The sequence below is a fragment of the Leiobunum rupestre genome, chromosome 11 (assembly GCF_980474605.1).
Source record: "Leiobunum rupestre chromosome 11, qqLeiRupe1.1.hap1, whole genome shotgun sequence".
Taxonomy (NCBI): domain Eukaryota; kingdom Metazoa; phylum Arthropoda; class Arachnida; order Opiliones; family Sclerosomatidae; genus Leiobunum; species Leiobunum rupestre.
Window position 1 is genome coordinate 1,531,003 of NC_143394.1, and position 60,948 is coordinate 1,591,950.

The following is a 60,948-nucleotide window of genomic DNA, read 5'->3' on the forward strand; positions in this document are numbered from 1 at the left end:
TTTTCTCTCGTAGGCGGGGCCAAAGCCGTCAGAGTGATCTTACCATACGCGATACGGCAGGATAATTACAAGTAGAGGTATGGATTCCTGTCACATCTCATTGAGTGGCTCGTTCTACTTAACATGTATCACCAATCATGCCGTCATTGAATAGAAGCGTGCTAGTGATATATAGCGGTATCTTCATTATTAGGTTTAAGTCAGAAACATTTGCATTTTTATAAACTTGACCTTCTGCGCCATAGTTTGGGGATCAACGCAAAATATACACTATTGTTTACGTTGGACCAAATCTATATAGCTCAATTCTTAAAGAAACAGAAGTCAGACAACTATTTTAAAAACCTTTTCTATAGAATATTGCCAACCAATATTATTTACCTCTGTTTCAGTATTTTCGTTTATAAAAGTTCGAACAATATAAAAAGGATATGGTTATCTCATTTAAATATTTTTTTCATTTGATAGGATGTTTTAAAAATGTTATCATAAGAGAGAATTTTTGACGGTTTCTATAAAAGTGGATGGAATGAATCAACCTAAAAACATTTCGACGTATTTTATCTTGGTTTTAGCTGAAGTTTATAATAAAACCTCCAAATTTTCCGTCCGCCAAAAGCTGCTGCGAGAGCCCCGTCACGCGACGTCGTAGCGCCATCTAGTACAAGAAATCCTGAGAAATAAAAATCGAGAACGTGTCTCAAATGGGAGATTTTGGGGACTTTTATTCCTTCTTTTAGTTTTTAGAGGAAAAAAACTTCGACGGTTGTTGGCTTTTCTTACGGCCAAAATCCTCCCTTTTCGTGTAGCGCTGAAAAAACATTGATGGAAAAACTTTCGTCCAGAGATATCTTCCCCGTCATGCTTCGTCGCGGCCTCTGCTGCACCGCGTACTGAGAGAAAAACGGTCCAATGTATCCGAGGGATTTTTTTGGATTGCAGTAGAACTGAAGAAGGAAAAGGGTTTTTAAAAAACATTGTTAGTTTAACTGATTTTTGATTCCGAAGAAAAGAGGGAAAATCCTTCAAAGTTTGGAAAAGGTATTAGATTTCTTCGCCTTCGAAACGATGCAAATAGATATATATCCATCCTCTTTTGTTGCTTCGAGCGCTTCCGCTTGTTGATTGTTTTATTTCAACTCCCTCCTAAGGGGGCATGCATACACGATTTTTCTTACCTTAAAGGATCTTTTTAATTCTTTTGTATTTTCCGAGCTGTCTTAAGGAATGTGCCTTACTTGTAGGAGCGTTACAGTATTTGTACTTAAATACTGTGTTTTCAGTTCAGCCGCATACACGACGACCAAATGTATATGCAAAATAATAATGAAGAAGAGGTGAAAAGCTAGTTAAGGATCATATAACAGTTCTGCAACATTAAATATCCTAACTATACAACTAAAAGTCTTTAGTGGGTTCCTGGGTGATATGAGACCCTGGGTAGGGCATTTGTGCCTCTTATGCCCGTGGCTTAGCAAGGAAGGTCAAGTTTCCGTAAAGACTCAATCGAGGAAAATTCGTTTTTCTCATTCTGCGTCGGGGTGTATAGAACTATCAACTATCGCTGGGATATATACGCTTGCAGTAGTATTTTCTACTATGCTCTAGACTGTCTATAGTTCCTTTAAGACGGTTCTGATTAAATTATGCAAAATAGGCGGTTGAGTTTGTTGCGCAAACAAAACAGATAGCTAAGAAAACCAATTAATTTTTTTATAATAACTGCCTCTCAATTAGATACAGCAAAAATTACGAAAACCACTGTTGATTTCGTTCCATATCAAACGCGAGTAATTTTTATTAACAATTTAATCGAAAAACGAAACTTGATTTATTTTATTTATTAGTATTTTATTATATGATGATTATATCCTCTTTCAAATGAAGTAACCATGAATTTATCCCGATAATGTTTGTTGTGTGAATCACGCATCTGTGCCGGCTCTCGGTGATATTTAAAATACGTTTGGAAGAAAAAATAGTGCAGCGCTAAATACATCGAATACTTTATAAAAACATCCTGAAAATATGTTTTGTTTGTTGAATAGAAATAACCAAACATTGAAAAGTGCCTCGGACTCGAAAATACATTTTCCAATTAATGGCTTCGATGGATACTTCAATCAACTCGTCTATTTATTTATATTTCGAATTACAACGTATTTCTGAATTCGGTCTTTACCGCTTTTCGATTTTTCAAAATTCGTCTCCATAACGGAGTAATTTCCCCCTTTTAAATTCTTCTCCATAACGGTGTATTTCCCATTTTCAAATTCTTCTGCATAACGGTGTATTTTCCCCTTTTCAAATTCTTCTCCATAACGGTGTATTTCCCATTTTCAAATTCTTCTGCATAACGGTGTATTTTCCCCTTTTCAAATTCTTCTCCATAACGGTGTATTTTCCCCTTTTCAAATTATTCTGCATAACGGTTTATTTTCCTCTTTTCAATTTCTTCTCCATAACGGTGTATTTCCCATTTTCAAATTCTTCTGCATAACGGTGTATTTTCCCCTTTTCAAATTCTTCTCCATAACGGTGTATTTTCCCCTTTTCAAATTATTCTGCATAACGGTTTATTTTCCTCTTTTCAATTTCTTCTCCATAACGGTGTATTTCCCATTTTCAAATTCTTCTGCATAACGGTGTATTTTCCCCTTTTCAAATTCTTCTCCATAACGGTGTATTTTCCCCTTTTCAAATTATTCTGCATAACGGTTTATTTTCCTCTTTTCAATTTCTTCTCCATAACGGTGTATTTCCCATTTTCAAATTCTTCTCCATAACGGTGTATTTCCCATTTTCAAATTCTTCTCCATAACGGTGTATTTCCCATTTTCAAATTCTTCTCCATAACGGTGTATTTCCCATTTTCAAATTCTTCTCCATAACGGTGTATTTTCCCCTTTTCAAATTATTCTGCATAACGGTTTATTTTCCTCTTTTCAATTTCTTCTCCATAACGGTGTATTTCCCATTTTCAAATTCTTCTCCATAACGGTGTATTTCCCATTTTCAAATTCTTCTCCATAACGGTGTATTTCCCATTTTCAAATTCTTCTGCATAACGGTGTATTTTCCCCTTTTCAAATTCTTCTCCATAACGGTGTATTTTCCCCTTTTCAAATTATTCTGCATAACGGTTTATTTTCCTCTTTTCAATTTCTTCTCCATAACGGTGTATTTCCCATTTTCAAATTCTTCTCCATAACGGTGTATTTCCCATTTTTAAATTCTTCTCCATAACGGTGTATTTGCCATTTTCAAATTCTTCTGCATAACGGTGTATTTTCCCCTTTTCAAATTCTTCTCCATAACGGTGTATTTCCCCTTTTTAAATTCTTCTCCATAACGGTGTATTTCCCCTTTTTAAATTCTTCTCCATAACGGTGTATTTCCCCTTTTTAAATTCTTCTCCATAACGGTGTATTTCCCCCTTTTAAATTCTTCTCCATAACGGTGTATTTCCCCTTTTTAAATTCTTCTCCATAACGGTGTATTTCCCCTTTTTAAATTCTTCTCAATAACGGTGTATTTTCATATTCTGCTCGAAAATGAAATATGCTTTATTACTCTACAGAGTAGCGTTTTTCTCTTTTTCAAATTATCCTTCTTATCGGAGGGGCTTCCCTGATTTGAAATTCTACTCTATAGAGCGCTATTTTCGCCGTTTCAAATTCTTATCTGTAGCGATGTGTTTCCTCCATTTTTAATTTCCATCCGTAACGGAATGTGTTTTCCCTGTTGATTTACTTCTCAGTGGAGCCTTTCCCCTTTTTGAAATACTTTGATTAATATTATTATTATTTCCCAGTTTAACCGGCGCAGAAAATTAATCGTAACTTTAAAAAAGATTTAATCTAATACAATATCCGTGTGAGATGTTAATTATAATTTACTATTTAAATTTGACGGTAGCCCTCGATCATAAGACGGTGAACGTGTTGAATTCGAGAGTCTAGTTCTTGAATAGTGACACCAATGCCCAGTTGCAAATATACGGAAGATATTAAAGGGGCTGGAAAGTGGGGTTTTGAAAAACGTCATCCGTGACGTCATTAACGAAATTTGGCGCGTAGAACTACTTTTTCCGAGGGGTAATACAGTCTCGGATAATCTGTACACCGAGTTCGTGCATTTAGCACTGTTAAAGGTACATATTTTCAAGAGTTCGCGAGTTTCATTTAGCACTGTCAAAGGTACGGCAGTGTACACCAAGTTCGCAGAGTGTCTTACCCCTTGACTTTTTCTCAAGTTCGCGAAGACGTAAACAGGCACCGCTTTCTTGGGATTTTTACCTCTCCGAGGGGACTTTGTACCCTAGGAGGGGTTATACAACCACCGTGTCTGTCTGTCTGTCTGTCTGTCAGGCCTGCGAACGCGTTCGCATTTTCGGGGCAAAGGGTAATCACTGCGTACCCAGTTTCTTAGAATCAGAGAAAAGGTTTTTCCAAAAGCGCCCTCTTATTGTCATTGGGTGTAGTATAATTTTTTAATCGGCCGGGATTCGAACCCGAGCCCTCTTGCACAATAGGTGAGCGTTCTACCGCAGAACCCCGGATACAGTTACGCTTCACTGAAAATTAAAAACTCTTCCGAGGAGAGGTATGTTTTGGCTTGCCAACTTGTTGTATGACGGATTCCAGCTTGGTCTTGGTTAGTGTTAGCTGAGCTCGTAGGGAGATTTAAAATTTCATTAATCTTTATTGAGATTAGTTAAGTGAACAACAAATGTTTAACGAAAAATGCATTTGAGCGATAAGGTCTTTTGGAAGTAGTGTGTTCGTAATTTTTTTAATTATTATTTGCGAGTTTCATCGAATTTTGTAAAAAATCGCCGGATTAATCGAAGCCAATTTCTTAGTGCCTTGGTTTCACCGGAGCATTTTGATAAACCTTAGTACTCAACCACAGTTCTTTTGCCTTTTCCAGTGGCGTCATCAGGGATTTCATTTGGAGGGAAGGGGGGATGCGGGCCAACTATTTCTAGTAGTAGTAGAACTTAGATAGGATGAAATGCCGAATATATATTTTTCACTTCGGTTTTACAAAACATACTTTAAGGCCGACTACATAAATCTTCGGTTTACTCTGTCTTTCACTGGAAGTAGGCTTACTGCAATACACGTGTGCCATGCAGTCAGCCTACTTTCAGTGAAAGACAGAGTAAACCGAAGATTTATGTAGTCGGCCTTTAAGCAACCTGATTCCCTAAGATAATCAGTGGCGTTTCTAGGTACGCCACTGAAGATGTGCTGCTAGATCGATACGAAAGTATTATCTATACATTCTTTTGCAGTTGGGGGAGCTACGGCATCCGTTTTGGGGAGGGAGGATTTTAAATTTGGAGGGACCATGCCCCCCCCCCCCCCAAAAAGGGTCTGGTGACGCCACTGATTTTCCCACTTATCTAATTCACCAACAAGAGATATTTTCGTATCATCACGTTTCCGTTTTTTATTTGAATTAAACTCGTTCATTATAATTAAATAAATATTAAAATACTAGAACCAAAACCACGTTTACGAAGGCCCGAATATCTTAGTTGGCGTATGAATACCTCTCACTAGTCTCTCTCTCGGGTCACTCCTCATTATTTTCAAAACATCTCCGTCAGAGCCAAATTCCTCAAACGGGGAAAAAAGAAAATAAAGCAGAGTCCGGATTTTTTGGAGATACCACGTCACTAGACGATTTCCAAACCCCACTTTCCAGCACCTTTATGTCGCCGTTCGTAAGCTTTGGCAATCTCAAACAATCGGACCTGATACTTAAACATGTAAGTGGGACGAGTCGCCAAAAGCGACTTCTATCGTACCATTCAGGGCAAATTAGAGCCGCCACTTCCTTTAAAACAGTTTCCATTGAATAAAAAAAACAAAAAACAATATAATAATAATAATACAATATGTTAGATAAATAAATAATATTATGTATATTTTAATATAATGTAATATAATGCAATGTAATGTAATGTAACGTAATAAAAAGTAATGTAACGTAATTTAACGTAATGTATCGTAATTTATCGTAAATTTACTTAATGTAACGTAATATATCGTAACGTAATGTAACGTAATATAATCAGAAGTAAATGAACCGAAGTTATCGAAATAGCGCTCAGAATCGGAGCGCATTTTCCTTATGAAAATGATGACGATTCAAATAAAAGCTAATTTCCATCCCCGTCATTTGACGTAATAAATTGCAGTTGGGAATTGTTGGTATAGCTATTTATATGTATAAAAATGGTTTCATAACAACAAAAACTTTTTTTTCGGCCTAGGAGCGCACAAAATTTCCAATTCGGGGTAAAAATGTAACTTCTTAAGGAAACGCCTCCAATATGGGGAGTATAGCAGTTTGATAACTTTGGTTCATTTACTTCTGATATAATGTAATGTATAATAATCTAAAGCAAAATAATTTAATGTTATCTCGCGTGTAATCTAATGTAACACAATGTAATGGAATATTTTATAATATATAAAATTATATTAACATATAGGAAACGTAGTTTGAAGCGATTTCCGAGTTAAAAATTTCCTTCTTTCAAAATAACCCCTCAAAGGCTGTGTACGGTTGACTCACATGGAATCGATGAGCAAACACAAACTTATACGCAAAATCAATATTAGGCACAGTCTATTACTGCTTTTCTCGTATAAGGGACGCGACGAAAAAATGTAATTTTCAAAGTTTAGAAAGACAAAGTTGGGAAAACTGAATTTTCTGGAGATTTTTTTGTCGAACAGCGACCTCTATTATTTATTTTTTTTATATTTCGCGGCTGAACTTTCTTCATTTTCTTCCATTTTAAAATCGACTATACCCGCTTTTGAATGGATCTCAGAGCATACCTTCGTATATTATAAGAGCGGCATCATCGATTTTTTACTGAGTTTCGTTTCTTCTTCTTTTTTTCATTTCGTCGCGAGCCCGGCTATATCCCCAAAATTCCGGGGTCTTACATATTAATAGGTAACCAGAATTTCACAAACCTAAAATGATTGCTAGACCTCAGGGCATCAAAGGGAATTGCGAGTGAATATATTTCGAGCTTTTTGTGTCCGTGGTTTCTTTTTTTAAACAACAAATAATTTATAGCCGGAGTATATCTGAATTTGGGACAAAGTAAGGAAAATTGCCGTGGGACAGTTATAAAAGATAAAGTTGGCGATTAAAGGCCGCTTCTAATATCTCCGAAATTGGGATGCCAAGATATTTTATTTAAGTTGTTTGCCGCTCTTTATATTTTTCAATTTCTCTGCCCTATGAACAACAAACTCTTTTATTTTATAAATTGTTGCTACATATTATAATGCGAAATTTACATATTTTTAAGATTAAGCAAAACGAAAATTACGAAAAGATAAGGTTTACCGAGATTGCAAAGACAAGTTGGTGATTGCATCATGAACTTGGATGCTTCTCAGACAGATTTAAGAGTTCGGAACTAGAATCGACTAAAGGTTTTTACCATATACCACGCTAACCGTGGGAATGGATGGGGATCAGATTGATTTTTTATTTTAGGTTAGGGAATGGACGGAATAGGTAATTTTGAATTGATTATTTCTCTGGAATGGGCGGGAATGGTAGTAACTATGCTTTAAATCGAGATCTCTGGTCGGAGGCAGGCCCGTAGCATGGATTTTTCAGTTCAGGGGGCCCAGCAAAGGCAGCAAATTCCCTAGGGGCACCCTTAAAAGACATTTTGTTTTGGGCGTTATTCCTATTTCCCTCAAGCGGTAGTTTTCGGAAGCTTTCGTTTGGAACATGGTGAAGCAGACGCTATTTTAACAGGGTTGCCATGTATTTTTCGTTCTAAATTATTTCGTATCGAAAATGTATGACAGCCCCATTGAGTTGGGAATATTAATCTAGAGATCCAATAAAATCTGCTCCCCGCGAAACAAGTTTTTGAAAATTACGAGAAAACGTTATCATATGTCCCATGGCGCCATCCATTATTTTTGAAAAACAAAATCTTTTTGCCGAAAAACGCGTCTTATTTGAACGAACCATAGAGAGATAGACGGCGCCACAGGTAGAATGATAACGTTTTATCGTCATTTGGAAGCAGACGACGGTATTCTTATTTTTAAAAACTTGTTTCGCGAAATACTGAAATCCGACGTTTCGATTGGACCTCTAGATGAATATTCCCAACTCAATGGACAGCCCGGTTTTCCAGCGACTTATTAACAAGGTTGCGATAGATTTTCGGTGTGAAATAACTTTAAATTTAAAACTAAAAATGCAAGGCAACCCTGTTAAAATAGCGTCTGCTTCACAATTATCCACAGTATTTGTACTTGATTACATGCCATATTATTGTTTATGCTACAGCTAAAACTTCTAATGGTGGAAGTCACACTTATATAGTTTGGACAGTTGGACTTAACTAAATATAATTTTTGAAAAGGATATTTTTTATTGATTTTGTTTACTTACTTTGATATTTTTCTAGGGGCGCAATGACATTTTTAAGAGGGCACAAATTATTTTTGAGGGGGCCAGGCCACCTCGCTGGCTAGGGGCCTGGTCAGAGGGCTACCTAAAAGGCTATTTAAATATTGCACATCCGCCATTTCGGGTCTGCTTACAGTTTAAGCAGAGTCTATCTACAAAAGGTCGGAGCCCGTAACAGCATTTGCCCGGCCGAGATAAGTCAGATCACTTCAATCATTATTGTCGTTATTGTAGTCGCGCGCCATCTGCATAACCCTTTCAATTATTTTACTAAATTAAACAAATTCATCGTATCAAAAATTATTAAAAAAACTATTCACCGATTATATATATTAAATAAAAAAGGCTTTTATCAAAGCAGTTGGAAGGTTGATTTAAGGGGTAGTTCGGAACAATGAAGGCACAGATATTGGAAATGATTTAGAATTAAAGAGTTATTTTTTGGAATTATTTTAAAAAGCAAAATATATTTCTAAAATAATTTCCTTCAATTTTTTCTCACCTTTTATATATTTTAAAACCCTTTCCTTAAATTTGAGCATTGAAACTGTAACAGTAAACTGAGAATATTTTCAATTGTAAAGGAGTACGCGTGTTTAGTTCAGAATTATGCATATTCTAATGGAAATATTTAAAATGAATTTTAAAATCGGCCGCCATGGATATAAAATAGGGCTGTGGGATAAAAAATTCGAATGAAAAAGACATACTACCCAGGTTTCTTAAGAAACCTTGATACTACGAGCTGAGTTATGTCGCTTGATAAGGCACCATATTTTTGAAACGCTTATTTCTGCCATTGATTTTCAATGCTATAGACGCAGTGCTTCCATATGCGTTGAATTTTTACTTTTTCCGGAATTTTTCAACCTTTAAAACCGCTAAAAGGGAATAATGCAATTTAAGAGGAAAAACGAGAAAAACGATAGAAATTTAATAAAGGGTCATTATAAAAGTAATGAAAGTCACGATCTAAATATCTAAAGCAACTTTTGAGGATATGTTTATGCAAAATTATTCAAATGTAAGTAATTTTGTAATAAATAAAACCTTAAATTTTGATTAATTTTCAGAATTAATCTGAATATCTATATAAATTAGTATTAAGAGTGAGGGATACAAAATGGAAATTTCTAGGTCAAAAACGCGAAAACGGGATTTTTCATTAAATGAAATTATCGCAAGAGGAAAATTTTATATATCAAATGTGGAAGCCCTGTAGAGACGTCTGCTATGCTGTCGTAACTGGATTCTGTAGTTTGAAACATCTGCAGTTTTGTGTTTCAAACTACTACTCGCAAAATATTATAACCTTAATAAATATACTGTTTTATATGTTAAATTAAAATTTTGTATAAATACATATGAAATTAAACGGTCAAAGGAGTTTGCAACTTTCTATGTAAGCTAATTCTCTTAATGAATTTATAAAACAGACATGTACTAAATTCTATCTATTCAAGTCTGCACTTATTATTTTAAACTTCTGGTTTAAAGTAGAATTATACATCAGTATTTAAATTTGGCATGCATCATGAAAAACTGAAGATCCTCACAAGTCAAGTACCCGCTGGTAGTAAAAAAGAGTGATCTTAGAGTTACATTAAAATGACCACATTTCTTTCTAGAAAGGCCTGATGAAATGTGTGCAGTTAAACTGCAGTAACCTGTTTGAATTGTTAAAGAGACTTTCAAGAAAGACCTAGTCGAATTGAAATAAGTCATTCAGTCGTAACTTTGGGTTCACAATGTACGGCATGTTAACTTTAATAACTTTCTTGATTAAATTGATTGCAAATCTCTTTTATTGATGACTTTTTTACTAGTCTAGTTTCTATAATGAGTTTCAGCAATTTAAATGCTGTGATTTTACACGTAATCCTTTACAATTGAAAATTTTCTCAGTTTTATGGAACAGTTTCAAGGCTCAAATTTAAGGAAAGGGTTTTAAAATATATGAAAGGTGAGAAAAAATTGATGTAAATTATTTTAGAAATATATTTTGCTTTTTAAAATAATTCCAAAAAATAACTCTTTAATTCTAAAACATTTCCAATATCTGTGCCTTCATTGATCCGAAATACCCCTTAAATCAACCTTCCACCTGCTTTGATAAAAGTTTTTTTTATTTAATAGCTGTCCCTTTGCTCTGCCTCACAGGGCATATTTTTCCTAAAATTTATAATTGAAAATAAAAGCCATAAGTTAGAAAATAAATAGGTTTTATTTTTAAATTTTGACAGACATTTTAATATTATTGAATGTAATTTAAAATATTGAATATTATTTTAAATATTTTACTTAACCAATTATCATCATTATTTCAAAATGTTATGTCAAATTGAATTTTAATTTCCCATTAAGACTTAGATAACAAGATAATAGGTGTATAACTGGTTCTAGTAAGCAAGTGAAATATACTAATTTTGGTAAAACTTTCAATCAAAAACAGACCTTTGATAAGATAGTGATTATGGGTAGCATAGCATGATTAGTGAAGAGCTTTTAATCGTTTACTTTTATCTCAATCATGTATCAAGAGTTTTCCAACTCTGCGGAGCTTTCAAATAAAAAACCAACCATGTGTAATTTATATTAAAAAACTAAAAACAAATTCTACGCGCGTAGTGTAAGTAAGCACATTTATCAACCGTACTTGAGTGGTGGGTCTCCAGTCCTGTTCTGGCTGTACTACCTTACAACGGTATGGCTCGTACACTACTGATCCTCAAATAACAATAATTTCAGTCTACTCACTCTTTAAGCTTTTGAATAATTAAGCTAGACGCCTTTACATAGAGGATTAAGTTTGAATGCCCAAAACGTTTATTGTTATGAAAAATTATTCAAATATTTACCATACTTCATTACTGAAATTAAAATTCCCAAAATTATTCACACAATGCTAGATGGATACACCTAAATGAAAATTATATTATTATTTTTTTTAACTCTGTAAAAATTCAGCTGGGTAAAAAAATCTTATGGAAGAGATAAAACAAAATTAACTTTAAACAAAATTTCACTTTTACTACTAAATACGTTATTTTTAACCTAGAATATATGATCGGGTTCTACGGGCTAATTTTCCCTACGAAGCAAAGGCTTAACGGTTAAATGTTAATTACTATTGAACTGCAAGTAAATTAATTACGATAATGATAATTTTTTCTTAAAAAATACTTAATTACGTATAAATAATGAGATTTAAATAAAGTTCCCATAAGAAATGGTTTATTATTTCTTGAGTAAAGTGCGAAAAACAACGTTAACTCGAAGACGGACAAAATTTGATTTTTTCATTTTCCCGGGAAACTGGCTACGAGCTGATCAGTTGGCCTTCCATGTCAAAAATGGTACACTAACTTATTACAGTACGAAGATTCTTATCTACAGTCGACTAACTTTCGGTAAATGACGGGATTCCAATTCGTTTCTCGCTGAAGTTGACAGTAGCAACAAATCCGTATGGCTATCTCTGTACTGTACACCAACGCTGATACATTAATAGTAATTGTAGTACTTCCAGACAACAATTGTTGACAGTAAGAATAATCCGGCCATTCTTAATTTTTATTTTAAGTTATAAATAAACTTCTTTCATTAACTTTATTTCCTTAATATTAGACCTTACCAGGGTGCAGTAGGGGAAAATAGAGAAATTAAAGTAGTCTGGGGATTCGCTGTTTAAATTTGTATCCACAGCGTGACAGCGGGCCAGCAGTGAACGAGTGAGCAAAGGCCAGTAGGAAAACATTTTATTATTTAAAATTAAAAATTAAAAATCTAAACTCATTTAAAATTTAAGTTAATATTTTAGAAAAGTTAATACTGCTTTTTTTAATTTATTTATTTATTTAATAATATTTAAAAAAAAATTAAAAGTTCCTATTTTAAAAATTTTAAAGTTCCTAATTGAATATGTAAATTTTAAAGTTCCTAATTGAATATGTAAATTTTAAATTTTAAAAAGCGTCCTTATGTTTTTAAACATAACATACTCTGCTTACCTTGTTTTTGTTTTTTACGAGCTTCGGTTACTCCCCGAAAGAAGGCGCTGTTGGCCAATAAACATAAAATCCCTCCCGCTCTCTAGACGTGGGGGAGTCTGTCTAATCTCTGCCACGCGTTTGTTTTACGGGTATAGGCTCGCGCTCCGACCTTTTGTAGATAGACTCTGGTTTAAGTATTGTTTTCACTTTACGTAATTCGCGACGTCTAGCGACAACCACAAAACATTTTATAGACAAGAATTCGGTTCGTCTGTGCAAATAGTGAACTCGATATTTCACCAAATAATTTGGTTGAATCGAACAGCCTTAGAAATAAAACAGCCCTTAAGGTAGTATGTGAGGTGATTTTTGAAAAGTGACGTCTGGCGGATCGACTACCTTCACTGTCGATGTTTTTGATGTCACCCATTAGCGAATTGGCTGTAAATTGGAGCAGCAGACGGAAAAGAACAAGAAGCGCCATCTCATTCTCTCGCGGATAAAATGGTCTGAATAGCACTAGCAGCTAGCCTTCGTGTTTTAATAGGTCTTATAAAAGCAAGATTTATACACTTTAAAAACTATTATTATTATTATTTGATCGACGTTGCAATTAACACGTGACATCGTGAAAGCTTAGTGAAATATTATTATCCATTAAAATAAGCGAGTAAACGTGGCAACGATTTCATCTTCTGGGGATTACGTCACCATTGTTTTCTAGTTATATTCTCTATGGCAGTGAAATTAGATTCGGTTTAGAGTACGTTAGTTGGAAAGGGTATTAAACCTCATTGATACTGATTATGAAGCTCACACATACGAGTATACGACGCGATCGAATGGTTAAGGTAGGTTAATACTAATGTCTTCGGTTTAAAATATTGCTTTTGTGGCAAAAGTCTGCTAGAAGCTTTAAATGCCTTTAATTTAAGCAGCCTGGCTATACTGCCAAGGAGGGTGGCGGAAAACCCATCATGTCACCTAGGAGCAACAAACACAATACCCCACACAAGGAGAACGCAACCCGTCAAAAGTCGTGCATTTTCTTGCGTACATTTTTCATTGGTTAAACGCTTTAGCGCCTGCAGCCGGAAGGGGAAAAATCGATAATTGTCTTCCCCCTTTCCGTAAAACGCTCCGCGTTAAGGCTTGTCCAATGAAATTTGTACACAACACTGCGTTAGCGTGTTTAAAGGCTAGCTGCGTTCTCCTTGTGTTTGTTGCTCCTAGATGACACGTAAGCCAACAAGTCTTATGGAAAGGGAACGAGTGGCCAACTATCGGACTTCTCACACATGGTTTCGCAAGCGGTTGTATACCATTGAACCGAATCCCGTTCGACCGAATCCCATTGAACCGAAAAGTATTTTCGTTTATAGCCCAACATGGCGGGATTCAGTTGAATGGGAAATTTAAATCAGGTTCATTTTCACTTCGGGTAGGTTAGTTCAGGTTGGGTTAGGTTAGGTTAGGTTAGTTCAGGTTGGGTTAGGTTGGGTTGGGTTAGGTTAGGTTAGGTTAGGTTGGGTTAGGTTAGATATGGTAGGCAACTATTTCACGTCGGGTCTTATCGAGGTTATTTTCCAAAATAAAACCCGGAAAATATCAAATTTCAAGGGCAAAAGGTCTAAAAATACACGTCGGTACGAAATAATAAATATTTAAGACATAGTTTAGTCCAAATTAGATATACTATCGTCACGTAACCTGCGATATATAAATATGTATCACTAACTTTATATTGAATGAAAACCGCGCAAAACGCGGTTTTCGGTCGATTGGAATTCGGTTGAATGGTACATTCGGACGAATGGGATTTCGGTCCAATGGTCTACAATCTTCGCAAGCTGGTATCGAACCTTGTTCCTCTTGCTTGCGAGGCGAAACGACTTCGCCACCTAAATAAGGTGCCTCCTACGTTTTTTTGTCAATTGAATTTCGGTAAAGATGAGGCTGGGCAGGGGCATAAATTTAAGCGAGCCGTTTATTTCGGTGTTTGACAAGACCATCCGCCAACCCAACCTTATATCAATAACGCAGCCGAAAACAAAATTACTTTCGCTTGATTAGCTCGGCAGCTACGAAATCTAGTGGAATTAATAAAGAGTCTTACAGCTCTACAATAGCTCCCCCTCTCGGCAATTAGTGGAAATCGATAGCAGCCACCGCCAAATCGTCACGCAACGAATCGACTCAGCCTCGATAGAAACTACTGGCGTTTGTAAACATTTCCATAGATTTAGAGATAAGGAAAAAGGGGCTAACCTTAATTACATTTCAGTTAATTGATATCAATATGTGCGACTGGACCCGCGACGAAAGCAAAAATCAGATTGAACTACGCTAATTCGACCTAAAATGGGGGATTTTTATTTCCATCCACAATTAGGCAAATTTACCGGTACTTAATTCGAGGTAGTTAATGTTTTAAAATGATTTCGTTAAAATTTGACTCGAAATATTCTATAATCATAATTAAGACAATCTTATAATTGTATCATAAAAATTTTATTATTAATAATTTATTTTGGAATGATTCCGGGATCATTAAGAAGAGCCGGAAATAACCAAAAAAAAATTAAAGTCAGAAGCGACGCCAATGTGTAGAGAAACCATCTGTATTAAGGTTTCTTCTCTATTTGGAAAGGTTTTTTTATATTTTTATGTGATGTCACATTAAAATAAAATTTCTAACCAAATTATATGATTTAAAAACATTACTATATAAGTTTGATTTTTGTGTGGGATTTTGCGAATTTCAAAATATTTTCCTGTAAATTTATGCAAGATATCAAAACCTTATAGTCCAAAACTTTAAAAACAGTTCTGATAAACTTTCGGATTTAAATAATTTCCTAAGATTTGCAGATTGCGTTCAGAGAGTATATAGAGTACGAGCGATTGACGCGCAGCACCTCTAGGGGCGAGCTCACGCGTAATTTGGTTAAAAGTTTATACCCGCCCCCATTGAAAATAATGTAAAGTTGGCGATAATTAAACGTTAATTAACCTACCAAATGATATAAGAAATAGTCCACTGACAATTTTTCCCGTTAAATGAACTTAAATGTAATATACAATCGTCTTGAAAAATCGTTTATCGCTTTATAACATTCAAAATTAATATTTTTCCCGCGCCATGTAGATAATCGAAAATCTGCTCGTCTAGGTAAGGTTTGCGTTGTCAACCCGCGTATTAGAAAGCAAATGAAATGCAGTGAATCTTTCCCAGTACTAAGCCTCGGTTTAATCTGCCGGGTATTTCAAACGGAAAAACCCAAACGCTCCTTGTAATAAGAAACAAATAATGAAATACGTTCTAGTCCATTTAACGCCAAAAATCGCACGTATTTCGTTATTTGTTTCGTATTACAATTAGCGTTCGTCATCATTTAAAGATAGTACTCGGATTTTTGAGTTTCAAAGAATCAAAATACGCGGTAGTTTAAACTTTAAACCGAGGCTTAAGGCTGGACAAGTGTGAAGAGACTTGGAAATAGTGATATTTTTAACAGGGGTCATACGGGCTCTCGACCCCCCATAACTTTATTTTTATTGAGAGCCACTGGTCCAAGGGGGTTCAGAAGCGGCGTAAAAAAATTAATTTCCAGAAATGTCCATGATATTTGTAATAAATATTTTTTAATTAATTTGGGAGCCATGGTGGCCCGCAACCCCCGTTCGAATGATTTATTTTAAGGGCCACCTGATTTTTTTTAAGAGCCATTGGCCCTAAGACTCCCGCTATTTCCAAGTCTGAGTGTGACCACCTTCAAATTTTCGTCGACTTTAAAGATACATTGTGAACGAACCAATGGATGAAAAGTTGACAACGAAAACTTTACCTAGACGAGCAGATGTTCGATTATCTATTTGACGCGTTAAAAATATTATTTTTGAACGTTATATAGCAATAAAGGATTTTTCAAGACGATTTTATATTACATTTAAGTTCATATAAACGGGGAAAATTGTCAGTGGAATATTTCGTATACCATTTGTTAGGTTAATTAACGTTTAATTATCACCAACTTGACATTAATTTCAAAGGGGGCGGGTAAAAACTTTTAACCAAGTTACGCGTGATCTCACCACGAGAGGCGCTGCGTGTCATTTTAGTTTGAAACCGACAAAGCGTATATAGATTTTATTAAAATTTAATAATTTGTAAAAGCAACAACATTATCCTAAAATTTAAATTAATTTCAAATCTAATCTAATTTAAGAAAAATCAAAATCACAGGCGAGCGTCGTATCTCTAATGCACCTGGCAGAAAATCAATAAAAACTATAATATTCCACTTGATCATGAAACGTCAAGACGTTGGGGGAAAGCCAGAATACCTTGTTAAAAAGCGAGGCGCAAAAACTAAAGCCTCACGAAATAAGGACGGATCACGTGGGAGGGGGACGCTAAGCCTTTTCCGCTTCAATAGAGCAAAGATCGATACCAGCTGATGCTCTTTTTTAGCGCTGCTGGACTCGTGAAGGGATCATTTTCATTGAACCGTGAAAAGAAGTTGGCAGGCACTAAAAGCAAAAGTATAAATCAAATTTCCCCAAAAACTCCCACACATCAAGGCGCTAGGCGGCGCTGCGAAACAATGGAACCTGCTGGTAGCAGAGTTAACTTTAGCCAAAGTACTGGGGGGGAGTGGGGATGATACCATAAATTCTTAATGCCGTTACGCTACTTCTCAATATAAAATGCTTGTCAAATACTCGTATACCAAATATATAACTTTCAGAAGCCGTCGCGCGAGTTAGATAATGGTATCTTTCAAATAAACAATAACTTGGCATGTCGCGTTTATTTGCCATTTCCCAACGTACGAAAAATAAGATGGCTTGGTTGTGATTTGTATTAGAAGCGGTATTTATTTATTATACTCGCTCTCAAAACTCCAATTGATATTTTTTCCTTAATTTTTCGGCTGGACGATTTTCTGCAAATTGAAACGCCGCTGGACCTTTCAAATGGATTTTAAACTTCGTCTAAGTACAGTCATATCGTTTACTCAAATTCCCAGAACAGAAAATCTTAAAAATAAAATAAATAATAAAATAAAATCTTAAGAATTATTCATTTAAAATCTAACGAATTATTCTATTAAAATCTTACGAATTATTCTTTTAAAATCTTACGCATTATTCTTATAAAACCATACTATTAATTCTTATAAAATCTTATTATTAAATGTTAAAAATAGAGCCACGTATCTTTAAAGATTCTCGGTCCATGTTACACACAGCAGGAACTTCGTTCATGTCATTTTCGGTAACTTTTTTATCTAGCAGCGTTAATTGATTCGTTTGTACCACGAGTATTGAACTGCTTTAAGGGGTCTGTCCTCAGTTGCTGGGATGGAAGGGACTTCGATATTACGACGTTCAAAAATCGTTCTAATGGGCAACGTTTTCAAACTCGGCCATTTTTATTGAAAAGGCTTAACGTGAAATTTATATTGTCAAATAAATCAAATTTCGATATTCATGGTTGAAACGATTAAATTTCTGAAAAAATCATATTTTTCGGGACACTATTTTCTTTTGATAAATGACGCAAATATGTCTTTCGCGCCAGAAATAGTACATTTCAAGATCACACTTTTTCCGTAGAATATTCACAATTGAGTGTTAACAGAAGCATTTAATATTCATTTACGAGATAAGTATGTAACTACGACGTAAAAATGAAATATCTTGATTGACTTAAGTGGTTAAGTAAAACTCCAAAATAGTGTTCGGAATTGTTTATTCATTATCCACAAATTTTCCGATTTAATTAAAAAACGTTGGTAAAAAGAATATCATTTTAACTTATTTAATTACGTTTTTTACGCAACCAAGCATTTATTTGAATAAAAGTGGTATTTATTTAAATAATTGTTGGTTTTATTTATATAATAGGCTTATTCACTTTCGATTATTTAAACATTTTACAATTTTTATTCAACTATTTGTTATTTAAATAAATATTATTTAAATATAGCCGAGTTTATTTTTTTCATGGATAAAAATTAATCGAATGCCGAGCACTACTCAAAAAGGCCCGTTCACAAATGACGCAAGGGGGAGTGAGGTTTCCTTAAGTGTTACCATAAATGTTTGACATATTTATATAAGTGTGACACTTCCTATTCTTCACATGAAAAGTTTTACTGAGAGCTATTCACAAGACAGACTGCATTACGGGCTTCGTCGCCGTTTTGCGTCCGCTTGCTAACGCGTAATGCTTGTTTTCCACTTGCGCGCGCAACGACGCGTTTCTCAGATTTGAAACGTTCAAACATTTTTACGCGCGTAAAGAAAATAACATTATGACGCGCGCTAGTGGAAAACAAGCTTTACACGTAGACTTTGACAGCGCATCGCTAGGGGAAGATTTTCATCTGGGGATGACGTCACTCCCTTACTAGCTCTCAGTATAATATTCCCCAAAGTGACAATCTTATGAAATAATATTATAGACTTATGGTGTTACTAGATGTTACAATAGGGGAGTTGAATGGGTCACTCAAATGTTACGTAAAATATCATTTTTACCGGAATCTAAAGTATGAATTATTTAGTATTGGTTTTTCTTATTGACGATTAGTTTTCTAGAGGTAAATCAATGAACAAATAGGCGTAATTTTGAATAATTTTGAATACTTTTAAGGCTACCCTTCGCAACGAGGAGGGGAGGTTGTCAAAAAATCGCAATTCGTTATTATTGAAGAACAGCCCCGGCGCATAGTGGAAAGCCCCAGATGGTAGAGAGGGTAATTTTTTAGTTCGATTTTCATGGTAGAAATGAATAAATTCATTCTAGCAGATAATTCAAATTTGATCTCGGTTCAAAGATCCATTAATTTGTGTAAAATAAAGTGCGTAGAATAACATCTTATATATATATGCGCCTAATAAAATTACAACATTTTTTCCGTCCTCATTAATGCCGAAATATTTTGATTAAAACGTCGGCTTCCAAACCAGGCTCTCCATCAAATTCCAGCCCTCCTACTTTGGGCCCCCGGCTTAGCCAGGCAACGGCCAACTTCGGTTACGGAGCGCTGTACCCCGTAAGTTGGTCGTGGCCCGCGGTACACCCTACGTTCCTCCGTAACAAAAGAATATCGATTTTACCCCCTTTTAATCTCGAAACCGAAAACTTTTCAAAATTATTATGAAAGTGAACTCGCGAAGAAGGAAAATATAAAAAATGGGCAAAAAAAACGAGGTTAAAAAAAGTCGTCCCCATCATTTTTTAATATTATATGCAAGAAAACTACGCGATACGAAAATAAAACGTTTTAAAAAGATTTTTTTTATCCTAAAAATTGACTTGTATGATAATGCGTAAGGGTTGAGGGTAGTCAAGTTTTTTCCCGAATATTTTTATTCTTTGAACATGTGAAGTATTACCCCCAAGATCTAATGAAATATCAGCTGTCTCATACGTTTCGGTATAGCGAACAAAAAATTCATTTCTTTGGAGGGAAAACTTTGGGGATTTCTTTATATATATATCCTATAAATAACTCGAAATTGTCCTTGGACAGATATTACAAATAATAATATCAATAGACAAAATTTAATTTTTCAAACTTATAAATTATGGTGTGTATGAATTCGGTTCCGGAGTCGTAAATAACGCTTGAGCGATGGAGCTTATGCGCTGAAACTTGGACTAATAGTCTGTAATGCACCAGAATTGAGATTGAGAGCGCTTGATTACTTAAAGCGTAGCGTCGCTTGCAGTACCCAAGTGTCCGATATTGGAATGATCTAGACCATAGATAAAATAACTTCGTATATAGATAGGAAACTTCATGTTGTAGAAGTGACGCCAGAGTTTTGGCCGACATCTGGTGGCGGCACCCGAATAATATTATTTGGTGAAGTTCGCACTACTCGAAGTACGTACTAGAACCTTGGTGTAAAGAAATCCCAATTGCAAAGGCTTAAGCGAGCTATATGTATTAAAAGTACTTTTTCTTGAGCTGAGAGCAAATTTAAAAAAATAGCACTTAAGAAGTAGCATTCAGTAAAGATTTCCAGTTTGTTTTAAACTTTATTTCTGGTATATTTGAAGACATTTACCTTGCAAAATACGTTTATTCCCAAAACTCCGACCTCAAATTTCTACGCTCTTGAGAACGCAGCCAACTGGCGCAGTCACTAGATGTCAGGGCAATCTCGTGAGAGTCAGTTTGCCCCATTGTAGTTTCCTATCTATATACGAAGTTATTTTATCTATGATCTAGACCCAAATATGAAACGTAAGAGAGTAGTGTAAGATTTTGTTCCGTCATTTAATATTTCTATGCACTAGCTTTTAATTTGAGTGGAAAAGGTTAACGATTCTCTCTGTAGGATCGCTGTTGGTCGTTGCTATTTGAAGAAAGGAGATTTTGCTAATGATTTCGGTAATTAGTGTAAGCATAAGTAACATAATAACAATAAGTGTGATAATTAACGAGATTTACAACCAAACTGATTTTCATAGTTATTGCGTAATCAAGATATTTTCTCAGCACAGAGCCATCTAGTGTCTAAAATATGCGAGACTTTCGCTACGCCGAAATATCTGGTTTCCGATAGATAAGCGGAATATTAGGCTAAATTGCTAAAAATTAAAAAGTTTTTCTCGGCGCCACGATGTCATGTTTTTTATCACGCGTGATTCGCACGCGGGCTTCAAAACAAAGCCAAAGCCCCTCGCGACTCCAAAACGTGCTCTCCGATATTAGGCTTTAGCAAAAGTGCGCGTAAAACGACTCGTCGATACGTCATCCAACACTGCGGAATCTATATAAGGATTAACTCAACGGCGGCAACTTTCAGAGCACCAGCAAATCTCGACCAAAACTAATAGCTTCTGTTTATTCCAGGTAAATTACTCATTTTTTTGCTTCTATAAAGAATAAGACTACTTAATATAAGCTGGTGCTCTAAAGATCTCTATAACTTTGAAAGAACTTATCTCTAATCTTAAGCCAACATGGGCGAACAATCTGATTTGCAAAAAATTCTCAACGAACTTCGTAAAACCAAAGCAGACTTACAAAAAAGTTTCGATACGTCTAACAAAGCCCTCTCCGAAAAAGTTGATAGCTTACAAAAATCCGTCTTAAGTTCTAATCATAAAATGGATAACCTTGTTATATCTATCAAAGACCATGATAAAAGAATTACTAAAATGGAATCGAAATTCGATGAACTAGATTCGCTTAGATTTGAATTGGATAACTTCTCGGAAAAATATAATGACACCCGTACAGAAACTAATAAGCAAAATTTTGAACTAAAAAATAGAATAGAATATCTCGAAACAGAAAATAGGAAAGGGAACTTGGTCATTGCGGGTCTGCCAGAATCACCTAGCGAGGACCGAATAGTACTTGCAAAATCGGTGTCTGATATCCTCAATGACGTCATTGGAATCCACATGGAAATTAAACCTTTCCAAATTTATAGGAGAGGCTTATCAAAGGAAAATCAACCCCGGCGCATTGTAATTAAACAAGCTTATAAATTAGCAGGCTCAAAAATTTTCATCTCCCCTGACTTTACCCCCAACCAGGAAAAAGCACGTTATTATCTGAGACAATACTTGAAAGAAAATGGGAAGGGAAAAGGCAAATTTATATCTAATTTCATAATACAAATTGACAACCAACATTTTTCCTTTAATGACTCAACCGATGAGGTTCAATGTAGACAATAATACTGAAAATCATATATATAAACCTGTTTTTCTAAATATTTTCTTTTTTAATGAATGTCGTATACGCAAATATCAGAAGCGCGCACCATAATTTACCTATTCTATATGCCAACCTAACTACTTTAAATATTCAACCAGAGATTTTCGCTCTAACCGAAACTTGGTTTCGAGACGACACCTCTTTTTATCTCTCTAACTACACCTTCTCAGGAATTGGTGATAGAAAAGGTGGAGGTGTAGGGTTCTACTTCAAAACTGACCTAGCTATAACAATCTTACCTGAAATGAATTTATTTAATCCAAATATTGAGAGCTACGGCATAAAACATGCTAAATCTAACACGATTTATATTGTATTATACAGACCACATTCATCGAATTTTAATGCTTTCATAAGCTCATGTGAGCAACTTATTTCTACCGCCCTAGGTTCTAATATAAAAAACAGAGTTATTGTTGCAGGCGACTTTAATATAGATTTTAATATATCTACGCCAAATGCATCCACTGTTCTAGATCTTTTTTCAAGCTATAACCTAATTCGTTCCATTATTCAACCTACAAGAATTTCTAATAAATGTATCGATAACATATTTATAAATTTTGACGCTCGAGCTAGGATACTTGACTTGGACATTACGGACCATTTCCCAATATATCTAACTGGTGACCCAGCTTCCCCAGTGAATAATACTATGCAAATTAGGAACTTTAGTAAAAAGAACTTAATCAAATTCGCTGCGGCTATTTCAAGATTAAACTGGTCGGATCTTTACGAGACAAATAATGTTAACGATGCGTACGATATATTTGAATTAAAAATTAAAAATGAGTATAGCTCATGCCTCGAACTAAAAACTGTTAAAAATAAACCAGATTCCTGGGTCTCAAATGAAATTAAAAAGCTACTTCGCGAAAAACATAAGTTACAAAAAATAGCTAAACGCCACCCATCCACTGTAAATATTAAAAACTATACCGCCTTTAGAAATCTCGTTAATAACAAAATTCGCGATATTCGGAACTCATATTTTTCATCTAAAATAAAAAACAGCAGATCACAAAAAGATAAATGTCAAACAATAAACTACCTATTAAATAGATCAAAAAAGACCCAGAAAACCATCCCGATCGACTCCAATAAACTGAATAAATTTTTTACGGCTGAAATACCAAATCACTCCGCTCTTAATAATGAAATGAACCACAGAAATTTAAATTCAATGGCTCTTTTCCCGGTCTCGGGCCCCGAACTCTTAAAATTAGCTGACTCTATTCCAAATAACTCAGCAGCAGGTATAGATGGCCTACAAGCCAAACCAATTAAATTTATTCTTCCATACATACTAATTCCCCTGGTTTTTATTATCAATTTATCCTTTTACACCGGTCGTTACCCCGAAAAATTAAAAAGAACTATAATTGTCCCCATACATAAAAAAGGTGATCCTACGAACTGTCAAAACTACAGACCCATATCTTTACTGCCATTCTTCGCCAAACTATTTGACAAGGCATTCAATAACCGGCTAACATCGTTTTGCTCTAAACACTCTCTTTTATCTAGCTCTCAATTTGGCTTTAGAGCCGGCCGCGACACGATCAATGCAATATGTGGAGCCTATGGTCAGATAGTTAATTTCCTAGACGATGGCCATTATTGCATCGGAGTATTTTTAGACCTAAGAAAGGCCTTCGATTCAATTCCCCACAAAAATCTTATTAATAAACTCCGTAATTTCGGTGTGAGGGGCGTGGCCGGGGACTGGATCGAGAGCTATTTATCCAATAGAGCCTGTTACACAAAAATAAACACTTATCTATCTGAACCTAACATCCTTCAAAATGACGTCCCGCAGGGATCGATATTATCGCCAATGCTTTTTAACCTTTATATTGATGACTTATCAGATATTATTAAGAAAGGACTATTTTTATATGCTGACGATACACTACTATTATATGGCGGTAAATGCCTTGATCTAGTGGTTAAGGAAACTAATCGATTGTTAAACTTAATAAAAGAATGGTTAAAAAACAATAACCTAAATCTGAATTTCGATAAATCAGAGTATATTATATTTAGCAATATAGGTAAAAATACAAATTGCATCGCGGATATCCATATCGAAAACCACATTCTGAAAAGAGTTAGAAACTACAAATATTTAGGTATTATATTCGATGAACGTCTAAATTGGAATTCCCACGTAGACAACCTTTGTAAGTCACTCCGCAAAACCTGTGGCACTATTTACAGATGCAAAAACATATTACAATCGAAAACCCTACTGGAAATCTACCACGCGTTATTTGCCTCCAAGATCAGTTACGGTCTAAGTATATGGGGAAATACTTCAACCAAAAACTTGAATAGATTAAGTTTCCTACAAAAACGAATAATAAGAACGATTAACAATGCTCCCTATTTAGCCCATACAAAACATCTTTTTTAAAAAAACCAAATTCTTAATATATATCAACAATACAAATTTGATACTATACATTTTTTATATAAAGACTATCATGGTCTTAAACAAATTGTAGAGGTAAATAAAAAAAATGTCAATACTAGATCAAATAATATGTTTAACATCCCACATTGTAAAAAAAACAAAATATTTAATTCTCTATGGTATAAGGGCATTCAATTATTAAATACCACTCTCAAATATGTTGACATTTCGATCAAAGAATATTTATTTAAGAATAAATTAAAATCCCTAATTTTAAGTAATACAATTTAAATCGTTAATTAAGTTTTTTCTCTTTTATTTTTAAAGATTTGGTATGTGTGATATCTAATATTTTTCTTTCTCTGATCATATAAAAAATTTCGCGATACGAAAAAGAATTTTTTTTTTATAAATGTGTATTTTTATTTATTTTTTTTCACTTGTTTGCTTCTAACTATATTAATCCAATTATGAAAATTTAAACTCAGAAAAATGTTAATTAATATAAACCCCGGGCTTACAAGTCACATAGCTGACTTAGCCCAACATACAAAAGAATGTATATAAATTTAACTATGTCAATAAAACGATTTTTGATTTTTGATTTTTTGATTTTTATCAAAAAGTAGTCATCCAAAACGGTAAATCGCGAGTCCAAATTACAGCTTGAAGATAGTATCAGTGCCGAAAAAACGTTCGGTTAGAAAATTAGCATTAAAGCAATAGGAAGTGTCATACTTATTGTTATTATGTTACTTATGGTGTAAGGTAAGTAGGGCCAGTCTTGGATGTAGATCCATTGGAGCCAAAACCTTCGTTTCACCGTTCAAAACGAAATTGCAATTGGTCATGTTTTGGTCACGGGTGCGCAAAAATTCTATTCTCAAGGTCACCATTTTCACCCTAGATCGCCAATTATTTTCAACTGCTTTACCAAAACATTTTAAACAATCCACAGCAGTTTAAAATTTGAACGTAGTCACAAATAATTATGCTCTTAGTTGATTATTTTTCTTTAGTAGAATTGGTTATTCCATTAATTTCTTTCGAGTTTTATCAGACTTTTGTGCGAGAAATCTATTATAAAAACCATAGTTGAATTCTTTTTTTTTTCAGAAGTTGAAATCAGTTATTTTTTCTTCGGCAGTTGAAATTGGTTATTTGTTTCTACGATAGAGGAAATCGGTTATTTTCATGGTAGTTGAAATATGATAGTTGAAAAAAGAAATCTGTTATTTTCATGGTAGTTGAAATACGATAGTTGAAAAAAGAAATCTGTTATTTTCATGGTAGTTGAAATACGATAGTTGAAAAAGAAATCTGTGATTTTCATGGTAGTTGAAATACGATAGTTGAAAATAGAAAACTGTTATTTTCATGGTAGTTGAAATACGATAGTTGAAAAAGAAATCGATTGTTTTCATGGTAGTTGAAATACGATAGTTGAAAAAAGAAATCTGTTATTTTCATGGTAGTTGAAATACGATAGTTGAAAATGAAATCGATTGTTTTCATGGTAGTTGAAATACGATAGTTGAAAAAAGAAATCTGTTATTTTCATGGTAGTTGAAATACGATAGTTGAAAATAGAAAACTGTTATTTTCATGGTAGTTGAAATACGATAGTTGAAAATGAAATCGATTGTTTTCATGGTAGTTGAAATACGATAGTTGAAAAAAGAAATCTGTTATTTTCATGGTAGTTGAAATACGATAGTTGAAAAAAGAAATCTGTTATTTTCATGGTAGTTGAAATACGATAGTTGAAAAAAGAAATCTGTTATTTTCATGGTAGTTGAAATACGATAGTTGAAAAAAGAAATCTGTTATTTTCATGGTAGTTGAAATACGATAGTTGAAAAAGAAATCGATTGTTTTCATGGTAATTGAAATACGATAGTTGAAAAGAAAACGATTGTTTTCATGGCAGTTGAAATACGATAGTTGAAAAAGAAATCGATTGTTTTCATGGTAGTTGAAATACGATAGTTGAAAATGAAATCGATTGTTTTCATGGTAGTTGAAATACGATAGTTGAAAAAAGAAATCTGTTATTTTCATGGTAGTTGAAATACGATAGTTGAAAAAAGAAATCTGTTATTTTCATGGTAGTTGAAATACGATAGTTGAAAAAAGAAATCTGTTATTTTCATGGTAGTTGAAATACGATAGTTGAAAAAAGAAATCTGTTATTTTCATGGTAGTTGAAATACGATAGTTGAAAAAAGAAATCTGTTATTTTCATGGTAGTTGAAATACGATAGTTGAAAAAAGAAATCTGTTATTTTCATGGTAGTTGAAATACGATAGTTGAAAAAAGAAATCTGTTATTTTCATTTTAGTTGAAATACGATAGTTGAAAAAGAAATCTGTGATTTTCATGGTAGTTGAAATACGATAGTTGAAAATAGAAAACTGTTATTTTCATGGTAGTTGAAATACGATAGTTGCAAAAAGAAATCTGTTATTTTCATTTTAGTTGAAATACGATAATTGAAAAAAGAAATCTGTTATTTTCATGTAGTTGAAATACGATAGTTGAAAAAAGATATCTGTTATTTTCATGGTAGTTGAAATACGATAGTTGAAAAAGAAATCGGTTACATTTCCTTATACATTAGTATGGACCATGGTTGAAAGAGTTTAAGAGTTCTAAAATACCCTTTTAAACTGTATCTCCAAAACTTAAGATAGGAGCCGAATGTAAAATAGAATCGTGTGGTTCTATCAAGAATGGCAATCAACTGGAAGTACCGCCTACGGTGGAAAACCCCAATCGCAAATTCTCTATTCTTTTAAAACAATAATTTCATAAAACTGTTCGAATGGCAACAGAATCGGAGGGTAAGAAAACGCGTCTTTTTAAAGATTGAAGCCTTGAAATAACAGAAGCAAATGGAAAGCGAGGCTTAAGGGGCAGCGGGAATCGCTTTTTATTTTTCCAGCCCTAAAACGAGCTCTACGGCGCTTTAGCTTGATCCTCGGGAGATGTTGTCAAAATATACACGTCCGAAACACCTGGTCCTCCGCCGCTGGTGCTGCCATCAAGCAGCGAGCTCGAAAAGAACCAAAAATAACAACTTTTCTATCAAGGAACATTTCATTCTCATACAGCTCGGGTATATTTTATAAAATACTAGTTTCGTTTACAATCCGGAAAGGGTATATATCGAATGCCCTAGTTTCACGTACAGTGTAGTCGTTGCAGTTACGTAGACAGCATTTTGGAACACACTATTGAAAAAAATTAAAACCCAAAAAATATGCATACAACCGTACGTTTCGGGGGGGGGAGGGGGTGCATAATTTCAATTTGCCCTCCCTGTTTACGCCATTGAGTAGTTGGTGTCGACCAAACTTTCAAACCGACGTCAATTCACAAATGGTGGTTGCAACGATGGTAGTTTAGAAGGTGACCTGTCGAGATGGACGCTTCAATTAGCGTTTTCAATTTACAAAAATGTCTGGTTTTTCGTCTGCCAAGCGGAAAGTTGGGTATGATTCATATTGAGCCAGGCGAAAATAGAGTGGTTGATGAACTTCTCAAGTTGGCCGCTACGTGGTCTTAGGTTAACTTACAAAGTAATTTCATTAAAAAGTTTTAATAATAAGATTTTAAAAGATATAATAAGGATTTATAATAAATTAATTCACTTTTAGGTTTTATAAGATTAATAAAAAGATTTAATAAGTGTTTATAAGATTAATAAAAAGATTTAATAAGTGTTTATAAGATTAATAAAAAGATTTAATAAGGTTTCATAAGATTAATAAAAAGATTTAATAAGGTTTTATAAGAATAATAAAAAGATTTAATAAGGTTTTATAAGATTAATAAAAAGATTTAATAAGGTTTTATAAGATTAATAAAAAGATTTAATAAGTGTTTATAAGATTAATAAAAAGATTTAATAAGGTTTCATAAGATTAATAAAAAGATTTAATAAGGTTTTATAAGAATAATAAAAAGATTTAATAAGGTTTTATAAGATTAATAAAAAGATTTAATAAGGTTTTATAAGCTTAATAAAAAGATTTAATAAGGTTTCATAAGATAAATAAAAAGATTTAATAAGGTTTTATAAGCTTAATAAAAAGATTTAATAAGGTTTTATAAGCTTAATAAAAAGTTTTTATAAGGTTTTATAAGATTAATAAAAAGATTTAATAAGGTTTTATAAGCTTAATAAAAAGATTTAATATGGTTTCATAAGATTAATAAAAAGATTTAATAAGGTTTTATAAGATTACTAAAAGATTTAATAAGATTTTATAAGCTTAATAAAATGATTTAATAAGGTTTTATAAGATTAATAATAAGGTATTAAAAGCCTTGGTAATAAAAAAGCCTAGTTTCAAAACCATTTTTGAACTGCGTGACCAACTACTTAAAGGGAATATAACCTCAGGTATTTGGTGTGGAACACCAACGTTTACAGCTCTGGCCGCTCTTGCCTTTAGCTTTAAAAATGTTTGGCGCCACTGTACAGGGAAATTTGAAAAATTGAAGGGGTCTTCCATAAAGATTGCTTTGCAGGTTATATTCCCTTTAATAACCAAGCCCCTCGAATCGTAGCGACTGAGAGCAGACCACTTTACTAGTACAATATCTCTTTTCATCACAAGTGAGGACAAACCCCTTAATATAGTTCGACATTCGTGATAGAATACATTCAAGCTGCTAGATAATATAGTTTCCAAAATCGCCACAAAAGAACTTCCTGCGGTTTGTAAAATGAACGGGATGAATTAACTGACCACCAGCATCCACTGAGGGAATGAGGATGCTCTAGCAACAGCCAGCCGACACCCTACCTACATAGCAAGAGACCCTTGTCCATCAGAAAAGGCGAACGAAGTAAAGGGCACACTGCGAGCCACCGCAACCCAGGACAGCTAGCCCCAGTGTGACTTCAAAAGGCCGGAAAGCAAGGGCCACAGCGCCTGATACGGAGACCCACCGCCACACGGCTGGCTACCAGATTCGACGAGGCACCAGGATGCTTGGACCCTCTCCGTTAGCCTTAGCCAAAACCCAGTTTCCGGCTCCTACCTTATACTGTTGAATGACGTAAGTTGAATGAAGTAAGTTGAATGACGTAAGTTGAATGAAGTAAGTTGAATGACGTAAGTTGAATGCTATAAATATGATTTTTTTTCAAGCGACTTGAAAACTAACGATCATGAGCCAGTCTTACGGGCCCACTCGGACGATGAGGCAATAGAGCCCATTAACCAATGAGTACGACTAAAAGAGGCCCAAAACGGGCTCGCCAGCGGCAAAATTCGTCCCAACTTGCAATGTGGCCTGGAAATTCCATTTTGGCATCCATTTTGAGGATCCGATGAGTCCGCAGCGATGCGGGCTGGACAACATCGTTTTTGGCGGGGAGCAAAGGGGGCAGTTGCCCCCGAAATTTTTAAGGATAAACCGTTTCTGAGTTATGACCGAATTTGTACTGAATTACGTGGTTTTTTTAAAATCCCCATATTTTAAATTTAGACATCGGGTTGATTTGGGTATCGTGTCTGTAGTACACTCAACAAGTTGGCAAGCCAAAATATACCTCTCCTCGGAAGAATGGTCCCTAGTGGTATTAATTTCTCGACACGACTCCCAAAGATATCTCCGCAATTCAGAGTTATTTACGAAAAACATATTCTCGGTTCAAACCTTGCCCGGTATAAAATTTTAATTTTAATTTAAATAATTGAGACGAAACAATCGAGTTTAATTTATTCAGAATATTATACATTAAGTAGTTACAACAGCGAGTTAGACTTACTAAAACAATGCACAATTGAATTTAACCCTTTTTACAGTACATGTTTATCAGTTGAATATAATACTAAGCAAATTTTAATGAAAGAAATATCTACAGATGGTATTTGTATTTTTCTCGCTTACGAAATACTTGCCGCATCTTTAACGCTCATTTTATTTCAACGCTCGTAGACTTCCAGTTGACGTTGTGACACATACCGCATGAAAAAGACCAATGCCGTCCAATTTCCAATATCATATAATGACTCGCACACCCAGGAAATCATTGACTGCGTTAGAAATCGTAGATATCCAAATATCCACACCAAATATATTTACAAGAAGCGAAAACCTTACCATCAACAAAGCACAGAGAGTCACTTGACTAACCGCCAGCTCTTAAAGCAATTAACGTTAAATTATCTCTTTTGAATTAACACAACTATATATAGGTCGTTAATAATACCCGTAAATAAATAACAAAAAACTAACAAAGTGGACCACCCACAGGGTCTACCCTTTAACCCTCTTATCTCGGCTGACTGCGCTAAAACAAGATTTAACCTTTAAAAAAACCAGATTAGGCCTTCATAAATTCATTAATAAAAAAAGAGTTTATTACCTATTATGCTTACGATGCGTGTCTTAATTTCAGTGAACCTAAGCAGCTATCGGTGGTTCTGTGGTAGAGCGTTCGACTGCCAAGCCGAATGGTCTGGGTTCGAAACCTGGGTGGCGCATTTGTTTTTAATCAATAGAGAAACGCTAAATTAGAATTTCTTCGATGCAATAATTTCAATTTCAATTCTAATTCAATTAAACCAAAATTTCGTACTCAATTAAATACGCTTCCGATAAAGCTGAAGGTCTAATTTTCAATAAGGCGTAACAAGTGTCGGTGGTTCTGTGGTAGAACGTCCGCCTGTCAAGCAGGAGGGCTCGTGTTCAAATCCCGCCCGATGTGATCGCAAATTGATATTAAGACGAACACCGTGTGCAACTGGTGGAAACCCTGCCATTGGACGTTGAGAGGTAGCATTACACTCAGCACTCGGTCCGTCCCAAAGTCATTAAGAAGAAGTTGGAGAGAAAACGCCCATATCAACACAACAGACTCAACATGCACAACCATCAGAACACAAACTCAACACTCACAACCTACGCATAAACAGTACAAAAACGTAACACACGACGGTGAGCGAAAAAACACCATCCAAACCAAACCGCAAATGAATCCGTTAACGCTCACCGTCACACGGTGGTTTTGCCAACCCTTCGAAAAACTGCGAACGCAGAGGTCTCGAGAAACTGCGTACGCAGTGATTACCCTTGGCCCCGAAAATGCGAACGCGTTCGCAGGCCTGACAGACAGACTCACAGACAGACACGGTGATTGTTTAACCCCTCCTAGGGGACTTTGTCCCCTCGGAGAGGTAAAAACGTGGTTTTTTGGAAATTTCACTAATCATTGAAAGTTTATATCACGATTTTGGCCAGGACCGACCATACTTTCGGATCTTACGTATTGTTTAGTGCCGAATTAAATGTTAATTTTCTAATGTTAATTCCGTTATAGCTACGGACTTGTGGTTGATCTCATTTGATTCAGCACTTACGAGGAGACTACCCGAGGTGATAATCACCGATTTTGTTGAAACTAGGTGCGTATGTAGACCTTATGGTAACATGAAATTTCACCAAGGGAAAAGTTGCAATGGGCATTAGTTTTGCCATGACAACCGAAAATGTTTTTGACAACACAATATGTATATTTTACAATTGAAAATAACATGGTAATCTGAGCACTTCTTAGGGTCCGCCCTGTAAAATATTTCAAAAAAATTGAAAATTTCAAAACCAAAAAAAAAGATGAAAATAGACAAATGAAATTAATTTTATGATATTTTGATGAATTTTGGTCAATTTGATCAAATCATATAAAAATTGATCAGAATCGGTAAAAAATGGAGAAAAGCGAAATAGAGAGATAAAAAAGTTGTATTTGCCAACTAATCGCCAAATCGACGATAGTAAATGAATTTTATCAAAATTAATCAAATGGAATTTAGTTGTTTGAATTTGATCAAAATTAATAATTATAATTAAAATTGATCAAAATTGGTAAAATTTGATTAAACTTGATTAATTGCCTAAAATTGGATATAACTTGATAAAATCGATATATTTTATCAGTGTGATTAAAAATTGAATATAATCGATAAAATGGAGAAAGGCGACAGATAACGTTTAAAAAAATTGTAATATAGACCATTTTAATAAATTAGTTTTATTAAAATCGATAAAATGGAAATAATTTGATCAAAATTGACCAAATTTATTGAAATTGATTAATGGCCAAATATCGGTATTAAATTGATAAAACTGATGTAATTTAACAAATATTAAATAAAATTTGGTCAATTCGATCAAAATGTATCAAATTCGAATAGAGTTAATGTAGAAAGGCGAAAGCTAACGTTTAAAAAAATGTGATATTGACCATTTTATCACCAAATTCATTTAATACATTAGTTTTATCAAAATTGATAAAAAATAATTAATTTGATCAAAATTGATAAACAAGAATTAATTTGATCAAAATTGATAAACAAGAATTAATTTGATCAAAATTGATAAACAAGAATTAATTTGATCAAAATTGATAAAAATTACTAAAATTTATTCAAAATTGATTAGTTGCCTAAAATCGGGTATAAATTGATAAAACCGATATAATTTAACAAATATTAAATAAAATTTGGTCAATTCGATCAAAATATGTGAAATTTGATCAGAGTTAATGGACTCTTCTCATCCAATTTCAATACATTTCGCAAACATTGTAAGTACTATTTACAAATGTACCCAATTTTCGTTGAATTTAATCAAGATTAACCAATTACAGTTCAATTTAAACACAGTTACCCAATTTAATCTAAATAATATTACATTTACCCAGTTAAATCAAAGATATTTTATAAGTTAAGGGTGTTTTCCCTCGAGCTCTTCGGTTTCCCCTTCCATAAAAACTTGTTGAGGTTAACGGCAATAGTAAGTGTAGGGAGCTGTTGACACGCGTGGCATGAAGGGCTTGCCAGCACCCTCCTACGCATTGTAACCCGGCCACCTGAATTAATGGCTTCAAAAGTCGCTTGATGACTTAGGCCTAAGGTGGTGCCTTGGGTATTAGCCTAGCTGATTATTATTATTAATTATTATTAAGTTTTGATCGAATTGACCAAATTTTATTTAAAATGATCTACGGGCCCCAATCAATCCCTCTTGGCCCTTTACTGCTGGGCCCCTGTATCCCGCATTTTGTCTCCCTCCTTTGCAAGGCCCTGCATACCGCTTGAAACCATTAAAAACGCGTGTACCCCTCAAAAATAGGTTTACGTTTCCCAGGTAGCAAAAACACGTCTATTTATAGTGGAATTTTCGTATTTTTCGTGGATAATACGTGTTTGAAAATTACACACGTGTAGAACAAGTGGAATTTAGGGTTAATAGCTCACCAAACACAGTTCGTGTAATTTAACACGTGATCTCCGCGTGTTTTAAAGGTTTTTAACTCACGATGGTTTTTGGTGTGAATTTACACGTGGCCTGAAGGTGTTTTTTAAATGTTCAATTGCACGAAAATAAGTTCGTGTAATTTAACACGTGATCTCCGCGTGTTTTAAAGGTTTTTAACTCACGATGGTTTTTGGTGTTAATTTACACGTGGCCTGAAGGTGTTTTTTAAATGTTCAATTGCACGAAAATAAGTTCGTGTAATTTAACACGTGATCTCCGCGTGTTTTAAAGGTTTTTAACTCACGATGGTTTTTGGTGTGAATTTACACGTGGCCTGAAGGTGTTTTTTAAATGTTCAATTGCACGAAAATCAGTTCGTGTAATTTCACACGTGATCTCCGCGTGTTTTAAAGGTTTTTAACTCACGATGGTTTTTCTGTGTTAAATTACACGTGGCCTGATGGTGTTTTTAAATGATCAATTACACGACACAAATTAATTTACTTTTACTTAACCTGCTTTTTACCTCTCCGAGGGGACTTTGTACCCTAGGAGGGGTTATACAACCACCGTGTCTGTCTGTCTGTCTGTGGGTCTGTCTGTCAGGCCTGCGAACGCGTTCGCATTTTCGGGGCAAAGGGTAATCACTGCGTACGCAGTTTCTTAGAATCAGGGAAAAGGTTTTTCCAAAAGCGCCCTCTTTTTGTCATTGGGTGTAGTATGATTTTTATTCGGCCAGGATTCGAACCCGAGCCCTCTTGAACGACAGGTGAGCGTTCTACCGCAGAACCCCGGATACAGTTACGCTTCACTGAAAATTAAAAACTCTTCCGAGGAGAGGTATATTTTGGCTTGCCAACTTGTTTAATTATGAAATTAAGCTTTGAAATGAAGAATATCTATGCGTATAGGTCATAATCTCAATCAAACCTAAAACGTATGGCTATTTTAAAAAAATAACGGTTATCTTTCCGCCGCCCTGAAGGATTAAGGAGGTAGAAATAGGCCTCTTTTTTATTAATTTCTTAACAAAAATCTAAATTATTTGATAATTAATAAGAAATAAACCTTTCAAGCTCTTACTAATTTACACTATTCGTCCGATCCGTAAGTATTTTTAGTTTAAACCTTTCTTAGAAGAAACGTTCAACTTGAAATTTACACTTCAAATTCAACAACACAAATACCACCATGGTTTTTACGGGACCCCAATTTTCGTGGTTTTGTATTTTCGCCTAAAAATCTACATACAGTTCCTTAATTTAAGTGTGATTTTCATGAAAGTTATATTTTTTAAAAGCTGTGGTTTACATATAACCTAAAGTTGCAAATACTTTCCTTAATTTTAATTCTTAGAAATAATTTTTGGGCAGCATATACGGACCCCCGCAATTTCCAACATTGTAAATCCGCGCCCATTTCCCTTTAGCGTTAAGTGTGACACTCAACCTAACAAATAAGTGTGATCAGAAGTTACAAATAAGTGTAAATATGTAATGTGTGACCGTGGATATATTTTGGTTTTGATACCGGCGTTGCAGGTGGCTGTGAATAGCTCAAACAAACTTAACACATTAGAAGGATTATGTGTATTCTGACCGTTGATTCTACTGTTGGAATCTCTGGCCTAAATTTTTTGACTTTTGATATAAATATCTTAACGTTGGAATTCAACGGAGGCCCGAGCGTAAAAGATGTCTGCTGAATAGTGACCGCCATGCAATAATTGGTGGATAATTTCACTATAAGTTGCAATGGACTGCTCACATATAGGGCACTCTGAATGTTTATTAGTTATACTGATATCGGCAGATTTCCGAGGGTAGCCTGAATTTCTACATAGCACTGATAAGCCCCAAAAGGGCGAAACCGGTCTACTTTTGGAATCTCTGGTCTAAAATTTTTTACTATTGTTCGTTTGGCTTTTATATTGAAAATTTCATTTCATTAAAAAATTATTTGAAAATATTTTTATTCGAAAGTTTATAAATAATATTGGACATGAAATTTATTAATCGTATTTAATATTTAATTTTAGGTGAGTACGTTAAAAATTTTAAAATGAAATTTTTTTGGGTGTTTTAATTAACAATAACGCAATATTTTCATTTGTGAAAGTAGGAGAATTACTAGGGTTAAAGAATGGAAGTTCGATGTTCGTTTAATGTTACTACGGTGTTTGAACACGTACAATTAAAGGTGTTATACAGGAACAAAGAATGTGTTCGAACACGTGTATCGAATGGTGCCCGAAACGTAAATTACCGGTGTTAAAACACGTGGACACATGCGAAAAACGTTATCAAATCGTGCTGTAACACCAGTTTGAGGGTGACAGGCTCGCAATTTTCCCCACGTGAACTCCACACGTGTACCGCACTATCATATTACTCGTGTTTAACACGTGTTTTTGCTACCTGGGTTACGTCACTATTCGAACACAGCCCTCAACTGCCTTGATAGTACAACTCATTAAACCCCGTACATGTACACCTGTTTAAACCCATTGTATCATAATAAAAATAAACCGTGTACTACTATATCAAGCCCAGTAAAAATCAAAACGAGTCTATCCTGATTGGGCGCAGAGCGAGATCCCGTGTTTCGGTCTTGCTGTCACGCATTATTGGTCCCGTGGTCAAAAACTACGAAAGTTAGCAGACTCAAGACACCTTTTAAACCTGACGGGAGGCGCCACAATGCCGCAGGCCAAATTTCGGGCGACTTGGACAACTATCTTAGATGTGCATAAAGAACAACAAACCAATATACAAACATCAGATTTTATAGATTTGTTTAATTTTATCGGTTTTATCAATTTTAGGCAATTAATCAAGTTTGAATAAATTTAAATAATTTTGATCAATTTTGGTCAAATTAATTCCTTTTTATCAATTTTGATAAAACTAATTTATTAAATGAATTTGGTGATAAAATGGTCAATATCACATTTTTTTAAACGTTAGCTTTCGCCTTTCTACATTTTTATCCATTAACTCTATTTGAATTTGATACATTTTGATCGAATTGACCAAATTTTATTTAATATTTGTTAAATTAGATCAGTTTTATCAAATTATGCCCGATTTTTGGCCATTAATCGATTTCAATAAATTTTATCAATTTTGATCAAATTATTTCCATTATATCAATTAATTGATAAAACTAATTTATTAATATCAATTTGGTGATAAAATATTCAATATTACATTTTTTAAACGTTAGCTTTCGCCTTTCTCCGTTTTACCGATTCTAATCAATTTTTAATCACACTGATCAAATTTTATCCAAAATTGGATAAAATATATCGTTTTCATCAAGTTGTATCCGATTTTAGGCAATTAATCAAGTTTAATCATATTTTACCAATTTTGATCAATTTTAATTAAAATTATAAATTTTGATCTATTTTAATTAAAATTATAAATTTTGATCAATTTTAATTAAAATTATAAATTTTGATCAATTTTAATTAAAATTATTAATTTTGATCAATTTTAATTAAAATTATTAATTTTGATAAATTTTAATTAAAATTATTAATTTTGATCAATTTTAATTAAAATTATTAATTTTGATTAATTTTAATTAAAATTATTAATTTTGATCAATTTTAATTAAAATTATTAATTTTGATTAATTTTAATTAAAATTATTAATTTTGATCAATTTTAATTAAAATTATTAATTTTGATCAATTTTAATTAAAATTATTAATTATGATCAATTTTAATTAAAATTATTAATTTTGATCAATTTTAATTAAAATTATTAATTATGATCAATTTTAATTAAAATTATTAATTTTGATCAATTTTAATTAAAATTATTAATTTTGATCAATTTTAATTAAAATTATAAATTTTGATCAATTTTAATTAAAATTATTAATTTTGATCAATTTTAATTAAAATTATTAATTTTGATTAATTTTAATTAAAATTATTAATTTTGATCAATTTTAATTAAAATTATTAATTTTGATTAATTTTAATTAAAATTTTAATTTTGATCAATTTTAATTAAAATTATTAATTATGATCAAATTCAAACAACTTAATTCCATTTTATTAATTTTGATAAAATTCATTTATTATGGTCGATTTGGCGATTAGTTGGCAAATACAACTTTTTTATCTTTATATTTCACTTTTCTCCATTTTTACCGATTCTGATCAATTTTTACATATTTTGATCAAATTGACAAAAATTCATCAAAATATCATAAAACTAATTTCATTTGTCTATTTTGATCTTTTTTTACGGTTTTGAAACTTTAATTTTTTTTGAAATATTTCACAGGGGCCCTCGAACCAAAATTCTGGCTACGCTACTGCGCCACATATCTAAATTAAATATACTGTAACCTAAATTTTCAATTATTTTAAGAAATCATATAACAATTTTATACTGGTTTTTCTCATTTATAACAGTATAATTAATTATAAAATAATGAAATTTTGAATTAAATTTAATATTTTAAGGTTTATGATTCTATTATAATTGAGTGAGGGGTTCAGAGTATTTTTACGCAATTTAGGGGTTTTTTCCAAGTGTTAAGCTTTGGTTACGAGGGATAGGGGTAGTCGAAACTTTATATTGAGTTACGAAATGATGACTTAAATTTGAAAATAAATAACTTCATAAGCAAAGGAAGTATTTTTAAAGTCTATTTTATGTTCCTATTCAAAAATGTATCGTTTTATTTCGTCAATGTTGGCATTATTGTGACTTTTGAAAAAGTAATTTAAAATTAGTCTTGGCTACTCGGTTAAAAACGCAGGAGGTAAAATTTATCGGACATCGTTTCATTGTAGAGGGAACCGCTGGGCCGCTATTTTGGCTTCAGGCCATTTCACGCTCTATTTCGTAAAAGTAATTTGCCCGCTAAGGCCCATTCGTTTTAAGCATTGCTTCGTGGCTAAGCGCTAATTTTATTAATACTCATAGATCTTCGATTTTCTACATCAACCGCTCCTTTTTACACGTAAATTACATTAATTACTTTGGACAAGTTAGTATTGACTTTTTATAACCTCGTGATTAAAGCTGCACTATACAACGTCAATGGAATATAAATAATTATTATAATTATAAAATGTCCCATCAATTTAACAGATGTTAGTTTAAGCCAGTAATGCCTATATATTTTATTAAGCAAGTTGCGATTCTCACTCTACCAAGTATTGTATCTAAAGTTCAAATAAAAGGAGTTTGTTTGAACGCAAGATTCCGTCTGCTATTTCTGAGCGTATGACTGTTATTTCGTAATTATTCCGTAAGAATCGCATATAATAATAGAAACTGGAGTATAATTTAAGTAAGAAGCTATAAAAATGTTTTCTCTTAATATAACTTTAAAAAACGCCGTAATATTTTATTGCGGTTTATAATATCAAAATCCAAGGTTACTGTCATTATCGCGCCGCGCCTCCTCTCATCGTCGAGTCGATAATTTCCCGACGCATTCCGCTCAAGGGCATCTCGGAAATAAACAGACTGTACTGGATAGAAACTGCGTCGGGAAACTATGTACTCGTAAGGACTGCCTACTAATTCGAAATAATTAATATAAAAACGTTACAGCAGCACTCGCGAAAACTGAAAACTATAAGCCAATAGACCAAACTAAAGTTAAAATTTCTTGAAATTTAAACTTTATAAGGAGTTTAAATCATTTAATATGTTGGTAAAGATAAAACGTTTTAGAAATTCGTAAGCGAAGGAAAAATATTTCATTGTATTATTTAACTTATGTCATAGATTATAAATAGAACTTTGGATACTAATATTTTGGAAATTAAAGGAGATGAAGTCTTTTTGGGATGTAACGAAATGCTAGACAAGAGTTTTTTTTCGCTATCAATGTACTCGCGAAGAAATCACAATGGAACGGACTAAAAATGTATAATGAACCATGAGCACTGATAGCAGCCAAGCTACAAGATTAGATAATATCAGTTGCCTTTCATTTTTTTACTGTTCAAGTCTCACTGTTCTTACATCGCCGAAAAAATCTTTATCTACGTGTACTTTACTATAGTTTGTCTTTCATTCCATTTAGCAGCCATTATTTTATGTTGTAGTTATGGCTGATGCCTCTTCGGTAAACGGGCAGGCGAAGGAGCAGGCTATTATCGCGAACATCTCTGGAAGGTCATGCTCCAAAGAAACAGACATACCTGTACAGGGCAAGCGCACAGGTAAGACATATTGTATTTTTGAAATAAAAATTGTTTTTGAAACGACGAGGCTAAAAACCTTTTATGTAAAATTTTCGTGGAATCTAGTTGAATCTACGGTATCAACTATTAGGTTTGTATCGTGTATGATATATTTAACAGCAATGGTACGATATTTTGATCTTAGCCAATCGATAGAGGTGTGCAAATACCATTTTTTGGTGATCGAATCGAATATCAAATTTTTTTATTCAAAACACGTCAAATTCCAAATCGAATATTTATAACGTCAAATAATTTGGTCGAATATTTTTAGAGCTAAATTGTAAGCCAGTTAACTGATCAAATACCAAATAGTATTTCGAGTACCAAATAATTCGACGTATTGGGTTTTGAAATAACCAAATAGTTTGCATATTTGTCAAAAAAAAAAGGAATTGAAATCACTGTTCATTTTACTTGCAATAGTAAAATACTAAACCAAATGTATAATTTAAATTTTATTTTATTTAAAAAATTTAAACTATAATACTAACCTTTTTCAAAGAAAACTTTTACAAATAAAATTTAAAATACACATTTTTAAAGTTTAACTACCCCAGGTCGAAGTCAGCTTGCGACTTTTATTCTTTAGTAACTACTAACTACAATTAAAATCAAAGGATCTGCTATATTTTCCATGCTTTGCAAACACTTCATTAAAATCTCGAGTTTTTAAACATATGTAAAACATGAAGGAGCAGATCTTTTATTAAAAATAAAAAAAATAATATTTAATTTAATTTAAAATAATTTTGAACCAATAATTTAGTGAACTCAAAATTAAAAACCGAAAAATCCAAAAAGTTACTTACTTCCCAGTTATTCGTTTTGTTTTGAACGAGGGGTAAGTCACTCTCGGATGACCTGCACACCGAGTTCGCGTACTTAGTACTGTTAAAGGTACGGGTTTTAAAGAGTTCACGAACTCTTATTAGCACAGTCAGAGGTACGACAGTGTACACAGAGTTCGCGGAGTGAACTTGGTTTACGTTTTAGTTTTACTTTGCTATTTTAGAAAATTCCATAACAAAGAACTCGCCAATAATCTAGCCAATACGCGCAAGAATAAACAGCTTCTGCCATTCGCTTAGAAGTTTTAATACACACGGTATGAATAATGGACGTGCAAGTTACTCTTTATATGGTCCTTGCCGCGGTGGCCTAAAGAGAGGTGAAAGAAATAAGCACTAGTTCGGAAATTTCACAGTTTTCTCCTCTGATGGCCTTGAAACTCAACAAATTAGAAAAAGACCCGCAGTTATTCGACCAGTTTGCAAACTATTTGAAAATACCAAATACTTTTTCCTATCTTTTCGAATATTCGACTATTTGATCAAGAAGAACGAATATTCGCGAACTTTACCAAGTGCTATTCGATTCCACGAATCGAATATTGGATTTGGTATTCGATCGAATTATTTGGTCTGACCAAATATTTTGCACACCCCTACATGGCAATCGACGAAGAAGCTTATTATTAAATTTTAAAATATGTAAAACTAAGTAATCTGTCATAATGAACGAAATTTGTTAAAATTTGGTTCAATAAGTATGTTACAAATTTATACCAAAACATTTAAGGCATTGCTAAAATTTATATTATTTATAGAAAGCAAGCGTTAGTTAAGGCAAAACCATAAAAAGCTCTCCTTAGCTCTTCAATAGGTATATCTAATTTTTTTTGAACCAACATTTCAGGTGAAATTCCAAAATGGGTGAAAGGGTGTTTGTTGAGAAACGGTCCTGGGCTGATGCGAGTGGGCGAGGACAAGTACAAGCACTGGTTTGACGGACTGGCGATTCTGCAGAACTTCGCCATCAAAGACGGGGAAGTCACCTATCGCAGCAAGTTCATACGTAGCGAAAGTTTCAAAAAGAACACGAGCGCCAACCGAATCGTAGTGTCTGAATTCGGAACTGCCGCCTTTCCCGACCCCTGCGCCACCATATTCGACAGGTAATTAATGGTTGGCTGAAAAGGGTTTCCATCGAGAATATAGAAGCACATTTTTCAACCTACAATGTAGAGATCATCTTTTTACTATTTACAATGATCGTAACCGTGGTAATACCGCGGGAATGGGGAAGGGAGGCCTTATATTCAATTAGGGAATGGATGTAAAGGATAATTTTTGTGATCAGGAATGATCAGCAATGGATTTTCTATATGGTCGCTATATATTTTGAACGAGAATGGGAATGGTAGGGAATAGGAGAAATGAGAAACTTTATGTCAAATGGAATGGGAATGGTAGGGAATAGGAGAAATGAGAAAGTTTATGTCAAATGGAATGGGAATGGTAGGGAATGAGCGAAATGAGAAACTTTATGTCAAATGGAATGGGAATGGTAGGGAATAGGAGAAATGAGAAAGTTTATGTCAAATGGAATGGGAATGGTAGGGAATAGGAGAAATGAGAAAGTTTATGTCAAATGGAATGGGAATGGTAGGGAATGAGCGAAATGAGAAACTTTATGTCAAATGGAATGGGAATGGTAGGGAATAGGAGAAATGAGAAAGTTTATGTCAAATGGAATGGGAATGGTAGGGAATAGGAGAAATGAGAAAGTTTATGTCAAATGGAATGGGAATGGTAGGGAATAGGAGAAATGAGAAACTTTATGTCAAATGGAATGGGAATGCTAGGGAATGGGCGAAATGAGAAACTTTATGTCAAATGGAATGGGAATGGTAGGGAATAGGAGAAATGAGAAAGTTTATGTCAAATGGAATGGGAATGGTAGGGAATGAGCGAAATGAGAAACTTTATGTCAAATGGAATGGGAATGGTAGGGAATAGGAGAAATGAGAAAGTTTATGTCAAATGGAATGGGAATGGTAGGGAATAGGAGAAATGAGAAAGTTTATGTCAAATGGAATGGGAATGGTAGGGAATAGGAGAAATGAGAAACTTTATGTCAAATGGAATGGGAATGCTAGGGAATGGGCGAAATGAGAAACTTTATGTCAAATGGAATGGGAATGGTAGGGAATAGGAGAAATGAGAAAGTTTATGTCAAATGGAATGGGAATGGTAGGGAATGAGCGAAATGAGAAACTTTATGTCAAATGGAATGGGAATGGTAGGGAATAGGAGAAATGAGAAAGTTTATGTCAAATGGAATGGGAATGGTAGGGAATAGGAGAAATGAGAAACTTTATGTCAAATGGAATGGGAATGCTAGGGAATGGGCGAAATGAGAAACTTTATGTCAAATGGAATGGGAATGGTAGGGAATAGGAGAAATGAGAAAGTTTATGTCAAATGGAATGGGAATGGTAGGGAATGAGCGAAATGAGAAACTTTATGTCAAATGGAATGGGAATGGTAGGGAATAGGAGAAATGAGAAAGTTTATGTCAAATGGAATGGGAATGGTAGGGAATAGGAGAAATGAGAAAGTTTATGTCAAATGGAATGGGAATGGTAGGGAATAGGAGAAATGAGAAACTTTATGTCAAATGGAATGGGAATGCTAGGGAATGGGCGAAATGAGAAACTTTATGTCAAATGGAATGGGAATGGTAGGGAATAGGAGAAATGAGAAAGTTTATGTCAAATGGAATGGGAATGGTAGGGAATGAGCGAAATGAGAAACTTTATGTCAAATGGAATGGGAATGGTAGGGAATAGGAGAAATGAGAAAGTTTATGTCAAATGGAATGGGAATGGTAGGGAATAGGAGAAATGAGAAAGTTTATGTCAAATGGAATGGGAATGGTAGGGAATAGGAGAAATGAGAAACTTTATGTCAAATGGAATGGGAATGCTAGGGAATGGGCGAAATGAGAAACTTTATGTCAAATGGAATGGGAATGGTAGGGAATAGGAGAAATGAGAAAGTTTATGTCAAATGGAATGGGAATGGTAGGGAATGAGCGAAATGAGAAACTTTATGTCAAATGGAATGGGAATGGTAGGGAATAGGAGAAATGAGAAAGTTTATGTCAAATGGAATGGGAATGGTAGGGAATAGGAGAAATGAGAAACTTTATGTCAAATGGAATGGGAATGCTAGGGAATGGGCGAAATGAGAAACTTTATGTCAAATGGAATGGGAATGGTAGGGAATAGGAGAAATGAGAAAGTTTATGTCAAATGGAATGGGAATGGTAGGGAATGAGCTAAATGAGAAACTTTATGTCAAATGGAATGGGAATGGTAGGGAATAGGAGAAATGAGAAAGTTTATGTCAAATGGAATGGGAATGGTAGGGAATAGGAGAAATGAGAAAGTTTATGTCAAATGGAATGGGAATGGTAGGGAATAGGAGAAATGAGAAACTTTATGTCAAATGGAATGGGAATGCTAGGGAATGGGCGAAATGAGAAACTTTATGTCAAATGGAATGGGAATGGTAGGGAATAGGAGAAATGAGAAAGTTTATGTCAAATGGAATGGGAATGGTAGGGAATGAGCGAAATGAGAAACTTTATGTCAAATGGAATGGGAATGGTAGGGAATAGGAGAAATGAGAAAGTTTATGTCAAATGGAATGGGAATGGTAGGGAATAGGAGAAATGAGAAAGTTTATGTCAAATGGAATGGGAATGGTAGGGAATAGGAGAAATGAGAAACTTTATGTCAAATGGAATGGGAATGCTAGGGAATGGGCGAAATGAGAAACTTTATGTCAAATGGAATGGGAATGGTAGGGAATAGGAGAAATGAGAACGTTTATGTCAAATGGAATGGGAATGGTAGGGAATGAGCGAAATGAGAAACTTTATGTCAAATTGAATGGGTATGGCTGGAAGACAAATATTTGAACGGAAAAGGGATGAATATGGATAGTTTTACAATGGAAATGGGTGAGAATTTGATTGTTTCTGTTTCAAATGCTGCTCTCCCATCGACACTTAAAGTTATTAAATGACTTTTCTAATTATTTAATAACATTTTTAATCATGAAATGACAATGCTAATTATGAAATTAAATTTATAATTACGAAATTAAATTTATAATTACGAAATTAAATTTATAATTACGAAATTAAATTTATAATTATGAAACTAAATTTACAATTACAAAATTAAATTTCTAATTAGGAAATTAAATTTATAATTAGGAAATTAAATTTATAATTATGAAATTTATAATTATGAAATTTTTAATTATGAAATTAAATTTATTATTAGGAAATTTTAATTTATGAAATTAAATTTTTAATTAGGAAATTTTTAATTAGGAATTTTTTATTATGAAATTAAATTTTTAATTAGGAAATTAAATTTCTAATAATTAAATTAAATTTCTAATAATTAAATTAAATTTCTAATAATTAAATTAAATTTCTAATAATTAAATTAAATTTCTAATAATTAAATTAAATTTCTAATTTTAAATGAAATTTTTAACTATAAATAAAATTTATAATTATCAAATTAAGTTAGAAATAAAAAAATCCAATTTCTAATTTTAAATTAAATTTTTAACGATAAATAAAATTTATAATTATCAAATTAAGTTTTGATGCCTTAAACAGGTGGCCGGGTTACAATGCAAGCCCATCATGCCACGCGGGCCAATAGCTCCCTACACTAACTATTACCGTTAACAACTAGTTTTTATGGAAAGGAAAACCCCTTTAACCAGTGAGAAGATAACTTGCAAACTCTACGCACAAGGAATGGTTCCCAGTTTTCATCCAGTGCTACAAGCTGTAATCGAACCCGGCTCCTCTTGCTGCGAGGCGAAAGTGCTAACCACTCCGCCACCCCACCTTAGTAATCATGAAATTAGATTAGTATTTGTGAAATTAAATGATTAATTTATAAATTTAATAATAATTACTTAAGTATATTACTTATTATTAAATTAAGTAACGAATTATAAAATAATTTGCTAATTATTAAATTAAGTAACGAATTGTATAATTAATTTTCTAATTATTAAATTAAGTAACGAATTATAAAATAAATTTTCTAATTATTAAATTAAGTAACGAATTATAAAATAAATTTTCTAATTATTAAATTAAGAAACGAATTATAAAATAAATTTTCTAATTATTAAATTAAGAAACGAATTATAAAATAAATTTTCTAATTATTAAATTAAGAAACGAATTATAAAATTAATTTGATAATTATTGCATTTATTTATTATCTATTTAAATTAGTAATTGTGAAATTAAATTAATTAATTAAATAAGTAATTGTGAAATTAAATTAATTAATAAATAAGTAATTGTGAAATTAAATTAATTAATTAAATAAGTAATTGTGAAATTAAATAAATTAATTAAATAAGTAATTATTAAATTAAATTAATTAATTAAATAAGTAATTGTTAAATTTATAATTTAAATAAGTAATTGTTTAATTAATTATTTAAATAATTAATTGTTTAATTAAATTTATTAATTAAATAAGTAATTGTTAAATTAAATTAATTAATTAAATTAGTAATTTGAAATTAATTTCATTAATTAAATTAAAAATTATTTAATTAATTTTTTAATTACATTCTTAAATTAGTCATTATTTAATTAATTTTTAATTAAATTCTTAAATTAGTAATTATTTAATTACATTCTTAAATTAGTAATGAATTAAATTCGTTAATAAATTCTTAAATTGAATTAAATTATTTGATTGCAATAATTAATTAAATTCTTAAATTGAATTAAATTATTTGATTGCAATAATTAATTAAATTCTTAAATTGAATTAAATTATTTGATTGCATTAATTAATTAAATTATTAAATTAAATTAAATTATTTAATTTCATTATTTTTTAAATTATTAATTATTTAAGTTTTATAATTGCTTTACTACTTGAAGATTAGGAAAAAGAAGACGGAAGAGCCCTCAAATGAGTCCATGATGGTAACATTGACCCAACAACTAAAATTGTCCCTTTTTAAATTTCCGGTCACTTGGCAAATCTGTAATTAATCCGAAACCATTAGGGCCGACAATTTAAAAACAAATAGTGGCCATAAGTGAAAATTTAAAGCCTCAATTTATGAACCTGAATATTATTTTCGTTCCAGATTTAAATCTATGTTCAGTAGAGAAATGACGGATAACACGAACATAAACGTTCTGAAAATCGGAGACCAATTCTACGCCGCGACTGAAACTAATTTGATCCGCCGAGTTGACGTTGAGACATTAGACACGAAAGAACAAGTACTCTACATTCAGTGGGTCGTAAAATACGGACTGTAGAGTCATGTTCTAACTTATTTCGCAGGAAAATCTGTCTAATTATCTGGCTGTGAACACCGCAACTGCGCATGCGCATTACGAGAATGACGGCACCGTGTACAATCTGGGGAATTCGTTCAGCAAATGGCCGTCTTACAATTTCATCAAATTTCCCCCCTCACGTGGTATATTGACATTATATTTTTTCACTTTAGTTTTCCATAATTGTTAAGGTTTGATCCAAACATATAAAATCGTTAATTTAAAATTAACCACCTATGAACTGCATTGCAAAGGATGACTAAATTAGCGAATAAATAGATTAGTCCATTATGAAAAGTGATAATAAAGCTAAATCCTAAACAAATTTTAAGAAATTTAAAAACTTACTTCCTTTGATCTCGTTACGTACAATTTACTTCAAAATCAAACGATAGTTTTTTTAAGGTTTGAGCGATACATATGAAATCGCTATCGTTTGGTCTGCGTCGATAAAATAGACAACTTTTGATTTGGATCGATTAAACCTATAACGTTTAATTAGTGATTGAAGTCCATAAAACCCGTTATGTTAGATCATTGATCAAGATCGATAAAAACATCGTTGGATCAATGTCGACCAAATCTGTAATTTTTGGTTAATGATCGAGATCGATAAAATCGTTTAAATTGTGATAAGGACTGATGAAATCGTGAACATTAGAGCGCCATCGATAAAACCAGAAACAGCTGATCAGAATAGGTAAAAACACAATTTGATCAATGTCGATGAAACCTCTAATTTTTTATTAACTTCGATCAAACCGGTATTTTTTCAACCTCGATCAAACCTGTAATTTTTATCAACTTCCATCAAACCGGTAATGTTTTTCAATGTTGATCCAAATAGCAACGTTTGATCAAGCGCGTTAGTGGACAGAGATCGTTAACTTTCTAACAGTATCGACTGTCGACAAAATCTGTTAATTTGGGGATTACATGGTTCTTACAGACAACGGTGAAAAGAACAAGTCTTTGGAAGAGGCCAGCATCGTGTGCAAAATCCCTTCTGGGCGCATGTTGTATCCCAGCTACTACCACAGCTTTGGCTCCTCGGAGAACTACCTGATCTTCGCCGAACAACCGCTGCTGATCAACATCCCGCGCTTACTTTGGAGTTCGCTGCGAGGCGGAACGTATGGCGGCAACCTTCAATGGCAGCCCAATGAATTAGTAAGTGTTACCAAGAATGTTTCAGGTGAAGTGATTGTGGTTTCATGATTCCCGGGAGGTGGTCTCCGCCTACACGAAGAGAGAGAGAGAGAGAGAGAGAGAGAGAGTGTGCGGCGTACATATTCACTGTTGATCTCAATTCATTCTTGATGTTACGTTATGATTAGCTTTTCGTAAACCATTTTTTTTACAACATTCCATTTAAAATAAGTAAGCTAAGAACTAAGTTTTTCTAAAATGTCTTATAATAGATGGTTTTTTTTCGCCTGTTCTGGGTTTTTTGAGCAGGTTAAAAAGTGTAGCCATATGACTTCATTTTACTTCAATTCTGTCTTGACGAAAAAAACGAGTTGGAGTAAGAAGGGAGTAGTTAAAGGTTAAAGGTTATTTATAAAAAGTTTCCCGTCATGTTTTCGTGAAACGAAATTTAAGCAGATGACAAAGCTAGATTACTCCCTCTACACCTCCTTTCGAGGAGGAGTAAAAAATGTAACCTTCGAGCTCTGGAACAAGCGAACAAAATTCGGGACAGGGTAAATCTTACTCCGAGAACAGGCGAATAAAACGTCTTAGGGTAAAAAGTTTACACTTTTTGTCCCCGGACAAGCGAGAAAAAAAACCACCACCTAATATCCAGTATTTTCAACGATAGACCGTATTCGTCCAATTAGGAGTCATCAGTACCGCGAACGGAATCTAGCTTACGACTATCTAAACCGAACAGATAAGCTTAGCCTAATTATTAAAATTTTTACGGAAAGCCAAATAGTAGAGACTGGAGAATAAAATATTACTCATAGTTTTTGGTACTTGTTTGATTAGTTTTCTAGAGGTAAAACAATTATAAAAAACGCTCCAGTAAAATAAAATTGTAAACTTATGGTAGCACTTAATAACGGCTACAGTGGCATATTTTATTTGAAGGTGAAATTTCACGTGGTCGAGAAGAAAAGTGGAAAACTGCTTCCGCTGAAGTACACGGCGAATCCATTTATGGTTTTCCACCACGCCAACACCTACGAGCAAGAAGGACACCTGGTGGTCGATCTGTGCGCCTACGAAGATGGAGAGATATTCAAAGCTCTCTACATCGAAGATATGAATTCTAACGATTTGTCTCTTTGGCAAAAGAACTACGGGCAAGCTAGAAGATACGTCCTGCCTCTCATGACATCGACCGAGGACATTTCCGTAAGAATCCACGTTCTTACGTTTAGCCAATGCACCGTCGCCATCTGTGGCGGAATGTGCAACTAAACCAGTGGGAAACACTTATTTTAAAAAATCGTAAAAATTTAGGTAAAGTTGGGTACGGATAAATATTTTAGACTAAACTAGCAATTTCGTATTTAGCCTTAAAGGGAATACAACCTCTAGTATTTCTGCCACCGGTCGATATTTTCGGCGCTGCTTAGTGGTATGTTGCGTAGGGAATCGCTTAAATTGTTGGGGTCTTACGTCATGAATTCATTGGGAGTTATATTCCCTTAAAATAAGAATAAGTTGTAGATTTGGTGGTCGTCCTCACTAGGCCGTCCATATTATCTACCAAACAGACGCTTGAGATTACAGGACTAATCCACTTGTCCCGGCAAACCAGAGTAGTTAACAAGATAGATCGGTCGAGTTGCTATTCCTCTTTTAAATTTTCTATTCTTTAACTTAACTGTGATCAAATAGGCTGGAGAAAAGAACCTGGTCACGTTGACGGGCACTGCAGCGACTGCGTACAAACAAAAAGATGGTTCCATCTTATGCCACCCTGAGCTGCTCTCTGTAGGTAAGCAAACGTTTTGTCTTACCAAGAAGTTGCCAAATATTTGATCGTTAGTAAATGGAATGCTAATCTTGATATTCAAAGTGCTTATTTCTTAAATGTACTAAAACTTTACAATGAAAAATAATTACCCAAAACATGGCGATCTGGACCTTCAAATGGCCATTTTAAGCAACACCCCTGGTCTAACAAATTCCGTAATTAGTTGATTTAAGTTTTTCCTTGCCATTAACAGGTCTGGACATTTTTGAAATGCCTCAAGTCTATTACGACGCGTACAATGGAAAGAAGTACAGCTACCTCTACGGCATTGGCAAGAAAACTGGTGACTTTGAATCGGGTTTGGTATGTTTAGCCAGAAGTTTATAAGTATCTAAATATGCGTCCACGACTGCCTTGTAAAATCCTTTCGATGACCGCTACTCGCCAACAAGCGTATTTGAAAAGGCCAAAAAAATGCGAAAAATATGGCTTCGAAGCATTGCAGGTCCTGAAAATCGAATAATCGTACTGTGGGAGTATTGAGAAAATATTTTTTTTTAAATAACGCTTAAGTGAAGTACGACCTTTTGAAAACTAAAATCTAATGTTCAAAAGTTGAATTTTTAAACCGGTTTTTTACTAAATCAAAATTATTGTACATTTCCAAACTTGCCTTGAAATTATCGACGTATACGATAATTATCGTACGTCTGACAACGCTGCTTTGATAAATGTACAATAAAAAAATTAATCTGAAAGGTTATAAAAATCCCTAGTTCTGACTAGCAGACGACTTGGTACTGTTATAAAAGATTTTTCGGCCTCAGCCGGAAATATAGTCCTACAGATTCAGTGACCGATTTTATTTAGAAATATTTAAAATTGAAATTTAAAATTTGACGTAACAATCTCGACCACTATAATTCTTAATAACTTCCGCTTCTACGTTAAAAAGAACATCCGCAGACAACTATCTCCATCTATTGGTCAATTAATGAAATTTTCAAATATTTATTAACGCTAACGTGGTTTTTGAGTTGTCTTATCTGTCTAGTAATTGTTGCGAAAAGAGTGTGACACTTTTTCATATAGGTGTAATTCGAAATTTAGATACTTTCCCAAATGGGTTTATTATGAACTTTTGTTGTATTACTTTAGGTTGAGTTATTTGATCATGATAAAATTATAATTATGATGAAATTATAATTACGATGAAATTATGATTACTATGAAATTATAAATACGATGAAATTATACGTTGAAATTATAATTACGATGAAATATTATTTAATAATAATTATGATGAAATTATAATTATGATGAAATATTATTTAATAATAATTATGATGAAATTATCATTATGATGAAATATTATTTAATATTAATTATTACTTAATAATAATTATGATTATAATTTAATATTATTTACTAATACTTATGATGATATTATATTATTATATAATATAATATTATTTACTTTTAATTATGATGATGTTATATTATAATATAATATTATTTACTTATAATTATGATGATATTATATTATAATATAATATTATTTACTTATAATTATGATGATATTATATTATAATATAATATTATTTACTTATAATTATGATGAGATTATAATAAAGTATTATTTAATTATAATATCATTATCGCCATGTTTCGTTGTAGACTAAAATCAACGTGACCGATAAAACGTTTGCTTTGTGGTCTGAAAGTTTGAAAAGCCCTACAGAGCCCATTTTCGTTGCCAGGCCCAATGCTCAAGATGAGGATGATGGTAAATATAAAACCCGGATCTTTTCATGCAGAGGTCAGCGCACTACCTTTCTGCCATCTAGGAGCAACAAACACAGCACCCCACACAAGCTGTCGTGCATTTTCTTCGGAAATTGTCTTCCCCCTTTCCGTAAAACGTTCAGCGTAATGGTTCGTCCAATGAAATTTGTACACAACACTGCGTTAGCGTGTTTGAAGGCTAGCTGCGTTCTCCTTGTGTTTATTGCTCCTAGCTGCCATGTTATGAAGTGCTCGCATTTCTTTATAAACGTAGTCTTAGTGGAGTGCAAAAAAGATATAATATCCATGTGTTTCGTCGTGCCATCTAACGTGGAACTAATGTATTTTTAGTTCGAAAATTATTGGCGGAAAAAAGATGGTTAACTTTAATATATTCGGGTACCATCACAGATGGCGCAAACCAATTCGGGAAGATATGAACTAGGAGTACGCTGACCTCTCCATGAAAAGATCCTGAAAACCAGGATGGCGTTCCGCTTAAGCCTTCTTTCTCTGTTTAGGTGTAATACTGTCTTCGTTGTTGCACCTCGAAGACGAAACCAAGGTGACCTTACTAGTCCTCGATGCCAAGAATATGAAGGAACTCGCTAGGGTTGAATTCGTCACCAATTCAGCGGTCACCAATTCTTTCCACGGGCCTTACGTACCATTATAAATTGTATTGAGGCAATTAACACCTTATTTTAAATGAAAAAATATGTGAGCAATAGTGCATTTCTCTCTACTTCGTCTACTCTGCTGAGACGATTTTTAGCGTGGCGCCCAATCCCTGTCACGCTCGAAACGTAAGCTCATTGGCTTCCCAAGTATATATAAATACATTATTGATGTAACTAAAATATTTTTAAACATACATATTACCTAGAAAATACTTGTAAACTGAAGTACCATTATAAGCTGTGACTTACAAAAGTGTCCATAAATACAATCTTATTATAATATAACATTATTTACTTATAATTATGATGATATTATATTATATTATAATATAATATAATATTATTTACTTATAATTATGATGAAATTATAATTTCGGAGTCTGACTCCGAAATAAGGGTGGCCTGATGGTAAAAGACCAGTTTACTATTTTCTCGGACCAATTCATTAATTACTGGCAATAGTTTATTAATTGCTTCGACCAAAATAGAAATTATATTAAATCTTTGGGCTAGTATATATTAATTGGACCAGTGTATTAATTGTTTGGCCTATTCAATTATTTACTTGGACCAGTGCATTAATTGCTTGGACCAGTGTTTATTAATTGGACCAGTGTATTAATTTTTTTAACCAGTTTTTTGTTCATAAACTGGGTTTAATTTTCCCCCGAGCCCAGGTCATAAATTCGAAATTTATTATGGCACTATTAAAGAACCTAGTGGCTCGCTAATGACAGAAGCACACCGTGTAATCATTCAAAAATCTTGTCTCTGAGAATGCTGAAAATATATCTTGTACATTTTTCTAAAAGTTCCTTAAAATTTTATTTTGTTCTAAAACATGATTTTAATTATATTTAGGTGTAATTTTCAGTTTCTTCTAAACACCATTTTTCTTTCCATAGCAAAACGTTTCAATGACCGTTGTCATTTCAAAGTTGTTTGAGAAAACGTTTTAATTAAGGAATTTAAACGTATTTTTTAGAAAGTCTGAATTTTCTCATCGAAATATTTCCTTTAAACAGTTAAATTTCACTGCAGCAACGATTTGATTTCGATATTTCTTTTATTCAAATTTTAACGATGGCCTAATTAAGCTTCGCATTTGCAAACATTTTTCATAAATTTAACAACTTTAATGCCTACCCTTGAGCTTTGAAAAATGTTAATAACAATAAATTGCACCGATAATATAATTACGAGTACTAATTAGACTGAGAAATCGACGAATTTTCTCGTAGGCTGACAAAATTTTAAAAACTCGCGATGTAGCTACGAGTACGATAGGGGCGATATTTTATGGGCTCTATTTTCTGTAATACGTTTTTAATACGTTTGAAGCCGACATTTGCTTAAGGACAAGATCCCTAAAAATAGCGTTAACGGTTTCAACTTGTATTGCGTTTTTCAGTCAGCCTTGGGTAGTACTTCTCGCTTCACCTCTTTCCTTCTCAGTAACCCAAATATGCTCTTGGTTTCATATATAAAATTATCAGAAATACCATAAAAATTTCCGTTAACTATAATCTGTTGCGGAGCGATTGCGTAATCAAACGTTTTAGATCAGGAAACTCGTTTGCCAGGCTGGTTTGATAAATAAAAATGAGGGAAAATCGCGTTTAGGGCTGAAAGTCGAAAAATACCTCCAGAAATAAAAGTCATCTTTTTATTTTCAAAGTAAGTTTAATTATTACTTCGGTATGCGCTTAAATTTTCAATAAGCTGAAGTTTCATTGGCGAAACAGACTATCAAATAAAAATTAATTTTTGTAGATTAGAAAGTGTCATACTTAGGTTTTTTATGTTACTTATGACTTCTTTGGGTTTTTGCTGACTGTCCCATAAGTATGACACTAATGGGCCATTGTGCAATCGCAAACGTTAAGGCTTAAAAAGTCCAATATCCGACAGAAAACGGAGTATCCGCCTGGCCGGTATGTTATAGAAATCGGAGGTTTCCAACTGATGCATAACAAGATGCTCGAACCTTTGGTCTGCGTAACAATCGCCAACGACTAACCTAATATTGGACTTAGAGAGAGAGCAACTCTTATGCTCTCTGCCTAGAGGGGCCCGAGATAAACTCTTTAGCCTGACTTTGGCCAAAGCTTGAGTTGACTGTCAGTTATAGAATTAGAGATAAGGCCGCGCACTATCAAAGAAGCCAGCTTCTGCCCCATTCTTGGCCAAGAAATCGGCCTTCTTGTTACCATAGGGCCCCTGATGGCCAGGAACCCAAAACAGTTGAATTTTATTGTTAATGCCTAGGTCCGAGAGCTATAGACCAGATTAGAAGAAATCTTACACTGATTGAGAGGCGCTTGACTATCCAAATAAATTTGGATAACCTTGCCATGAAGCTTCTTTTTAACACAAAGCTCAACACGGAACCAAATAACGGCCATTTTCGTCTGAAAAACGCTAGTATAAACACCAAGGCTTTCAAAGAAGTCGAGATTATCATTTTTCTGGGCAAAAGAGTAGGCTAATTTAATTCGGGAGATGAATCTACCACGAAAACGATTAAATATAAACTTTATAAACTCAGGCAGAGGACGGGAAAAGTTGTTGGCGTACCCGTCTCGCAGACCGTTACGATACAGCGTATCTTTAAGTAGAACGTAGGCCAGGTTGCAAGCGCGATGGGAGTGAAAATTAGGAACTAAAAACCAATAATGGTGGGAACTGTGGGTATGGCCTAACAATTTTGAGAGAAGTATTTGAACGTCGATCAGGATGGTCGTGACAATCGGGCAAGAGTAGTACATATGCACGACGTTCCCTACAGATGGGCAGAAGGGACAGTCGCGCGTTGGATAAGTGTCTGGGTCGTAATGGTGCAGTCGTGTTGGAACGGGAAGGGCATCATGAAGTAAACGCCACTGGGTTGCGTTTTCATGACGAGCCGAAAGAGGACTGATAGTGTTTATTCTCCAGAATTTTGGTGGGATTGGAATGGACAGGTCTGAAGGGAAAATTGGATTTGGAAAATTAGTTGTACGAATGAGGTGGGAGTATGCGAGTCGAGAGATACCAATACCAGAAAGAAAGAGGGACGTGCGGCAAGAACCAGGTAAATTTAGAACGATAGTGGGAGAAAGAGATTCCCCAAAAATGAAGTTATCTCGAACTCCGAAATTATCTAAAATGTCGGGGAAAGCGTCGAGTACGCCTTTTTGTAGAGCCTTAAAAGATTTAACAGTTAAGCGGGAGACGGATTCGGGTGATGAAACTAAATTTGGGATCCGACGCCACCTTAGAGAGTCAGAGTCAAGAAGATCCATGACAGAGGAAACTCCATCACGGATAAACCGGTTAAAGAGGAAACCTAAAAAGGGGTTCTTATCAGAGTCAGTGATGGCGGGGTTATCAAAGAGAGGGATGTTTGACAAAACATCCACGCTCGAATTTTCAAGAGAAAGTTTAAAATCAAGATTGGAGAAAGTTTCGGATAAAGAGTTATAAAAAGTCGAATTGGTAAGGTGAGGCTTATTAGTGAGAAAATGAGTAGTAAGGGAATGAGATAATCCGTGAATGAAAGCTGAAGCGGTTACATGATTAGGTTGGGAGGGGTCCGTTTCTAGAAGGCTCGCAACATTCGCCAGGCGAAAGCTACGAATTTTTTCGGCAATTGAAACCAGTCCTAGGCCACCAACTTGCTTAGGGAGAAGACAGTATTCGTTTTTCACCCAATGGACCTTGTCCCAAACGAACGCTTCGAGGGCTTTTTGGCACCTATCAACAAAATCAGTCGGAGGGTTCAAAATTTTCAGTTTATGCCATAATACACTGGCAGCCAACTGATTGGCGATGTTGACACGACCATATAACGAGCAATGGGGTTTTATTGGACGCCAACGCGCGAGAACGCGAAGGAAGCTCCCTTCAAGGTCACTCCAATTTTTAGAGACTACATTCTGACTGTTTCCGAGATGGATTCCCAGGAACTTGTGACCGTCAGACGACCAACAAAAACCTAGTGGGCAGTCAACGCGGCCACGCCACGTTCCACACCAAAGGCCAACGGTTTTTAAATTGTTGACGCGCGCTCCGGAAAAGGCGCAAAATGTATCGAGACACGTTCTTAGGATGGGAAATTCCGTGTCCTCGCGGAGAAGAGCGGTTAAATCATCGGCGTACGTGACGTTAGTTAGCCTCCTGTGAGGAACCAGTTCGTTAGGGCGAGCGAGTTTAAGATCAAGAAAGCGAATGAGAGGTTCAATAGCGATCGAGAAAAGAGCGCCAGATAGTGGGCAGCCTTGGCGGATGCCACGGTTAAATTTAACAGATGGGGTAAGCGAGTTATTAATTTTGATGTGAAACGACGAATTGCAGTAAAGCATAGCAAGAGGGCCAGAAAATTCGGAAGGGAAACCGAAAGCGACAAGAGTTTTGAAAAGATAATCATGGAGGATGGAGTCGAATGCTTTCTCGAAGTCTATATTCACGAAAGCGAGGGGTTCATCTTTAGCGTCAGCGAGATCAATGAGATCTCGAAGAACGTTTAAATTATCGAAAATGGTGCGAGAAGGAACCGAATAAGATTGAGAGGGGGAGATAATATCAGTGAGAACTTTATTAAGGCGAAGGGCAAGGATTTTAGCGAAAATTTTGTAGTCGACGTTTGTCAAAGAAAGAGGACGCCAATTACGAATATCGCGAGGGTCTCCTTTCTTTGGCAAAAGACACATCACAGACTTCGAGAAAGCATTGGAGTACGGCGAATTTTTCAAATTACGAAGGAGTTCACGGTAAACTTGGAATAAAGCTTGACCTATTTCGTCCCAAAAGGTTAAATAAAATTCAGCAGGAAGGCCGTCTAGACCAGGGGAACGACCTCGGGACAAAGATTTGAGGGCTTGAGAAATTTCAGCAAACGAGTACGGATATTTGAGGGATTCAACGGAATCCGGAGAAAGTTTAGGTAAATTTTGAAGTAAAGGAGGTAACGCGGAAGAGGGAGCGGGAATAGAATTTGGATTAGAATAGAGTTCGGAATAAAAGTTAATGACAGTTTCGCGAAGTCGGGGAGGATCAGAAACTAAATCACCGTTGGGGTCGTAAACGCTATCCATAGGCTTCACGGAGGAAGACACTCGTGAAGTCCAGCGGAAGAATTCTGCCGAGGGCTTGTCAACATTGGCAACGTGAGACATTCGACACTTTAAGAGCGCCTCCTTAGCATGATTATTCAGACAGTCGTTCAATTGAGAACGAAGTGCTTTGGCATCGGGGCTTTCTGGGTCGTTAAAAGCGTGAACTTCTCGTTGCAGGTCCCGTAAACGAGACCGTTCTAAATTAGATTTAAAATTGCAGAATTCGCGGCAAAGCGCGCGGACGTTCGGTTTAAAATCGTCAAACCACCACTGGCACCAAGAGCGATTAGTGGTGTTTGAAGCCTGTTCATTTACTGAATCGCGGATAAAAGTTTTAACGTCTTTGACAAAATCAGGGTCTTCAAGGGCTTTAACATCCAACTTCCAATAGGCCGGTTTAGACCGAACTTTCGAAAGCGGATTGGCGATACGTAAGATAACTGGGCAGTGGTCCGAAAAAGGACACACTTCGTGAACACACGCTCTGACAGGGGTGGCACTGTCAACGTAAAAACGGTCCAAGCGTGCCCGAAAGACGCGACCACGCTGAGGGACGGAAGTCCAAGTATAGGAACGAGTATTTGGTTGGAAAATTCTAAAAGCATCTTGCAAATCCTGGCCGTTTACGAGGGAACGGAGGGTCTGCGAGACGTTTACGCGACGGTCAATACAGCCGCGGCGGTCGAGAGCTTCATCGAGGGTGCAATTAAAGTCACCATTTAAAATAACTGATTCACCAACAGGTAAATTTTCAATTAGCAAATTTAAATGATCAAGGACGTTTAACGCAACTTGATCGTCATTAGACGGAATATAAACAGAGAAAACGTGAGTGAAATTTTGAGGGGTGAATTCGAAACGAATATAAACCAAATAACTTAGATGAATTTTGACTTCACGAACGAAAGGGAGGAATTGGGGCTTCATACCGATGGAAACACCGGAACCCATTTTAGAAGCAAAAGCGTGTTCGAAAGAATACGACCAGTGTTTCCAAAGGTATGACGCCCCAAAATCCGTTTTAACATTAGTTTCTTGAAAACAAACAATATCAGGGTTAGAATTTTGAATAAATAAACGAGCGCGGGTATTGGTCTCGGGAGTACCAATGCCCCTGACATTTAAAGAATAAATAGAAAGCATTAAAATTAAAATTAAAATTAACCAGTACATAGAAAAATAAATCAAGTTCCGTAAAATACGAAGGAAAAATAAACAAAAATGTAAAATACCCATAAAAATTAAATAGACGATTCCGCTACAATTTCCTTCATGATTTTTCGCTCCCACTGGTAGATGGCCTGTTTAGACAATCTAGAAAGTGGACTCTTTCGGTACGTGGCTTCGTTCTTTCGAATGCTTTGTAGCTGCTTGATAAGAGCAACTGGTGAGTTTGTGAACTGACGAACATGGATAAGGATGGGGATCTTGGATCGATACATCGAGTCAAAAAGGCTGACTAGTGACGAGTCGCTGAGCGGAATGGACGTTGAAGATTTCGGGTCACAGTCAGAATCAAGGAAGTCTGTCAGGTCACTCTCTGAAGTGACGCTGGAGTAGGAAGAAGCAGATTTTTGTGATCTCGCTTTAGGAGAAGTAGGTTCAATAATGGAAAATTTCATTGGCGGGCCAGAGGAAGCCTCTATTGCTGGCGAATGCCTCTTGTTCTTATTGAGGACGGTGAAACCCGGAGGATGTTTACGGGTCGGTGAATTAATTGGAGTCTTGAAGACGTCCAAATCTTCATCATCTACACGAGGCACAATTGGAGTCATGTCCAAGACGGGAAGAACATCTTCATTTTGAGATGCCATGGTGACATCCATTTCAATTTCGGCAGCGTTTTCAACCACTTTCGGTGTGGTAGAACTGTTTTCACCGGCTAGATCTTTTTCAGCGTGAGTTTTTGGACAATGATCACGGGTGTGGCCAGTCTCGTGACAATTGTGACACCGGATGTCAGTGGAAACAAAGAAAGTATACGGGACGTCATCAAGATCAACGAAAAGTCTCTCGGGGAGCATCTCACGAGCCTTAGAGGTCGGAAACTTCATTATAACTTGGCGACGGAAGCTTTGCAAAGCAGGGAGCTCTGGATCTACATACGAAGCTCTGAGTGTCTTGATTGGGCCGACAACGGAGCCAAAGTCCGACATAATATCACGCAAGTCTGAGTTTTCAAAGAGGGGTGGAACATCAGAAACCACCACACGCGTTGGAGGGGTTCCGTAGGCGTGGCATTGAACGATTGTGTTATCAGGCATGGGCAGACCGTTGGTCTTCAGATCCGTAGCCCACGTCGAGTTGTTGAAAAATATTTGAAATGTACCTTGGATTCTAGCAAAAGCGTAGATCTGGTTTGGGTTCGTCGCCGCCTTGACGGCGTCAATCAGCTCTTTGTTTGAATATGGATAAACCGAGGAATCAATCAAAATACCGTTCGAGGCAGTCATCTTCTTGTTGGTCGTGTTCGTATTATTCGTCCTGGAGCGAAAAACGTATCGTTTTGGCTGGGTGCGGTTGGATCGGTTCGTGTTGGGTTGGCGTGTATTTTTAACGGTGACATTGGCAAAAGATTGTCGGTTCGGATATGATGGATTCGGGTTGTTTGGAGATGGAATAGGGTTAGCGGCATTCGCCGCGATTGAATCGGATGGCGCGCGAACTTTTGAAGGCATAGCGCGAGAATTGAAAGTCTAATTTCGCGCGCGCGCGAAATTAAAAACTTTCAAAAGCTACGAAGCCTAAAAAGCCGAAAATCGACTTTTTGGCGTAAAAACCGAAAACCGAAAAACGGTTGAAAAACCGAAAATATCGGTTCTTTTTGGAAACTTTTTTCACCAAAAGCAAGCAGGAACGTTCTCGAACCGGAAAAATACAAAAATAAAGCCTGTACGGCACTTTGAACAATAAAAATACTCTAAAAATCGGGAGCGTTAATAAGCGCGAACTTTATAAAACGAGCACGAGAGAGAGTTTGTTTGTTTTAAACAGGGCCTTTATTGGCGTCAAAAGTACAAAAGCAAAGTTACAAGGTCAATAAAAACACGCGGAACAAAAACACACTACATGTGTAGGAAGTCTCACGTCATGGTCGGGTGGATAAAAATTACAAA

The 60,948-nt window shown here is 34.5% G+C and overlaps 1 protein-coding gene across 2 annotated transcripts; it reads left to right on the top strand.

The window, feature by feature from the left end:
- Nucleotides 1–39,146: 39,146 nt before the first annotated feature.
- Nucleotides 39,147–53,576, top strand: LOC149921089 (carotenoid-cleaving dioxygenase, mitochondrial-like). Of its 2 annotated transcripts, none has more exons than XM_090163798.1 (11): nt 39,147–39,169; nt 40,005–40,121; nt 41,841–42,099; nt 47,144–47,282; nt 47,347–47,485; nt 48,292–48,512; nt 49,437–49,703; nt 50,193–50,292; nt 50,525–50,634; nt 51,949–52,057; nt 52,578–53,576. In XM_090163798.1, the coding sequence occupies exons 2-11, from the start codon at nt 40,007–40,009 to the stop codon at nt 52,730–52,732; spliced, it is 1,614 nt and encodes a 537-aa protein (XP_090019924.1). In that variant the 5' UTR covers nt 39,147–39,169; nt 40,005–40,006; the 3' UTR covers nt 52,733–53,576. The 2 variants fall into 2 exon arrangements, with proteins under 2 accessions (XP_090019924.1, XP_090019923.1); XM_090163797.1 differs by lacking the exon at nt 39,147–39,169 and adding an exon at nt 39,438–39,456.
- Nucleotides 53,577–60,948: the final 7,372 nt, after the last annotated feature.

Coding starts and splice junctions, on each gene's coding strand:
- LOC149921089 (XM_090163798.1), top strand. CDS start 40,007: ATGGCTGATGCCTCTTCGGTAAACGGGCAGGCGAAGGAGCAGGCTATT. Junction 48,513..49,436: donor AATGGCAGCCCAATGAATTA/GTAAGTGTTACC, acceptor TTTTATTTGAAG/GTGAAATTTCACGTGGTCGA. Junction 50,635..51,948: donor GTGACTTTGAATCGGGTTTG/GTATGTTTAGCC, acceptor GTTTCGTTGTAG/ACTAAAATCAACGTGACCGA.